This window comes from Balearica regulorum, chromosome 1 (assembly GCF_011004875.1).
Source record: "Balearica regulorum gibbericeps isolate bBalReg1 chromosome 1, bBalReg1.pri, whole genome shotgun sequence".
Taxonomy (NCBI): domain Eukaryota; kingdom Metazoa; phylum Chordata; class Aves; order Gruiformes; family Gruidae; genus Balearica; species Balearica regulorum.
Genome location: NC_046184.1, coordinates 121,536,918 through 121,609,006, shown reverse-complemented (window position 1 = coordinate 121,609,006; position 72,089 = coordinate 121,536,918). Strand labels below are relative to the sequence as shown.

The following is a 72,089-nucleotide window of genomic DNA, read 5'->3' as shown; positions in this document are numbered from 1 at the left end:
CCCGTGAAGCCTTCCTGTCAGTGCAGGACCAATGAGCTTCCCCAAAGACGGATGAGAACCACCAGGGCTAACGAAGGTGGCTCACCCACTCTGCTCTCGCGCTCCTTGACTTCTCGCCTGAGATTAAAAAGAAGAATTGCACAGAAACTCTGATAAATGGTGTGTTTTTTCATGCTGCCTTGTTGGCTGATGGCTAAATGCAAGAAGCTCAGCTCCTGGAGCTTGTTGTTGTTCCAGGGAGTCAGGCCCTGGCTTTGCTTTTGGCTCTCAGGGCAGCCCCAGGGTTTTGGGGTTTTTCCCAATGATGGCGTGGGAGATTTCAGGGAGCCACTTGAAATGTAGGTGGCTTCACCTTGCTAAATATTTTAGCAATGGGAAGGAGCATCAGAAAATAGCTCATTCTTACATTTTGTAGTATTTTCTCAGTTACTTATATGAAGATTTCCTGTACCTGATCAGTCAGTCTTGATCTTTCATTGTTTAGACCAGCATCCGTTGAAACAAGTCAGTTATGTGGGAACACCACCAAAGCTGTGCCTTTGCCGGGAGCTCTGATTATGGACAATCATGCAGAGTTTCATGATCAGGCCACTAGAGAAATTTTATCCTCCAGGAAGCAAGAGCATGCTGCAATTAAATCAGAAATTAGGAAATGTTTTTTAAAGGGTAATTTGATTTTCCATTTTGAGCTTTGACAACCTTTTTTTTAAAAAAACAATGTATTGCAAAAGTCTCTCTTGATACATATTTTTTAATCTTAGAAGTACAGTTACCTTTTGTTTTCGTTGTCACTTACCAGGGCTGAAGTTGAATTTATAAGAATGGGATGCAACATTTGGTATCAGCTTAGAGTTACAATACACTTGAAAGACCAGCTGTCTGATACGTGATCAGTTCACATTTTAAAGTATATGTGAAATGTAATGCATGTGTTTCATAATTATTCTACACATTGGATAGAACTTTAACATGCTTTGCATTATGTTAACAGGACCTGGATAATATGCCTGACTTGACAAAAGGTAACTGGTTCAGTGTTAAAATTATCTAGACACTATTTTAGAGTAAGCATACTTACCTAGTCTTGGCTTGGTAGCGAGAACATTTGTTTTTCCCAGAGAAAAATTTTCTTTATGGAAAGAATAGCATTTCCTATCAAATACTTTGGCTTACAAGTTTGTGCACATACTGAAAATAAACACATTAAAATGAATACAAGCATTAAGGTGAATATGGCAAGAGTCAGAGGACATCTAGACACTTGCACACAGACACCATCCTAGGAAATAGGAGAGGCAGTTACACAAGTGACTTAAAGCTTACAGAACTTTACAGAGAATGATACAGGTTTTGTACTTCTTAACCGGCCAAAAGCCGCAGGGCTGTAGTGAGCAATCAGTGAATGCCATAGGCATTTCTGATGGTGGTGGACTTTGTTTTGTTTCATTTAGTTAGCTCTGCCCCTAAAGAAAAATAATTTTGTACATTGATATAACTCAACAGCATTAAAAATGTAGCTCAGCATTCTGGCCTCACTAAATCCAACGGCAGATTTCCAAGCCAGATTATAATAGCACCAATATTTAATTTCCAGATAGAAAATAAAGTCCACCAAGCCTTTAGCAAGCCAAGAGCACCTCTGTTTTGAGTCAGACATTATTAGGGACCTAGAAGATAAGAAAAAGACCTTAGGCGAATACTAGTGCATTCAGATTTATGCCGTGTGGCAAAGCGATGAACAACGTCTGTTATTTCTGGGCCGTGTCCGAGGCTGGGGCTTGAACTGCCATAAACTCTGCTTATTTTCACCCACCAGCGAGGCTCTCATGGCATCGGGGCGCTGCAGGGACGTCCCACGGGAGAAGCGGCGGGGAACACGTCCCTGCGCGAACGGCCCGATGACACCCCCCTGCTCCGTAGGGCTGAGCACCCGGGGTGCTGCAGTGTGGGGACGATGCTGGCAGATGGTGAGAAAATGCGGAGATAAGCAAAGAAAGATCGGAGGGGTAGGGAGGGATCGATGGGGAGAAAGCACTACATATCTTGTTGGGCTAAGCGAAGGTGTAAAACTCCGCAGCTATTTACAGTACGTGCTTGGTGGTGAGGGAGGGGAATTGCTCATTTTACTCCAAAGGACGGAGCATCAGCAGAGTCAGTTAATCATAACCAGAGCGAAACCCAGCAAAGCGTGGTGCAGGGTGCCCAGGGAAGTTTTTGGAAATACCGTTCTTCAGGAGCTATGCAAAGCGGGTCTAGGCACGGCATTGGGCATTGCAGCTTCGGCAGCTTTAGCAGCTGCCAGGGAACTGAAGGGGAGAAGGGTGGACTTGGGAGGGGAGAGGATGGTGGCATAGATGGAAGCAGTTTAGATGAAGCCTTTGCATTTCCTAGTTAGCAGTCATCCATGGTTTTCTGCATCTTTATGGTTTGCTAATTGCCAACACACGAGCTGGGCTTTTAAAGAAAAAAAATAAGAAAAAAACATTTGAGCACATTGAGGAGAAGACATGTTATTAAAATACCACCGGAGGTCACAGAAAAAGCCATTTTGAAGCTACCCAGGCTGTCCCATTGTAAAAGCTGCCAGGTTTTTGCAGCGCTGCCTCTGGAACCGTGACCAAGGCACCGCTGGCAAGAGAAGCCTCTGAAGCTCATTGCGGGCAACTTGGCAGCGACGGGCGGCTTCTGGCAGGTGAGCAAAATGCTCGCGGTTGGCAGGCCTCTATCAAGACTGTGGAAGTAGAGGATATAAAAAGAAGACTGTTTTCAGATCAACTGGAGACACGGGGCTGCACTTGCGGACGAGCCCCGGTGCGGGAGAGCTGCTTCCCCGCGGTGCCTGGCAGGGGATGTCAGTGAGGGTGGGCTGAGACATCCGCTCTTCGTGGAGCCACGACGAGGTCATCAGGGGTTATTACTAGAAAAAGAAGAAAGCTGACATGGCTCTTGCAAAGCAGCTGATGTGCCATGAAACTAGTTATGAAGATACTCTTCATTTTATGTATGACTCGGCAACAAACCCTTTTACTTTAATCCTCTCATTTCAAACTGCCTGGAGTAAAAAATGAGCTCTCCCGAGAAAAGCTTCAGTTTAAACAGATTTTATGGCAGCTCCATCGGGTATTTAGGTCCACTTAATTCCTTATAAAGTGAGATAATTTCCAGTGACACCTGAATTCCCTTTTCCTCCTGCAGGCACACTGTGCCCAGTCTGTGCTGTCATAGTAAAAGTTCAGAGCAGGTTGAAAAAAATTCACCTGCAAACTTGTGGGGGAGGAGGCAATCTTTGGTTTAAAAAAAAGCATTTATTGTGCTTTAAACTCAACTGAACTCTGAATCAATTAGTGGCAGTCCCCATCCTCAGCTGGCTCAAGAACCCCTCCCGAACACTTCGAGGCTCTCATTTCCCCATGAGAAGGATTAATCATTGCCTCCACATCATTTCTCTAACAGACATCAGAAGAAAGGTCTGGTTTTTCATCACTGCGTAAAGCAGACCGCTGTTAGGCTTCTGGACAGATCCAGCATCCCAGTCTTTTTTCCCCAGTCCTTTTTGACCAAGTGAGGTGCTCAGGTTATTCGAGTTGCGAGAAGAAACAGAGAACAACATCACTTCGCTTTGATGTCAGCTTATTTGCTAACAAGACCACACAAAGTCCTGCTCTCCTGGAGAAACCGTCGAGTTTTCCTGCTAGCCATGCTAAATCCCCTCTAGCCAGCATCCTGGCCCCTCCCAAGAGGCCTGTTCTTTGGGTCACAAAAGGTTGTTCAAACTCCATCAAACTCCTTTTCACATACTCATGTGCATATGTTTACACATCCCATCCCCCAAATAATATTCAGCTGGAAAAAAAAATCTACCCAAAGCATTAGATTCCTCAGCCTTTGCCTTAACTAAGTGCATCATATGGACCAAAACCAGTATGCCCAGTAAACTCTGGATAACTATGTTTGAATTCAGAGTCAGCAAGGTATTCAATCAGTAACAACACTCTGAAGACAAAAGGTCTAAGCTCTCCTCTGAACTTCTCTGTTAATGAGCACATGTATCAAGAGGCAGAGCAGGGGCCCATGCTACCTGCCAGACTGATTGCTACTGCTAAGGAACAGCCCTGGTTAAAAGCTGGTCTTTTCTGTCCATAACAGTATTCTGAAAGAAGTTCCTCTAGTAAATTAGATCTTGAATTAAATGATCGTTACAGGGTGTAGGTGGTTAAAGTGTATCGGAAAGCTGCTATAATTGGGGTAGGGTTGAAAGTACTTTTAATTAATTTAGGGTCAAATAGTGCCTGGGATGTCAAAGTGATCTGTCACTACCCCCCCACCATCACCCCCCTCCAAATTACGCCTCCATGAAACAGGTGAGAGAGGCATCAGGATTTATCAGATAACAAGTGGCAGGAGGTAATTAGCTGCTCTGCTTCTAACGAAGAGGCAGCGGAGAGCAGCACACACTCACACCAGCGTGCAGAAGGTGTGTGGGCACTGACAGTGGGGCTGCTCCTGCCCGGGTTACCAGGGGCTTCAAAGCCTGGGAGTAACCTTCAGGGTGCCAGAAGGCCCCCAGGGGCTGGGGGGGCTCACAGCACTTACCAGCCCCTTGGGTCAGCAAGGGCAATACAAAATGAGACCTGAAATGGTAACGAGCTGCAGACCTGACACCATCCGTAGGTACAGCATAGATCTAAGAAACTTGGGCGGCAATACTGGCGAGTCATTCAAAACAAATTCAAAGCTTTAGGAAAGAGTTGGCATGGGAGGTACCACTATGGAGTTGAAAACCATTAGGAAAAGAGGAGAGCTGCAGGAGAGGACCACCCCTGCCCCAGACCGCCCAGGGTGAGCTCTTCACGCTGGAGTTGTCGTAGCTGCACCTTTCCGTGGGCTGCACAGGCAGGCAGGGTCACGGCTGCCTCCAAGGAGGTGCCGTCCCGCTGCCCCTAAGCGCTGACGTGGGTGAGCTTTTCCCCATGGGAGCTGCTCCGTGCGGAAAGAGCCAGAGAGACAGGAGAGGAACAGCTGAGAGCTGCTGGTTAGCAAGAACCAGGGGGCTTCGGTGCCAGGCTCACCCCGAGGGATCCGATAAAACCAGAAGAGGGACCGGAGGGCAATTTTTGAGGCTCGGTGCAAAAGGTGGGTCAAGGCATTATGGCAGCTGCCATAAAGGTTTCGGTGCACTGAGGAACACGGCTGAGAAAGGGCCTTGTGTTGCAAGGGAGCCAGGTGAAGAGGGTGTTTCATGAACTCCATGGTTGTGCAAAGGAGAGAGAACGGAAAAGCAGGAACTAAACCTGACCTTTCATTCCTCAGTATAGCCAATTCAATCCCACCTTCTCCATGCTGGTACAAGGGATGAGGGCTGAGATGAGTTGGTACAGACTTCTGAAAATAAGCTCCTCATCCATTGTATATGTTTGAGATCTGCGGGAGAGGTGATTCAAATGCCTAGATTTTCAAAGATTCTTAAAGTAGCTAATCTTGTATTGCAGGTGATTACCGTCTGGGAGCCTGCCTGAGTTGTTAGCGCAGTGTTATGTGAAGGAATGAGAAAATAGTAACATCTGTCCCATTGCAGGCAAGGAGTGTCCCTGTCCTGTGGTCCTTTACATCAGTCATTCTAGTTTTACAGAGCAGAGGGAATTTACTTGCCTTGCACTAATTATTTGGTATGTTAATAAGTTCCCTGTCATGGCTAGATAGTTGCAGGAAGCATCTGAGACCTTAAGAACTGCATCTATAAAGCCAGATGCTTAGTTAATGAGGTCTTCAAGAAACCCAGCTAACAGTAATTAATCAGATAACAAGTTTAACATTTAAAAGCACCAATTACTAATTTCTTTCCTTAGCAAATTATTACTAAACTGGAAATTGTCATTGATTTTCTCCGTGGATGTTTTTTAAGTCAAAATGACAACTGGAGGGGGAGGGGGGGAAAGCAGCTCACGAAGCCTTTGCACGTCTCAGTTTTCAGTGTGGATGTAAAGCAGGGGAGAGAGGGCAAGTAAATATCACTGAATTTGAAGCAGAGCGATGAGTGGCTGGACACGGAGAAGAGTAAAAGTGGAGAAGATCAAGTAAGAAACTGCAGGAAAATATACTGTAGCTAGGGTAGATAGGGTGGCAGTGACTCAAGGAGAAGATCTAAGTGCTCCTAACAGGAATTACTAGTGGCTGACAGAAAAAAACACCCTCAACGGGAAAAGGTGGTGGCACAGGCAGAGAAGCCAGGGATGCCTGTGGGGCTGGAGTAGTAGGGAGGATGAATTCTGCAACATATAGCAGGGCTTCAGCTCCCTGCTCCGACATACCCATTTCCCACATCGCCTTCAGCAACTCGCAGACCCTCTCTGACTCAGAGAGCAGCTGTGGAAAGGGGACATGGTGAAGCAGGTGAGCAGGAATATAAAAGTTAAAATTTAAATTCAAAATATATCAACATCACAAGAAAAAAAGAATAGCATTAACAATATTGATATTGACAGATCAAAGTAAAACCCAGGAAACACTATTTTCCCCATTTCTGTGACACTATCTAATATTGTTGGTACACCACTGGGATGTTATTATATCATTGGGGTCTATTACTGGAGAAGGTAATGAACCTGAGGAGTTTTGTGAATGAAGGAAAGGTTGTGCTGAACAATGGGTTGGCTTTTTTTTTTTTCTACCAAGTTTCCCATAAAGGATGAGACACCTGCCTGAGACAAGGAAGCAAGGACAGGTCCCAAAGCCTCCAAGACCCCCTCATCAGCTTTCCTGCTTTGGGTGGCATGAGCCCCAGCCAGCCAGAGCCAGGGGAAGGTTGACAAGAAACCCTGGCAACTGTGTGGAGCCTCCAAGGCAGAGCAGGTAGGTTGGTCAGATAAGGAGTTTCTTGTGCAGGCTGGTTTGGTTCTTGGCCTTCCCAACAGAGACAGCAACCAGTGCCAACCAAGGGCAGGGAGCAGACCAAGGGCTATTTACTTTCAAATTTTTATTTTTTTTAATTAAGAACATAAATTACACCAAATGCATGACATAAAATACATACAAAACAGAATTTTTGAAGAAAGGCAAATGTAAAGTCTAAACAAGGCGAAGGAGGGCTGTAAATTTATTCTAAAGTCAAGCAACTCATTGTTTGGTGGGGACAGAGTTGTTTCTATGAAAGCATCTTGGAGAACCAGAAAGGACTGTACCTTGCTGTTACTAGTAATAAAATATTGGGGGGGAAAAAAAAAAAAACTAAAACCCCTTTGGTGGAGCAATTTGTCTGTAGTTGGTTTCCCCTGTGTCATCAGTGGAAGTTCCTGCTGTATAAGCGTGGGGGAGCAAGGCTGCAGGGCATTAACACCTTCACCTGGTATTGCTAAATACCCTGGCAGAGCAATACTCCACATCCCCTTCTCTGTCTTCTGTTTCCAGCTGTGCATCCTGCCCCCCACCTGGCACTGCAGCAAAGCAAGGGCTAAGCTGCCCTCCTCCATCTCCTCCAGGGCCTGTTCTGGCTACCAGGAGTACCCCATGTGCTTGGGCATGTCACCCACCCTATCCACACTGTGTTTTATGGAGTCATAGAATCGTTTAGGTTGGAAAAGACCTTTAAGATCATGAAGTCCAACTGTTAACATAGTGGACTGCCAAGTCCACCACTAAAGCATGTCCCAAAGCGCCACATCTCGTCTGGTGTTGATGATGCTCTGCAGCACAGCAGGTCCAGGTGCTAGCGCCCAGCTGTAGTCACTATAACTCAGTTATACTTATTGGCTCCCCAAGTTCTCTGTGTCGTGAATAAATCTGCCCCACATTTCTTTAAAACTGCTGGGCTTCAGTTTCCCACATTATTGTTTAGCCCTTTTTTGGCTCAAGCATAGGACAAAATACCCCCATCACCTCAGAGCACGCAAGAGCTCAACACGGTGAGAGATCCCTTGCTCCAGTCCCAAGGCTGGTATGAAGCAGCACCTGAACCACTTGCCTGTTTTTGAGAGGGCAGTGAAAGAATAGTAGAGATTCCTGTTGAATGGGCATCATCTGGGCAGTGTTATCGTAGCACCTGGGCAGAACTTGCTGGCTGCAGCCACAGCACTTCCAAGAGGCAGCACTGGAGGTACCTTCCATGTGCATATGTAGGCATTAGCAAGACTACGCACGTTGTCACAGTTTCTGGCTACTCCATCTTTCCTCCCTGGCCCTTACAAACGATTTCCCCAGGCTGATTCCACAGTTCGGAGGTGGGGTAAGAGCTTTCAAGAAGATGAAGAAAACCCCAGTCATTTAATAATGAATTAAGACCAAAATCAATTTATAATCTTTGAGGTCATGAGTTAATGCCTTGGATTATGAGTCACTTAATTTTAAAATGGAAACCATCTTACCCTTCTTTTCTCTCACCCTTTTCTTGGCCTTTTACAAGCCCACACAGACTGTGCAGTAGCTAATTAAAATGGCATTTGGGGATGCAAAAAGGATAACAGGATTTTCTAAAAGCCAACTTCTGTCTTGCTCCCCAGCACCCTCACGCCACACTGCAGCTCCTGTGCTCAGGACAGCGCATGGGACTCTACTATGTCCTCAAAGTCAGAACTTTAGGATGAGGTCTGTTAATTGCTGAACCACAACCTGATAGACAGACTCACTTGAACGAGCTTTCTCACAGGTGAGGGGGGAACCTTTTACTTTATTTTATGCAGGTTTTTTGCATCTCTATTATCATGTCAATTGGCTGTTTTTTTGATTAATTTTGTATAGTCTTGGGCAATTTCCTCAGTCAGTTAGTTAGAGCCCTTTGATATTCCACAGCACCCCCACTCTCTAGGACTGACAGGAAACCTCCAAAGGACATGAAGAGTTTATCAACGTCAAACCAACACAATTAGCCTGTTCTTCTAATGATAACTCTGGACAGTAAACTCTGGGCCCAGTCAGTTCCCCCTCATGGACCAAAATTTAAAGCATTTAATTTATCACATGTTAAAGCACTTAGTTTACCACAAGTTCCCTTTAAATGTGCATTCACCATAGATTGATCAAAGTTAAACAATAATCAATTGCAGTAAGAGTACCCAGCTTGGTCTACAGCCAAATTCTTTTTCTTCTGAAGTACAAGGGCCCCTTTGCTGCATATTGCATGAAGGGACAAACGTCTATGTGTTCATTTACAGGCATGTTATTGAGGTACCTGAGCATCCCAGAATCATTAGTACAGTTATGAGAGGCAAAGTGTACTCATTTCACAGAAAATACAAGGTTACAGAGTTGTTACAGTAGAGCAAGAGATGGTTCAGATACAGACCTCCTTTGGCCACCTAAGGGGGTACTAACAAGATGGACACAGCAGCACAGAGCAGCCCTTGCCAGCAAGCTGGTCCAGCCTGGCCCAAAAGCCATGCCAGCACAGCTGTCCTCAGTCTGCTGTTCAAGCGAGGTAGATCAATACCTGCGGAGGTGAGCATCCCAGCCCCAGCAGACCCAAGGGGGACATCCCAGGGCTCACCAGCTCTGGTTTCTGCTCTCCAGCCCAGAGAAATACTCCCTTTGACTTCATCAGGCCCAGGGAGCACACTAATGATGGCAGCAGGACTCGACCCCGCGTGGGAGAAACCAAACCTCGGCCACAGCTCTGCAACGCCCAGAGGGAGGCAACTGACAGCTGGGGGATCGTTTGCTCTTTCCCCCCTTCTTCTGTCAGGGGAACGTAAGCCACCGCTACTCCATCTGTCTGTCCCACCTCCGACACTGTGGGGTCTGAGCCCTGCAGAGATGCAGCGAGGTGTCCGTCTGGTCAGTACTGGCTCAGCTAAAGCCTCTCTCCGTCACCAGCAGGTTGAACTCACCTTTCCATGGCTTTTTCTCACCCGTTTCCTCTTCCAGAGCATGACTGATGCCCCTCGAACCTGCTGCCCGCTGACGGGCACCTCAGTCAACAGGAATCAAGCAGAGGGCCCCCATCTGCCTTTTCGGCTGCCAAGCAGAAAAGCAAACCAAGCCTGAAGAGCTGCCTAACGTGCCAGCGAAGCTTAGGTGGACCTGCAGTGGGGGGGCGTACGGATAGCCCAACCTCCACCCCAGCACAGACAGATGTGGCCCAGGGCAGGGTGGGAGAGGGATGCAGCTGGGGGACAGCCCCCCAACACGTCCTGCGGCATGTGCAGAGCCGCTGGGAGGATGGGGCAGGCAGCCCCTGCCCAAGGGCTTGTGGGGAGCTGCACGGCCATGCCACCAGTCCCAAAGACCAGGAACCTGTTTGGCACCTCCTGTCCCGCAGCGGACCAGCACGTACCCAGCTCCATCCTGCCTTCCTGGGGAGTGATCACCGACCCTTGCCCAGTCCCCTGCAGCGATGCGGCTGTGACTAACCCTCCAAACGACTCTGGTAGTAATATAAAGGGGTAGAGTAAACCCTGACCTCAGGTGGCAGATTTAAGTACCACAACAGCTATGGGGGGGGTTAGGGGAGCTTTTGTTTTTTCACGGGCTGAAAATAGGAGAATAATGTCTGATCAGCTGTGCTATGAAATCACCAGAGACGAGCAAAGCCAGGATTTCCTTGAGAAATGGGGCATCAGACTTGCTCATGGGCTCTGAAATAAAGAGGGTGAGGGATGGCACCCCGAGCACACCCTGACACCACAAATTCGTCCCGCCGACTGCCACGTTTGCCCACCTGCTTGCAAATCCCTCACCTCTGTGATGTTCAAGCGTCTTGCATACAAGTGAGTTTGCCCCATAGCTCTTTTTTAAGACAGAGAAATACTATTCCCTGCCTACAGATGCAAGTAGACACAGAGATGGCACGGACTGCCTAAGCTCACACAAATGTTACCTTCAAAATAAAAATCACCAGACCAGGACACCACAGCTCTGTTTGGGAAGGAGCAGGAGGATGCTGAAGAGCTTTCCATTGTGCCTGGGATGCTGTGTGGTGGCTTGCAGGGCAGCCGTGCACCAGCCCCACAGACACCCTCTGCTCACCATCCCGCGGGCGTCTGGGGAAGGGTGAGCAAGGGAGAGAGGAGACTGCGGTCTGACTGCTGGGTCAAAATGAGGTGGAAGAGGGAGAAGAGTCAACAGAAACATGTAAGACAGCTGAAGAAAAGAAAAGGTGGGAAAATATGGGAGGGATAAAACAAGGAGGAAAAGAAGTAGGGAGCTGGGGGGCAGAAGAAGAGCGAGCTTTATCCAAAACCTGACTGACTGCTTCAGGCTGTGGTAGCAAGGGAGGTAGGGGCTGCTTCTGCAAAGCCAGAGTGTGTCGCTGAATTAGTCATTACCATGAACTTCATGTAAGTATCTGTCACTTATAGATAAATAAAAATGTAAAAAAGCAGCTTCCTCATAAAGGAAACCTTTAAAATTCTTGCTCCTCTGAAAGGAGCTGGCAGGTCCATGCTCCCACGCCAGGCTCAGCTAAGGCACAGACCCTGCAGATACACTTACATACGTGCTCAGATTTATGGCGAGGAAGAGCCATTATTTCTTGGGGGACAACTCATCACCTTCAGTTCAAGTACGGTATTTTCAAGTACTGTATTTTTGTGAGATGCTGGGAGGGGGAAGAGAGAAAGGGTGGGTGGGGATGACCTGGACATACCATTTTGTACCGTGGAGGCAAAACCCCACCATCCCCACCTCACGCAGGCGCCAGCCAGCCGGGATGCTCAGAGGGGAGCGGCAGCATTCCCACCGAGCGCCGAGACCGACCGCGCCGCCTTCGCTCTGCGGCGTGACCAAGGTATTTCCAGCCCAGGTGCAAGTGCGGCACTACCATGACAGGCCAGGATAACACAAAGTAACTCCTCTGCTACATTTTCCAAAGCCATTAAATATACAATAAAGGTAATTTTTTTCTTTTAAAACTGCCTTTTTTTTCCCTCCTCATTACATTTTTGTCTGGTTAACACTGTGGAGATTTTCTTTTATATTTCCAGTGCCCTATGGCCCTGTTTCAAAAGTCTATTCCCCCCTCCACCTCTAACAACTCTGGGGTTTGGGGTAGACACCTTTTGGGGTTATCCACAACCGTCTGCCTCAGGCAATGGGCACCATCCCTCACCTCAGGGAGGGGCAGTGCTGAGCAGCTCAGTATTTGGGGGGCTCCCAAGGGTCTCTGAGAAGAGGGGAGCAGAGAGGGAGAAGCTCCCCAGGCTCTCCCTGGGGCACCAGGGCCAAACCAGGGAATCCATTTGCCTGATGGGTGCCTTGCAGGGGCTGGTTAGTCCAGGTTTGGCAACCCCCAGCATGCTTCACCATTGCAAAGGTTAAGTCAAGCATTTACTACTTAGCTAATACATCAGCAGCTGCATTATTTCTTAGCTATTGCATCATTGTTATTTCATGCCTTACTCCACTCTGCAGGAATAGAACGGTCCCTGGGGAGCACGAGGGTAACGCGGCTCCACCCGGGCTCTCTCACCATATTCCCCAAAGGCAGGGCCTGGGGGGACAAGTCACCTCCTTCCTCCAGGGTCACCCCAAAATCACCACATCCCTAATCCCAAGGGAAAATAACAACCCACTTCTTAATTCCCTTTATCTACCTGTGTGAAGCAAGGGTCTCACTATTCATGTGAAATACCAATATTACTGCAAAAAGAGCCTTTACACTGAGGATTGATCCCCTTGGTCTGAGACCTCCCAGGGAGCTAATGAGTTGTTAAGGGCTCAGCCAGGTGTTGGGAATAGTCTTTATCCCCCTGAGTCTCAGGTGAGCCTGCTTAGGCACAGCCCAAGAAATACTAGCTACTTTGGGGAGCGGGGGGCAAGCTCCCTGTGGCTGAGGCTGGGCCGGGTAAAGGGCTCTGAGGAAGCTCTGGCTCCTACCCCACAAGCTGGAGGGTGAGGGACAGGCTCCCTCCTGGGTACCTCCCAAGAGAGTGTGTGGCAGCTCCTCAGCTTGCTCCAGAGGAGGAAAACAAGCCTCTCAGAGATGCTTTGAGGATAAGGTCCCAAGCAATTCTTAAATTTTGCTAATGGAGTTGCCTAAAGACCTTCATAGACATGCTGACAACTTTGGCTGTAATAAACAAGCATCTCTCTTTCCTCCTGGGTGGGAGGGCGATTTCTGACAAATTTTCCAACTTCAAAATGCATTGCATCTAGTTGCCCCTTCTCATGTGCACCCTGCTTCCCTACATGGGTTGATTTCAGCCCTGGCAATGTAGGGAGCAAAAAGGAGGGAACGGCCTTCGGTGAGCGAAAGCCAGGAGAGGGCTTTGGCGGGAGGTCTGGTAGCAGGTTGCACAGCTCAGTGGCACGGCTCTGGCTGAAGGAAGCCTGGGGCACCGGGTGCGATGTGTCGGTCCCCACCAGTGCCAGGCTGCTGCAGTCTGTCCCTCCGTGCTCTCCTGCCACCCCCTTACCCCCGTCCTTTCGTGCCTGTGCTGCTCCTGGCAGGGTGGCAGCTCGGGGAACTGATCCAGCTGGAAAGCAATCCCGTTCTTCATTAAGGGTGGTTTCCAGCAGGATCAGCTCCTTGAACCAGCTCACCACGGGCTGCAGACAGGGCTCTGGGGGTGAGGGGCAGGGGTCGGGGTGGCCACAGCAGCCCTGCACTGAATCCGCCTTTGTTGCGGTGTAGCTGCATCCTCAGCTGCTTTGAACCATTTATGCATTTAACTAGCAGAGCACTTGGGAAATTCACCACACACCTGAAAACCTCTCCCTGCCGATGCCACCTCGACCCCTCGGAGGGATGTACAGCCTGTGGCAGCCGGCGCTGCTGAACCGGCCGCTTGCTCAGATGCTGCAAGAGCCTGAATTGTGCCAGTGGGGTAAAAAAGCCAAAGTCTCGAGAATGATTCAATTCCAGGGAATAACATAGGTGACCTCTAAAAGTGGGCCTTAGATCATTTTGGTGTGTTTGTTCTTACTGACAACTGGAGTGTTAAATTTCTCCCCAGCTTCTCTGTAGTTGAGGTATTGCTGAAAGCATGTTTAATAGCATTTGTCTTAGCAGGAGCAGCTAATGAATATTATGAATAATGCCATGGCTTTCCAGCCTTCCTGAAGCCATTCACCGGCTCTGTCTCTTAATTCAGCTCAATTCAAAAGGCTGCCAATGCTGTGTATTACCCCTCTGTTCATTTTTTTACACATCTTTGCTTATCATCCAAGCTAGTCTTTGGAATAAAAGGAGGGCAAGGGTGTGTGAAGATGGTGGCAGCTTTTATTATTTCCTTATCATCTGAAATTCCTCTTGGTTATGTGGCCTGCAACACTCTTCTGTTGTGTTTGAAACAACCCTTACTTACCGGAGGAAAACCGGGGTAGGGGGGAACGACACACCAAAAAAATTCACTGTGTTTTTATGGCAGGGCTAACCAGCCTGCTCCGTGGAGAGGCCTTGGGGTCTCCTTGGGGCACAAATAGGATGAGCAGAGCTCGAAGGCAGACTGTGGCCTTTCTGTAGCAGTTAAACTCCCTGTTCAGAAGCTGAGTTACATCCACAAGTACTCCCCAGAGTCACACATACCTCCTGTGGCTTTTCCTCCTTTCATTTGGTCCCCTCTATCCGCCTGGTCCTGTTACATCTCCCACGTCCTGCCGGCTTCACTGCCTCCCCCGCTTCAGACCGCTCAGATGATGAGCAGTGCGATGGCTCAGTCTCTACACCATGATGGCAGCGTTCAAACTCACAGAAAGGCAGCAAGAACGGTGTTTTTCACCCAAAGCTCAGCTCTCCAGGCTGGCTCAGGGACTTGACTGCCCTGGTGACCTCCTGTGCATGCGCACCGAGGAGATGCTCCTTTTTTTTCAGGAGACACTCCTTTTTCCAGGACACAAGAGCTGTGTGTCTTGCATCGACCACACAGATCTCCCAGAGGCTGGCATGGCCCCACGGACCCCCAAACCATATTGCTGGCACGGGGGGCAGGTGGGACTGGGCGATGGAGAGAGTACGTGGCAGCCCCCCTTGCTGCAGAGGGACCTGCTGAAGGGTCTGCTAGATTGCCCCAGGAGGAGGTACCACTCTTCCCAAGTCTCTCCTTACTTTGTACGTGCTCCAATTATTCTCTTGAGCAAATTGCAAAGAAGAACAAGAAAAATATGAAAGGGCCACTGCTCATGACAGGAGAGAGCCCCAGCTGGTGTGGTGCCCCATCTCTGAGGACCGCACGGCTATAAAGAGGACAGCAGCTTCAACACCCCCCCCCCCCCCCCAAAACCATCTATTCATGCTGCCTTTTCCACCCCTTCCCCTGGTTCCCTGTCTCCGCTCTCCGGAGCCAACAGCTGCCAGGGAAAATCGGGCCGTGCCCCCTGCCCCTGTGTGCTCACTCCAGCCATCAGCTGGAGAAGCCAGCCTGGTGGGCCCAACAGGTCTCTCTCCCAAAGGCGGTGCCGACAGGCTACCGCTGTAAATCACAGGGCAGAGTGGGGCTGGTAGAGAAGGGCACCGTCACCGTGCTGTCAGGCAGCGGCGACAGTGCCCGCAGGGGCAGCACCCGCTTTGGAGAGGGAGCATTTCAGGAGGAGCCTGGGGTTAGGGAGGTTGAAGTTCTTTGGCCGGGTTAGACTGATGATAGTATCCCTGATGAATGCATAGAAAGCGACTTTCTCATGTTTTGTTCTCTCCCGTGACGATGGATGCAGTCAGATCATTAGCACGGAGACACCTTGATCATTCAAGAGCGCACCTACACTGGGGATTAACATCCACAAATTGTCTGGATTAGCCATGTATATAAAATTAAAGAAATCAAGGCTGTCAAGACGGGACCAGGAAGGCGTGTAGCTCCCGTCATACCTCTCCTCTTGGCCTGCTGTTTAGGAGACCTAACCGAGCCGCAGCTGGCAGCCAGACCCCCTTCTGATGCTGGCCTGAGATTTACTGCCCATTCTTACCACACCATTTACAACCAGTTTATGCCTCATGGTGAGGTTTTGAAATGTCCCAGTACAAGCAGGATTAAATACATTCCTTCTAGATTTTAGGCATTCTTCACCATAATTATTTGAAATTACCCAGACCCACAGGAACTGGGGGACAGTTGGCAGTTAATAGCAAGGCACTGCATTGGGAAGAGAGATTTCCGTGCGCAGGATTCACGGGGATGAAGCTCTGTCCGTCCAGCTAGAAGGGGCCACTGCCTGGTGCTGCGGCTCCCGGAGGTGGAAGGCAAGCAGAAGAGAGGTACCATGCAGCAGGACGGGCAGGACGCTCAGCTCCAGGTAACTCACGGGAGCTGTTCGTAAAGAGGGGGGCAAATAGCAGCACACAAATCCCAGTTACCATCTCTGGTAAAGCTGGGCAGTGTAAAAAATATAGAAGCTTAGCTATAACAAAACTTATATTAACTAGAAAGCTGCTTAAGGCCTAGAACTGTTTTAAAGATTATAATCGTGGGAAAGGGGTTTCTAATCAAGGTAATAGGTAATGAAGCTAACTGGCCATGGCAATGTACAATGCTGCTACGTTCCTTGTACAGCCCCCACTCAACCAGACAATAGGCCCGGGAATATTAATCTTACGAAGTAAGTTGTAAGGGACAAGTGTATCCACAGCAAGGATACTGCGCATGCCTGCAAGAAGAGGGTCATCCAGCGAACACGGGTGCGAGACCACTGACGACCACCAGAGACCCCTGAGGACCACCAACTCAAATCAAAGAGCATGCGTGACGGGGAGGAGAATATGGCAATGGATTCCAAGAAATGATTATCATAGGACTGCCTTTTCTTGGAAAATAATGAATATGTATATTTTGATTCTATATAACCTGTATGTTGGTGATCACCTGGCATGGACGTTTGGTGGAGCTATTTCCCCCGTGCATCCAGCACTGCAATAAAGCAAACCTAGGGTAACTCACGTCTGGTAGATTTTTCTTTAACAGGCAGCCCCAGTTAACTGGGGAAAGAGAAACATCACCAAGGAGGGAAAAAAAAAAACCCAACAACTTGACAACATTTAGGAAAGGAAATGTATTTTATTGAAAAAAAAAAATTACATTTCACTTATACACCATGAAAATACTGAGTTGTGTGTTAAGACTTTCACAAGAAAACCACATTCTTTATTACAGCATTACTCCACAGGATGAGGCTCTAGTGGCACCTGCACTGGGTGTTTTCACTAAACAGTAGAGCAGGACTAAATGTGCTTTGGGCAAAAACCCTAAATATTGGCCTCTTCCAGATGCTACTCCCTGCTGAAGACATGGCACTCATTTGGTCAATATTGAATTATTTCTGAATTAGAGACAAATCTCAAATTTTCTCTACTCACTTAGATCTTAGGCAAACTCACAGCTATCCCTACCCTCCACTTTTAACAATCTCGATTCATATTTCCCATTCAGCCAGCTAAAAGCATACTAAACTGGCATATAGCCTGTCACCCTCCCATCTTTTGGTAAGAAAACAATACTGAGAGGGACGCGTTCCGCTAACAATCACTAACAGCAAACGACAAGATCACCGGATGGTGCTCAGTTCTCTGGCATTTCCTCCCATCACTGCATCTCCAGCCCTACAGTTCTCTTCCCTAGCAAGGCGCGTATTCGCCAGCACGTTATCAGGCAGGTGAATACACGTGCCGTACTAACTGCAGGCCGCAGGACAGCGGTACCTGTCCGCAGCTGGGACCCCACCGCTGTTTGTCACAGGCGTTATCGCAAGAAGCGTGCTGTGCTCCAAGCCAGCTGTGACAGGCTGCATCACATCGCTCGGCAAGGCATCTTCTGAAGATCCCTTACCAACTACAGACCTTTGGTGTGGCACGATTTAAAAATCTGTAGGCAAAAATAAATACTAATTTATTTTTTAATTTTTTTATTTATTTATGTGATTCATTCCTTAAAGAGGAAGGGAAGGAAAAGAACCAGACCTGGACAATTCTGCCACCATGCAAACACTGTGAAAGTGGACTTGAAACTTTCTCTACCTGGACCTTCCTACTATAATCCCTAGTTAGATAACTGCTTTATTCTATGCTATTTTCTACTCTGCTAGGCATGAGCATCACATATAGAACATTAAGAACAGCCACACAAAACCTTTTAGTACTGTAATGTTTTCACAGTACAGGGGACGCGCTGGATTGAGAACACCAAACTCAGATTACTAGATCTGCAGATCTTCTTTCAAGTACTTAGCTGACGAGGACTCACTCTCTTTACCACTAACAGTGCAGCTTTGCAATTAGGCTCTGCTTAACCAGCATCTCGCTGCCGAGGAAAAGAGGCAACCCCATTCTCCCCATTTTGTCCAGCTGCATCTTCCCAACCCCTCCCTAGCAGCAGCACAAGTGCTTACCTAGTCCCGGGATGAGAAGGTTAAGGGAAATAAAGGAGATGAAAACTTCAGGGTTTTCGGCTGGATAAGTTCCCTGTTGGTTTTGCTCCTTCACTTCATTCCTGATGGGGACAGGCCAGCACAAGTGATGGGAGAGGAAGGTCAGGGTGCAGTTTTGTGGTGTAGCTGTGCCAGATGCGTTAGATCTACCATAGCAGCTGATAGTTTGTACCTTTCTTTTCCAAAGAACAAGACCCTAGCCCAAATCATCTGAACAATTCACTTTTAGCCTCTCTTGTTCTCCATGGCCTATAGATGAAGTCTAGGGAAATTGCACGGCTGAACTAGGTTCCCAAAACGAGGAGGAGAATGAACACCCTGCTGCCTTAGATCGCAGCCAGGAAAGCAGCGCGCCATTTATCACGCGCTTTGAAGCGCGTACAGAGCTGCGCTGAACCAGAGCTTTGGTACAGCGCTTTGAAAGGAACAGCCCGACAGCTTCACACAGACCTCATCTCCCACTTGCTCAGAATAACTCCTCCGCAGTTCCCCCAAGGGAGGGTGCAGGCAAAACAGTCACTCTGCCACCACCATGGGTATACTGTACCCACAGATTCCCAGGGGAGGAAAACACAGGCACAGCCAAGCGTGCAAAACAGAGCTCTTCCCTTCCGTAGCCTCCCCCCTCAGCAATGCAGTATTAATTGCAGTGATATTCTTCTTGCTAACTCAGCAGAGCAGAAGTACTTTTAACATCTCCAGAACTTGGGAACTCTCGAGAGAAGAATTCTGATCGATTCTCCCCTACTTTTTGCAGCAGTGATTTTTCAGAAGTGTGGTGGGGATGCTGCCATGTTTCTTAAAAGAGACCTAACAAACGATGCTCACAGTTTTCCCAGATCACCAACTGCTGCGGCAGGAGCACAACATTCAGCGGAGGGCCATACTCCACAAACTGATTTATGTTGCAGACCCTTGCACTTTCTAGAGAGCTGCCGAAGGACTAACACAAACACACAAAAATATATATACACACATATGGACAGCTCTGCTTTAGCCCTGGTCTCGCAGCCGTAAGAAACAGAGACTCCAATAAGTATAGCAAAGATGAAAAAATCACGTTTGGATTTCAAACATGCTAACTGCTTGCCTTTTGACTGAATGGCATTTTTGTTGGTAACTCAACTTTTCTGAAAGCGAATATATTTATGAATTTAAATTGAAATCACTCTATTAAAATCCTTCACAGTATTACCACTGGCAAACTACAGGGGCAAAAAAAATCTCCGTTTTCTACCATTAGGCCTACTCATCTATCTGTTGCACACATTCAGCACTTGAAGTTAGCTCGGCCAGGTTCATAAAATGTGAACAAGCTAGTTTTGTTCCAGTCTCTTGGCTTGTCCATTTACATGTTGCTATCAAGCACCCCTGAGATCCCCCAGTCTTATTTAATTAAACAAACAAACCCCTCATCTATTTTTAACCTGCCCTAGGTGTATTTGATCCTTTATTCCAACGCATAATCTAGATTTCAGGCTTATGCCACAACTTGCCCGCTTTTATAATGGATAAGGCAGCAATATTTAGGGTTTTCATTTTAAACAATGGTATCTACCATACTATTGCCTCTCTCTACAATCAAGCGTACAAGCCTTACTGCAGAAAGGATACAACTCATAACCACCAACCAGAAAATACGCAAACACTACAAAAGCCTACAATTTCATTAGAAATTCAATAATTTGCTATTACACAGAACTTCATTGGTTTTCTGGCATAAAAGTCATTGAATTACTACATACGCCTGGAGGACAATCATTAAGATGTGTAAACATACAACAGGTCCACCTAGTCAGTACAAAGCACCACACAAACTTTAAGTACATAGAAAGTTTGCTCATAAATATTTCTTTGTTTAACAATTCAGCACTAAAAAAATATTACTTAAAAAGGCATCTTTTATTAAGTTATTTCAGTTTGTCCAGGGCTGGTGGGGTTGTACTATCCCTACTATATTTCAGCCACCTGACTCTCTTTCCATACCGTTTTACTTTTCTGGAAGAAAAGGCTATGTGTGGCTTGGACCCAAAACTTCAGCACAATCTATAAAAATAGAATTCTTTAAGACCTTCTGCTCACATCCTGAAGGCCTACGCAGCCAGCCCCCAAATTCTGTTTCCCACCCCCACCACATTGCAAATAAAGCTTCAACATACACACACACACACACACACACACATAGACTACATATATTACACTCTTCTACACACAGATTTTTTTCTAAATAGCGATGCAACCACAAGGGCAATAGGTAAGAAGTACATATGATTTCAGTGGTAACATATGGCACAGCCTTCTCATATTGCTGGTTTTCTCTACCTTAATAATGTGCTGCCTCATTCACTGCTCTGCATGTTGTGGCTTTATTACTATTATTTGCACTGTGGAGGCACTAAGTCAGGAATGCATGCTTCTTTAGGAGCATACTTGGGAGCGTCCCATTTGTTTTGAGGTCCATGGCCACTGGACCACTAAAAGCACCAAACTGGTGGCTGGTGGTGCTGGGGCTGTCACCTGGCACTGGTTTCCTGGTGAAGCAGATGGGAACTTTCCTAGGCTGTTGAAAGTCAAATTGTATTCTTCCCTTCTGGAAAATGTGAAAACTAGCTTTGGCGCTCCTGAAAAAACATGTGCTGACAATTGCAGCTCCCTTGCGTTCTGCAGTCAACACCCTTTGCTGGGAGCTCAGGGCACACTCCTCCAGTTTCTGGTTAAACCTTGTGGATTTACCTTAAATCTGCTCCTGCACACATATATAAACCTACCATTTTACTCATTTATTTAACAGAGAACAGATATTTTGGGGGCTGTGATGGAACATCTCAAAGCTTAGTTTCCATGGCTGATAAGTGTCTTTAACTGACATGCTCTAGAAAGCTACAAAACTGTTCACCAGCAGGCTCTCACTTATCAGAAGCAAAGGTCTTTCATGAAGAACAGCTCTCTGAATAATCTTATCCTCTGATTCTCATAGGAGCTGAATGACCAGTCAGTGAGCCAATCAGGCTGCAATGGGATGTAAAAGAACAGGTTGTGTTTTTATTTCTTAAGAAATATTTTGGTTTCAGAGTGACCAAACTTTGCAAGTTATGTCTCAGCTTCTAAAAGCATTATTTAAATGGGCAGAGAACTTTACTCAGGAGAGGTGGTTTTCTTTAGTATAAATATAAGCCTAACTTCTCCAGTGGGCATAAGCATACTGACATAGCACCTTCTCCAATAACCAGTGCTCTCATTAAACTGGATACCTGCTCGCTTCCTCTTGCAAAACACTGCCATAGCAGAGGCACTGGAGAGTGCTGACAGAAGCCCTTCTGACATACAAGGAACAACTGTTTCCTACCATACAGTCTCGGATGCTCTAACCTCCGCAGTAAGATAAAAATTACTCTGGGAAGGGGAGTGCAGCTAAACGCTGCACAAGAAACAGAACTCAAAATGAGTTGTGGTTCTTATTCCAAGCTCCTCTGCTCACCTTGTATACAGGAATAAAGAGCACAAAGCAGAGAGGTCCTACACACGCATGTAAGAGGCATGCAAGAGCAGCGGTGCAGAATGCCAGCAGTTATCTTCCCATGAAACTTCTTTAAAAAAAATAAATTATGTTATTCACTTCCACATACCACTATCTTACAATGACATGATTAGAGTGCACTCTTCCATTAACTACTCTTTCTCTACACTAGGATATAACTAGGAAAACCTTTAATTACATCCACTTTATTCAGCAAGACTATCAAACTGTTCTTGTTTTTAATTTTGAAATGATTAACATATTCAAAAATAGGATCTAACAATTTGTGTGTGCACAGTATATTAGATGTAGATGCTTTTATTACAATCTTCCTTGCCACATATTTAAAAATAAAATAAATCAATACAATCACCGTAACAGTCTCAGACAACAAATTAACACCATCCAATCAAGATACAGTTAAGATACTCAAAAAGGCAGTATGAGTAGCTGGAAACCTTGGTCCTCTGATTCTGTTGTATAACACATTGATTATAGGTTTCTTCCACTTACAATAAAAATCAGCAAACAAACATTAAGGTTAACAATTCATATTGCAGATTTCTAAAGTATATATCAAGAACGAATAGCATTGATCTTAGCATGATGTCTTTATGCATATCTCCCAAAGGGGAATTTAAAGCATGTAGAGACTAATCCGGGCCCAGAATAGAGTAGATGATCGTTTGTAAACAACTTTTGGCCTCTCCTGCATGATGGCTCCACACGAGTGCACTTGCAGTAATCAAAATGGCTGACCACATACACCGCAAAGTTCATTCCAGAAAAAAAGGGATCCAACGCAAATTACTTGTAGTAAGTGAAGAGAAAGAATGGTGGGGAAGTCGACTGGATGCAAAACATTCACCGCTCCCATGTGTACATCTGCTTCAGCATTAGGAGCATCCTTCGCTGCTAACTTCACGCGTACACAGGGGAGCAAGTACGCATGGCAGCGAAGTTAGCAGTCCCTGACTGGTGAATGCTGGACTGGTGGGTTACAGACACCTTTCATGCTGTCAGGATGATCATGGAAGATTATCCATTAGTTATTGACTCCACTCTCTGGGCTAAATTGCTTGTTCTTCTGTAAACAATTGGGACCTAAACTAGTTTTGACTAACCGTTTTTCTGCATGTAAGGATCTGCAAGTGGACCAGACAACCCTGATAAGCCTCCTCCAAGCCCTTAAATAAATAGTGGGCAGCTGTCTAATACTGCGACACTTCCCAGCAGCACCAGAAAGACAGTAAGAATTCAGAAATAGATACAGATGTTATACGCAGGAGCAGAGGAGCAAGCAGAAGATTGGCCAGGACTGTGCTGAGGCTTTGAATTTTTTTCTGCAAACATTATGAAAAAGTGCTGTGTAACTCTGAACAAATAAAAATGTATCTAAGTGTGTATACCTTAACATTTAAAAATACCTGTTAGGCTGTTGTGACTACAAAATGTTAGCTACAGACTATATTTACACATAACTTCTGATGTTTGTTCCTGGCAAGACATGTTAAGCCCAATTCTTCATTGAAGACATAAACCTGACCTAATTTAGATCAGGTCAGTGGGAGTTTAAAACAAGTATCACGAGTAACTTCCAGGGACTTAAGCAGAAGCCAGAAGCCCATTGCTACAGAATCCAGCTACTGTAAAAGAAGAACATTTGCAAATTGAGCACAGTAGTATCATTGTCCTTTTTTTTTTTTTTTAAGCATGGATATGTCACGGATTCTAAGGAAAGGGTGAATTACTGGGCTGATTCTTTCTTTGAAGCACTGGGAAGAGATCACACCTGACAGGTATAAACTGCTCCAGCAAACATCTCACTCCCTTTGTTCTGGCAAGATCAACGTTCATTATGGTTTATAGATGAAACCTTGTCTGTAAGGTAACTTTAAGTTTCCTAAACTCCAAGCTGCTTTATTTCAGAGAAAACTAGCCCTGCCTTTCTCTCAATTTCCTTGTGAAAGTCTGTTTTTTTAGTGCCAAAAACAACTATGCCGTCTCACACTTACTAAAAGGGCTTTTCCCATGTGTACGTGCTTACAACAGGTGGAGTTTCTTTGATGGGAAATTTCGACAGTGCATACTTAATGCTGCTTAAAAAAAAAAAAATTACAACGCCAACTTTGAGCTTCTCTCTCCTGTTGATCCCCTGATGTGAAGAACCGAAGAACCTCAATTTTGTACTGCATGAGTGCAGGGATGGCCACCACATGGCTCTCAATTTGGCCCCAGGCCGTGTTATGTGACTGGGAACGAAGCTAATGCTGGTGCGGGGGTGCTGGGCAATGCACAGCCCTGGCTGTAGCAGGCAGTGCACCGGGAGCCACTTCCAGACCCAGCTAAGCTGTGCTTGAGCCATGGAACCCCAGAAAGCAAGTGTGATTTACTGCATGTGAACTGCTCCTCGGATTCATCTAAATTCTTGGTAATCTGAGGGACACAGCAGAGGTCTCAAAGCTTGGCCATCTGAAGATTTTTATATGTGACTCATAGGAGCTGCAAAACTGGATACAGCTCGGTGAGGGTGTCAAGCATAATGCCACAATGTTAACCATGATATGTACAGGCAGGGAAGTTCAGTATGTTGAACCCTTCTTCCCAAGAGGATGGTAGGAATTTTACAATTCCACATGAAATAGTCTAATTTTAAAAGATAATAAACTCATAGTTATGTTTGGAAAATGGCATGCAACGCTTCTTTAATCAATGCCAGAAACTGTTAAAATCCTTTTGTTTTCATCTGTTGAAACGCATTACCAGCTACAGTATTTAATTATCTTTGCTGAAAGCAACTATCTCAAAAAAGGCAACTGTATTCCTGGCACAACTGCCAAGCAAAAAGCAGCTTATTTAAAAAGGGGGCAAATTTTTAATGCTGAGCTATTTCCTAGTCTATCTGGAAGTTTGTGTCTCAAGAAGGAAAAAAAAATTGCATCAATTTAAAAATGCAGCGCTGCAAAGAAAGGCAACTCAGAATCACAGAATGGTTGAGGTTGGAAGGGACCTCTAGAGATCGTCTAGTCCAAGCCCACTGCACAAACAGGGTCAAGTACAGCAGGTTGCTCTGGGCCGTGTATGGTCAGGTTTTGAAATTCTCCAAGGATGGAAACTCCACAATCTCCCCGGGCAACCTGTGTCAGTGTTTGATCACCCTCACAGTGAATTTTTTTTTTTTAAATGTTTAAATGGAATTTCTAGTATTTCAATTTGTGCCCGTTGCCTCTTATCCCTTCATTGGGCACCACTGAGAAGAGCCTGGCTCCTTCTTCTTCACTGCTTTCCATTGGATATCTATACACAGTTAAGACAGTTCATGTCTTTTTACAGGCTGGATATCAGCCATGAGCTCATCTCTGTTACTGACTGCTAATTTTAACAACTGTTCACATCACCAAAATTATTATTGCTAGGAAGTTATTTCATAGCAGTGGTTACTAAAAACTGTGTCAGTAGAGTAATGTTTTGTAGGTCATTTCTGTTGGGGTTTTTTCCCCTTAAAATTCTCAAGTCGTAAGAATTTTTTTTCCCATTTTTAATGCCAAATGCATGAGAGGAAGATTGCCTCTTACAATTTACTGCAAGATGTGTTCACCTCTTAAATTTAATTTGCTTCAGAGATACTGAAAATGAGGGATTTTAGGAATGTATTCATTATGAAATCTTACTTTATGAAAAAAATCAGTTCAGCTAAAAATTCACTTTAAGGATAAAGTACTCTTCTAGGAGGTGAAACCAATTAACTTTTACAATGGCAGAAAATCCACAAAAGTGGTGGGATAAGAAGACTTCAGTGGCCAAAGCAATCTCCAAACCAGCTCTTCTGGGGACTGCCCAGCTGTGCAAGCAACACTATCAGTTAGGCAAGCATGACAAGGAAAGTGCAGGAAAGGTACCTAGGACAGACCCAAGAGTGAGTTTCCTGAACATACTCAGGTAAACAATAAAAACTCAGCCCTTTCCTCTAACGCAAATTTGTTTCATGTCACTGCAAGGAGAAGTGCAATTTTAATCTCCCTATGCTGTCTGAGACAAATAAAGCTCATCAACTGAGTTTGGATTTTACAACACACTAGACCTCATCTTGGGAGAAGCAGGAACCTCAGTCCTACACAGAAATCATACAGAAGTACAAGCAGTCAGTACCTGTCAGTATATCTGCCCTACTGGCATAATATGTGGTTGTGATGTACAGGATGCTGAAATTATGAAGAATCCCATTTTGAAGCCTTATGAAGCAGAATTTTGAAATAAAGATGCATTAATAATAATGCATTTCCATCATCTCTAATCAGCGTAGGCTGCAGAGACTCACATTATGAACAAATTAATTTTGTCTGTTTCACAGCACGTGGTAACCACATGTAACTTACTAAACCTGACTAAACTAAAAGTATTACTTTTAACACATTGCTTCATTGATAAGCCTGCCAATAGGGCTCAGTACTGTTAAGTGAAAGTGCCCTACGCAGTTTGTAAGCACATCCACTCATAAAGAACGAACTAGGGTAGCCAGCTTTCAGGCTAAGAGCTGCTTTCTTTTGTCCTTACAGAATGTTCATCCTTAGTTAAAAACTAAAGAAAACAACCAAACCTGGCCTCAGAGGTAGAACTACAAACTGCTAATTAGTGCTACTGAATAAAGATATTATCTTATTAATGAAGATGTTTTTGGAGCAGCTTTTGGAAGAAAATCATGTGGGCACCCATGGACATTAGAAATAAGCAACCAGTACCTGCAAAAACTGCAGCTGTTCACAGACAAGAAACAGGAGCCGTTATCAGTAACATGAATGATACCTCAAGGTCACTTCAGAGTACTTAAATGCCAAACATCTTCAAAGTACTCCTACACACAACCTGAACTTTGTGTGTAGTTTCAACCCTGCTTAGTTTCACAGCAGCTGAAATCCTGAATACCAGAGTAGGTAACCAGGTATCTCCAGGAAAAGGGAGCATGGAGCCAGCTCCATTGGCACTAGATGCCATCTTGAAATAGAATCTTTTCCAGTCAGTCAAGCATTCTATTAGCAAATTCACATCTAAAGTCTTTGGCAAGGCAGGAACATTGTACTCTCTTGCCCTGGGTAACTACACAGACTAAGTGAATTTGACAGCCATTTTGATACCTGGTAATATGCTTCAATGTACACTAACTGTTTTGTTTTTAAAACTGAGCAAGGCCAGCACATATGTTTGAGAGTGGATATCTGCCTATGCTGGGCACTATTTCATGAAAGTCAGGTTTCTGTCACAGATCTAAGGCAAATATTACAATTTACAGGAAAGAAATGAGGACATCAATACATTGTGCGTTATTGGAGATGTACAGCCTTTATAACACGGTGGCTTTCACTATGATCTCTGGGTTTTCTATGTCCTTTTTGCTTTGGACCATTCTCAGTTCCAGCTGGGCTGAGTTTGGTTTGTTTCCTTCTCCAGCTTGTGCTAAAAAGATGACATCAGAATGTTGTTAAAAACAGCAGTATATAAAAAAACCAAGTTACACTGTTCTGTTACTCCACTATTTTTTCCACCCTCCTCCCCAATCTCCCTTACTACCCCCTGCTAAAGGCTTCCAAGGTGGAAGATCCAGGTCACCACTGTGATTTCTTATCTGTTTGCACCTCTCTTCAGGAAAGAAACACGGCTCTGCTGTTATTAGAAAGTGACATAGACATGCTCTGAGAACCCATAGATCCCATCTGGATCTCCTCAGGAATTGAACGACATGGGAACTCCAAGGGGAGAGAAGCTGAAAAAAGAAAATCACTCTTCACATGGCCAACACAGCAAACAGTTTATTATCAGTTGATAAACCCCTCTCAATACTAAACACGCACACTCAAAGGGAAAGTGATCGAGCCACACTTAAAACGGAAGCTCTCTTGCACATCAAACTCAGCATTTCCTCAAATTCTTCCACCACTATTTTGCAAAGCAGTCAAGCACAGTCAGCATGACTGTCGTCCCACTACAAGCTGAACAGTGACATCTTCAGTCGGGTGTTGTCAAAATAGGCTTGGAGGACACAGTAAAGAAGATGCACTGACCAGACTACCAAGCTCTCATTCTGTAATTTCTCTGGCTGCTTCTACACTGAGGGCTGCCTTTAGTCAGGAAACCCAGAAAGCTCTCTGCATGTTTCTTCTGATGCAAATCCAGACAGAAGAAGAGAACAAGGTTTGAATGAATTACCTTTTGCACTCTTAATGGTCCTTTGCAGAACATGTTGCATGGCCGACACAGTCTTTTCACAGGCCACCTGTATTAGCATAATATATTCGGGTAAAATTTCAGCTGCCTAGTTTAATAGCAGTGGTTTGAAATAATAATATTAAGAGGCAAATATGACTGACACAATTCAAACAGGATGACAACTATGTAATGTAGAGTTTGGGAAAAAGCATTTTAGACACTCTCAATTCTCCCAAAACACGTGTTAGAAACCATATACCCCTATGGAGAACTCTATGTGCTTAAGGGAAAGAAACAGAAAAATAGATCTGATAAATGATTTTCAGTGCTTATTATGAAGTGAGGGAAAAAAATCAATTATATCATGTACAAGCTCACTCTCTATATATAGAGAATAATATCTTATTTGGCAAAATTACAAAATCCATGTAACTGAAATGACCGTCCAAAGTTGTACAAACTAAAATGTTTAAGCAAAAGGAAAATTTTTTCCTCTGAAGTGAGGAAAAAAAGCCAAAACAGAAGACAGTCTTCAAATAATGTCATAGATTAAAAGTAATAAAAAAAAAACCCCATAAATCTAAACTTGCAGAGAGACAAATAACTTCTCCCACACCTTCAAATTGTTTGGATGCTTATGTGTCCATGCCAAAAGCATAGCAGCGAACAAGTCTCCTGTTCCAACAAAGACAGCATCCACTTTAGGAGACTCCACTCGAATTCTTTGTGTCATCTTGGTACCATCTGCTTTAGCTACAACACAGATAGACAGTTAAGTAACAGACCCAGCGATTAATACAATAGCATTTACTATAATTTAAAAGTGATCACCAGATTTGAATTCCTTTGATGTTTGGAACATAGAGATGCTAAGGAGTATTGTAAACTTCATACCAGCTCTTTTAAAAGGTGCAGCCTTTTAAAGCTTTGCCAAGTTGGGATAGCATTTACAATTTATATACTGTACATATTTCACTTAAAAGGGAGCAGGTAGCTAGCACCTCCATTTTCATAAAGGATTGAAAGCCACCTATTTTCATCTAGACAGCAGCAGCAGCTTGCTCAGGAAACTGCATATTTATGGAGACTGCTGAATCCTAGATGGGGCATCCCAAACCATAATCTCTGGGTTGTATGGAGGCACAAAGGCAGCTATATACATCAGCAGAGAATATCCGATCCATGTGCCGTATTGTAATCACCACTGGAATGACCAGACTTATTCCAGACCCGGCACATACTGAGTGCTAAGACCCACTGATTGAATCTTAGTGGAATCTGTTTTAAATATCAAGACTTTTACAGCCTCCCAGCAGTCCAGAACATGATGCCCACATTTACATCCCTTAGATGAACAAAAAAATGACATCATATACCGTCCCACATAACCATGCCTTTCTCAGGTAAAAACATCCTGCAACAGTCCAAACAGATAGTGAATCTTGATGACAGTATAGAAGGGGATATAAAGAAGCAGCAGAATGACGTTTTACAACCTATCAGAGGAGGAAGAATTTTCTAACAGGACAGTGCAACTTTTCATAAAAGCATTCAAAAGATTCAAAGTTCCTGTTTTATACCACTACTAGTCAGGGCCACTACTAGGGGCATTAACAGCCCTGATCAACCTAAGACATCCTCCACCCACATGTCCTCTGCCCATTGCCCAGGAGGGGCACAGAAGCTCAGGCCTGGGTGCAAGCATCCTTGCTTGAGCTATGTTGTAGGTGCACCTGTATGCAGCCCTGCTGTACTGACTCACTGATTGGATTTTCCAGATTCATCTTGGACGTGGCTTGTCACCTTTCTCTGATGATCACTGGATTGTCAGTGGGACCTGTCCACCATCACCACCCCTGTTCTGCTCACCATATTTAGATACTGTGGGCCTGTGCCCTGTTGGTGAGGGTAGTGCTCTGCCTGTGCTATGATCACGCTCAGCTCCCAGCTCATCTTCCCTCATGGAGCACCTCCATTTTACCACGCTCTGATATTACTGTAGAAAAAGTTCATTTCGGGATCTAAGCTCCTTCCATGTACTACAGATAGGTCTGATGAAACTACTTCTTAAAAAAGTAACTGAAAGCACAGAACAGGGTAAAAGAAAGCACAGTTTAACGAAGGAGTTCATGGCTTACTTTTTCTGTGGCTTCCCAGAGCAATTAGATAGTCGTTTCCTAGAGGCCCTTGTAGATCTGAGCTTGTGATCACCACAGTCTCTGGTCCCATGGCATGGAGCATATCCATTACCTTTCCACGTGCAAAAAGGCAGGAATCAGTGACTGCAATGTGTGTTGATTAAACTTTGCATCATTCATAGTACTGAGGATTTTTGACACGCACCTTATTTTAGCATCTTTTGTAAAGAGAAAAAACCAGTTTCTAGTCAAAGAATTCACTTGAACTAGGGGAGTTAATTTGCATCATGTTGTCAGAATGTATTACCGAAAGAGTAAGAGAACAAATATACAGACACATGCACCTGAGTTGGCATCGTGAAATACTTGTTAGAAAGCAAATAACTCCAGGTCATGAAGTCTTATTTAGCTACTTATTTAAGAGTTAGCAAAAATAAAGAGTTAAAAGAATCAGAGGCACAAGTGTGTGTGTTTTAATCTTCTTTTCTCGTTCTGTTTCAAACCCCAAATTACACCTGTAAATTGTGTACCTTTGCAGGTGTATTTCCACTCTGTGTGTTCCTCACTTAAACTCATTAATAGTCTACTTCTGACATCACAATTGGTTGCTACATAAGTGATTTTGATTTCACAGAAGAAAGAATTACTTCAATAATGAGTTTAGCATAAAACAGATAAAATATTAGTTCTCCCAGAAGAGTTTAACTAAAAATCCTCTCAGGCTAGCTATGACTCATGAGTAGCTGAATGATAAGGATTTATTTCTCCTATTTTTTAATTCTCTATTGCTTTTCTTTCTTGTCAAAGCCTCCAAGTTTCTTCAACTGTCAGACCTCTTTCCACAAGTTGGGTTTTAAAGCAGCAGTAAATCCACTAGCATATGCTGACTCAATCAACCTGTGAAGTAATATTAAGCTCAGTTTCATTTCTGAGTCACAATTCACAAAGAGCCTAATCACACTATTTCTAGTTGTAGGACTTAGCCCCTTCTACATTAATATTATATTTAATTTTATGTTAGAAGACTATACTGTCATCACTAGTCTTGCTAGAGAAATGAATGAAAGCATGTCACCATGGAAACTGATGCCAGAATTCCTACCACCTCCAAAGGGGACAAATTCCAGCATGGATTATTGCTCAGAAGGACAGACCTATATATGACATGCAGCTGGGGAGACAGACAGATTAAAATATAATGTCCTGCAAGCAATTATTTTAAAAATGTTTCTATTCCTAAGTATAATTCTATCTCTTTAGAAGAGATTTTTTAAAACCCATCACAATTAAGAGCTATCACATGAATCAGACAGGCTGTCAGAAAACTAACTTGTAAAATTGTTTAGCACGTGCAACTCATGTTTGCAGCCAAAATATGCAAACCTAAACCTAATGGCTGCTCAGCTAACAGTGTTGTTCTCAAGACTGTGGTTCCACTAGTGAGGATGAGAATAGAAGAACTGAGGTGTAGTTAGCAGCTAGTGGCATGAAGCACAGTTTATCACCCTTGCCCAACACACTGGGGTAATGTAAAATGGGAGGGGACAGGGGGGTAGAAATTAAGAGTTGAAATCTTTGGACCTGCTTCCTGCCATGAAGAGATGGTAATCAACCCATGTTGAAACAACAAACATTTGGGCTGACAGACCCCAGCTACTCTCCAGGATGCCACTACAGCTGCTGTTTGTTTAAAGATTTTGTGTTCCTTTGAAGTTCAAAACCAAACTGGAAGAAATAACATCAGTCCATTATGAAAGCACTTGACTAGTCAACAAAACAAAGAGCTCAGCCCTTCTCAAGACATCAATAAAACCATATTCCTATTTTGTCCTTCATCACCAAGCCCTGCAGCTTTTATTTTCTTCAGTTTGTGTAAAAGGGTAAATCCTTACACCTCAATGTGGTATATTTGTGGATCATCTATTGTCCCCGTATGGCGATGACAGCAGCTATCAATGCTGTGGATTTGTCTGTCTTTCACCAGCAGGTACCCGAAGGCCATCACTCCCAGCATGGTTCCTCATCTACGCAATCTATCCTTTTGCAACCCAGGTCTCATCCCCTTTGAGTCAATTTAAGGAAGAAAAACAGAGCTCCAGCAAACACCATCAGGAAGAGATTCAGAGTATATTCAATCAATCCTTGGAAGAGTTTCCTAGTTGTCCATCTTCATTGCAAACAGTCTGCACGGGAGGATGGGAAGCGGCTGCCCTAGCACCCAGCGTTGCTGCTGCACGACTCGCATGTGGACAGCAGGGGGAGCAACTCGTGCAGGTTTCTGATGCCCAGGGTCACCCTGGGTTTTCACCCTACCAGTGCATTTCCACAGCGCTGGCAGAGTGCGGTTACTTGCCATGTGTGCTGCTGCTACCCTTCTTACACTGCAGGAGAACGAGCTCACAGAGATGTACTCATTACCACTGTAATGCCTTTATCTGCCTTTCTTTTGGGAAGTTTCTTCCAAAGTCTGACACTAGAAGAGAAAGTATTTTGCGCTTGGAGTGCACAAGCTTTAATGATAAATGGAGAGAAAGGATAGAGGCCAAAGTGACTTCAAGGTTAAAGACAAATGGCAAACTGCAGCATTGCAGGCAGGAATACAGAAAGAGGCCTTACACATCCTACCCCTCGTGTACTTACCTCTAAAGCTTCTTTTTCTGTGTGAATCTTCCTGCCCGTGAGTAACCTGAGAATGAAACAGAAATCTTAAAAGAGCACAAGCTCTCCAGCTTAATTTACTCTTTGAAAGAAGGAAAGCTTGGACTGCACCATACAGACCTAAGCAGTTTGTAGCTACATGGTCTGCTGTACCAGACCACTGTCTGTAAGTTACGTGCACAGATACGCAGTGCTTCTGAAGCAGACTCACACCAGTCCTAACCTGCCTCCTGCAAAGATCCCTGTATCATAAAATTCCCTCAAAAGTGTCTTCTCTCCATCTCCCATGTAGCTGCTCCCTCCCCTAAGGGGAACAGCCTGTGATGCATCACAACAGATAATCTCCTGACCGAAGAGGCACACCTATGTAGACAGGATAGGCAGGAGGCATTTATATTCCTAACTCCTATGAGATGTTGCCATGGCGGTATTTCTGAATCTAGTTTTGGAGGTTTGATTCAAACTATTTTGGTTTTGATATTCTGACATATAATAAATTTTTTCCTGGGAATGGGTAAGGTCGGGGATGGGAAGAGAAATATTTTTTCAACCTCCCCTAGATACAGCCCTCTGGAGACAGTAAGAAGTAATCATGAAAATGAGAGACCGGAAAAACCAAGAGGAATCTTTTCCTCACATAACTCCCAGATTTTTTACTGGTTTCAATATGGAACAGTTGGAGGTTTGCTGAAAAGCACCACTTGAAAGCAGGAGCTAAAAACCAAAACGCAACACATATGTACACACATACGGCACTGTACTGAGACCAATAAAAGAATAAGTAGCAGTCTCCCCTGCTTTTATCCCCAAGTTTATTTGGCTATAAAAGGAAATAAATACTTACTCAGCTTCAAACTGGTTAGGAGTAATTATATCAGCAACAGGTACAACTTTGTCCCTGTAGACTGGGAGGAGATCCTTGGGCACATACTAGGGGACAAAAAACAGTATCAAACGTTGTCAGCAGCATCTGAGATGTGGGACTGCAACTCTCCTTCCCGCACCTATCATTCGTGCTGTCACTGAGCAACCTGACAGCTCCCAATGTACTGTTACACAGCAGTAACTACAGTGGCAGTGCATCCTACAGTTGGTGACAGTACAACCAACAGCCCTTCTTTCACTGGAGGCCATGGGAAGCCCTGCTAAGCAGACAGGCCCAAACTGGCAGCATTAAAAGGAAGCAGTGTCTGGACGAAGAACTTTTGGGTTCCCTCTCACCAAGGTGACACAGCAGCATGAGGAAATACAGTGTCCCAACACAGGGAATCCTTTCTCATGTCCTTACATCCTAAATAAACTACTTTGTTGTTGTACTGACAGTACAGAGGCCTTTTGCTGTGGCAGTGTGTGCTCACATTGATTGTAGTGTTTTGACGGGGCTTAAGAACAAGTAAAATCCATGCCATGCATTATTTCACCTCCTCCTTTCAGCGCAGTATTTCTAGGGTGTGTTGTACATCAATATGTGTAAATGGGAATCAGATTTATAATTTGTTTGGTACAATTTAATCTATAAATCAGTTCCAACAAGGACATTAAAAATATTTTGCTTGTGTTGCATCCAAGTCTAACAAACTGCTAGCATACTTCGCTGCCTGCAGAATCAGCTCTTCAAGTAACGAGGGCCAATGCTCCCCATTCTGCCTGTCTGTTCCATTTCTATCCCATATGCATTAGCTAAATATGGCCCACCAGCAAAAGGAGATTGGTTGTCTGAGCAGGTGACATACAATAAGACTTAACAGGAGCCCACCAGCCTGTATGCTCTTCAGACTCAAAGCTGAAAAGCATCAGCTGTTTTGGCACACACTAGAGCTCAGCTAAGGAGTTTGGGTTAGATGGGTACAGAGGGCACCTCACCTTCCTGAGTCCTGCTGTAATTCAATTTAACAAAACCTTTAATAAAGGTTCACTGTTTACTAGCAGCTGATATTCTTTGGCAGAACCCCATTTGCTAAATCAGGCTTAATATCCATTTTGTCCATGTTTTATTTTCTCTACTAGTCTCATAAGCTGTGAAGGGCAAGGTGCATGCCTACATGTGCACATGTGTTAATGTATCCCATTCCAATCGTATCCAATTGTATCAGCAACAGCTCAACAACTCCACCACGGTGTTGACCACTAGGTGCTACCAGAACACCAGTCATACTGATACTGAACTCACTCATGCAGCCCTGGTGAAGCAATGGTCACAGGGACTCTGCCTTTAGCCAGAAATGCAAGACTAGGTCACATCTAAACCAAGGCATTTTAAATAATGATTCTATTACTTTTTATGGCAGGAATGAGTTAGTGGGTTGCATGTTAAATATTCTCCTCTTCTCCTATTTACCTTGTCTTCCACCCAAAAGACACAGGTAGGCCTGTGGTTATGACTTCTCCCAAGAGCTAAAGCTTTGCAAGGTGACTCTACAACTGCTAGATCTCTGCCTTGTTAGAACAAGCCAAGGACAATAAATATTGCAATAGATGTAAAATGAAAGAATAGAACACAAAAGCAATGGCAAATTTATTGCTAAGTGCTACTTCATGTGATGTTTTATAAGCAGGTAAACTGTAAAAAGGTACAAGGACAAAGAGGAATTCATAGTGCATGACTAGCTAAGGCAGAAGAAAACATAAAATATCATTATTGCTGATGTCTTCCCACATTGCATTTTTCCTGAAATTATTTGCTAGTTTTGATCAAAAATGAACGTTTCTTTGTCAGTATGTAGTCTGGAACTGGCACACAGAACCCTTCTGTCACTGATCACAGCCCTATGCCTAACAGCTGTTGGATCTCACACAGAATAAGTCATTTTTAATTTAGGTTCAAGCGGTATGTCAATTCACACGATCACTAACTATGCCAGCCAGGCTACCAGCCAAAACAGAGCTCTTGACAGAAGACAAGGGAACTCCAGTGAGACAAGGAGGGAGAGCAGGGGTATATTTTCCTGCAAGGCAAGGTCTGTATTCCACCTGTTGCCTCAGCAGAGAGTTAGAAATAATCCCAGGGCTATGCAGCCATCATTCTTCCCAGATACTAAACTCATTCAAAACACAGGAAATTAAAGTACAAACTTACTTTATGCTGGGATGCAAAGCCACACTTAGGGTAAGTAAGTAGCTTAGTTTTGCTGTTTAAACATTAATAAACCTTTATACATCTTTACATAGCAAATATTCACTATACAGAGAATCCAAACAGGTAAGTACTAACCATAGAACCTTCTCCATTCCATTTGTCACCCATCACTGGATCGCATACTGAAACAGAATAAACCTAGCTTTAGAAATGGGGTACAGTTATAGAGACCCTGGAGGGAGGGAAAAGCTCTTGCAGCACACTCAACTTGAAATTTGTAACCAATGACTGCCAATTCTGAAAGAATAGGCCACATGTCTTAACTGTCAGAGGGTTGTAGTCACCCTCACCTACCTGCTTCCATGTTGTTATGTCTGAAGGTGATGAGGATCTTTGTTGGCGACATGGACAGTGGGATCGAGCGCACCCTCAGCAAGTTTGCCAACGACACCAAGCTGTGTGGTGTGGTTGACACACTGGAGGGAAGGGATGCCATCCAGAGGGACCTTCACAGACTTCAGAGGTGGGCCTGTGTGAACCGCATGAAGTTGAACAAGGCCAAGGGCAAGGTCCTGCACGTGGGTCAGGGCAATCCCAAGCACAACTACAGGCTGGGCAGAGAACGGATTGAGAGCAGCCCTGAGGAGAAGGACTTGGGGGCGTTAACTGACGAAAAGCTCAACAGGAGCTGGCAATGTGCACTTGCAGCCCAGAAAGCCAACCGTGTCTTGGGCTGCATCAAAAGAGGTGTGACCAGCAGGTCGAGGGAGGTGATCCTGCCCCTCTACTCCGCTCTTGTGAGACCCCACCTGGAGTACTGCGTCCAGCTCTGGGGGCCCCAGCACAGGAGAGACATGGAGCTGTTGGAGCGAGTCCAGAGGAGGGCCACGAAGCTGACCAGAGGGCTGGAGCACCTCTCCTGTGAGGACAGGCTGAGAGAGTTGGGGTTGTTCAGCCTGGAGAAGAGAAGGCTCCGGGGAGACCTAATTGCGGCCTTCCAGGAAAGATGGTGAGGGACTGTTCATCAGGGAGTGTAGTGACCGGACAAGGGGTAATGGGTTTAAGCTGAAGGAGGGTCGACTTAGATTAGATGTTAGAAAGAAATTCTTTACTGTGAGGGTAGTGAGGCGCTGGAACAGGTTGCCCAGTGGTTGTGGAGGCCCTGTGCCTGGAAGTGTTTAAGACCAGGTTGGATGAGGCTTTGGGCAATATGGTCTAGTGGAGGGTGTCCCTGCCCATGGCAGGGGGGATGGAACTAGATGATCTTTGAGGTCCCTTCCAACCCAAACCATTCTATGATTCTATGACTCTATGAGAGGGTCTGACTGCTGGGAGTAAAGGGACTTTTGTTACGGAAAACTCAGAGAGCCTGCCCCTTCGCTCTTCAACCCAAAACTCTGGAATATAATAGTAGTACGGTTGGGAAGAAACGTGGGAGAAGCTGATAGCTGTGAAGAAAGTCCCATTTTTACTTTAGCGTAAAAACATACATGCCAAATGTACACACCAAAATGCTGTGTATACACATAAAAAAATAGTATGTGTATTATAATCAAACAAGAAAATCCATGCCAAAGTACATAAACTCATACTTGGTGTAATAATATTAACACACATTTGGCACAGGTTCTGAATCATGACCAGTATTAACAACATATTCCAAGTGCCCTCAGTTTCAAAGTGAGGAAACAGCCTAGCCTTGTACTTTAAAAAGGAACATTGTTCATTGTATTAAAAGAGCTTTTAGCAAGATAAAAAAAGAAATACAAATCCAAAGGTATCAAATCAATGTCCAATCAGTATATAAGGAAGTTTCTATGAATAAAAAGAGGGTAATTTGCTTTACATTTTTAAAGTATTTTCCTTACATTGTAATCTATTAAAGGATCTTAGAAGCCTAGCTGTGTTCTCACTGTCTTAGCATTTACTTCGTGTTCTATACCACTAGATGTTTCTTTCTGCTCATACTCCAACAGAGTTTTTAGCTTTGACTTACTAGTACAAGGCTCTGGAGAACCTGACAATGCAACACTGTTAATAAAGGCTAAAAAGCAACAAAGCCTGAGCTCATGAAAATTACCTTTGCTACATTTTTCTAAATTAGAACTGTGCTTTGTTAACTTTAAGTAAGATATGACACTCTGTGTAGTATTACACCTTGAAAATCCTGTGAACCATTCTAGATGTTTCCTGGCCACACAGTTTACTGAACCTGAAGATGCCAGGCTCAAACCATCATTCGCAGCTTTTTATCCCACTAAATCCCTACTGACTTTGCCCTGTCACTCTAAACGTTTTGCTCAATTCAAGCCTATGCTTGTTATCTTTAAAAGTCCTGACACCCAGAGAGTTAGGAAGGAAAAAGGAGAATCTCTTCTCACAGGTTTAAGCCTGACGTGACACTGCCTGACAGCAGTTGCTGGAGTCTGTTGCTCTGAGTGTTCCCAGGTAATCGCAGCAGAGGACACCAGAGTTCAAAAAGCCTTGGAGTTTAAACCAAATTATGAAGCTTACAAGGCACAGTAAGACACTTCTGGGATGTCATATGAAACCATGGCAGGGCAACATGGGAGAGTCTACCCTGCTTTTGACTGACTTGGAAATCAAGGAGAGGCTTCAGCTATCGGCACTTGCAGCCTATGCCTCTGAACTACGAACAGCAGCAGCCGGCTGGGATTTTACAAGCCTTTCTTTGATACAGACAATCAGTCCTCAAGGCGCATTCTCCTTTGGACGGCATAATGCAAGAAATAATAGACTGAAAGGCATAAAATCAGAAAGATAAAAAAACCAACTCCCTCAACACTGAAGCAATGCTGAAATGAAACTTCACTGGAGCCTCAGCTGGTCCCAGCCGGATCAGAGCACAAGATGGCTGTGAAAAGCTGGGTAACATCAGAACAACGTCTTCATTCTAAAACGTGAAAATGATGGGCATAGACAGTGATGAAGCAGAAAGGATTGTAATACGCATCCTTACCATATACTAGGTTAGAATTCTGTTGCTTCAACTCCTGGACAATATCCACCACCATTGCAAGAAACGATGTGTCTCTTGTATACCCTTTGGGAAAAAAAGACACCTGTGAAGTCTACTTTCATGAACTTTTTTTTTTTTTTTTTTAAATTTTGGACAGAAATGCTGCATACTTCGCATTCTTTGGAACAACACATTTTTAGAACAAAGGCGTTTTAGTATTTCATTCAGGAACAATAGGTGGAAGACAAATTCAGACAGTGCTTTAACAACTAAAAATATAACCTTAAAAATCCATTTATTAAGTATGTTATATATGAAGGGCTCATACAACTTCAAAATGCTTAAACATATATATGAAAAGGTCAGACTGAACGGAAAAAACATTCATTTTCTTCAAAACAGCAGTCTGAATCAGTACTATTTATCATGAAGTAAATAAGAAATATTTTAAATTCCATACACTTTTCATGTACTCCAATCTGAAGCAGGTTTTTTTATTATTAATGTTGGCGCTGATACAGTCTAACACATTAATACAATGGAGAATTAATCTTTAATATTTTAGAGCAATGGCCAATATACCAATAAAATTCCTATTTTTATACTTAGCAGTGAAATAAGCTGGAAATAATTTTTATGGTATCTCAAGGCCCTAATCACAATGCTAGCACCACAATATTCTTATTTAATCATGAATTTATTTTATAGTTGTTTCTTTATATATTTATTTTATGTATTAACTTTATTTACTACATTTATTAATTAATAATTTATTTTCACTGATTTTAGTTCATTTAATAGTATTATTTTTAGCAAGGTAGCTTCTTCAAATATATTCTTCATATATATTTTTGAGACTTATTTTTTACTTGCAAAATTGATCAATTCATAGATGTTGCAGAGAAATAGAAAAAGCTTCCAAGATTTTTGGCCAAAATGCTTTTTAAGTCTATGAAATTATGATAGTCAAAAAAGCCAAGCAAAGATTTTGTTTAAAATGACCTGTGATGGTAGACTGGCTGAAAATACAGAGTATGATTAACGTTAGTGACAGAGGTGTTTCAAAAAAATTACACTGAATTGGAATTTATCTCTTACCTTGAGTGTTTTACTGTAAATGAAACAGATATATGACGATCTACAAGTAACTAACAGTCAGAAAAGTTAATGAAGTGTTATTTTGTATGATCAGCCTAAAGATAATAATTTCCATCTCAGCCAAGATATTTAGTCATCAGACATACAATTACAATCAAATTCCATCTGCTGACAAATTAGTTTGTTTTCAGTGTTTGAATAATCATATCCAGATTGTTGGAGGTACAAAGTACAGTTGTGCACTATAGTGAATGGCTGTTCCTGTTTGAAGAGAAAAATCTGTCTGTTGGCCCTGAATGAAAAAAAACCTGAATTTTAAGTTCAGCCATAGTGCAACTGAACACTAAAACACTGAGGGTATTATTAGATCTTAAGAAATTAGTGCCATTTCTACCCGTGCCTTCTCTTTGTCCATACTGAAAATGGCTACACTGAACAAGATATTTAAACAAACGCAAACATCTACCCACAACTCCAATTTTAAAAGGCATATTAATAAATATTCCTTCTTTTTTCTAAAAAAATTCTTCTTGCTCATGATTTTTATTTTTCCTTCTACCATTTCTAATCTCTTACATCTGCTTTGCCAGTACAAGACAATGATAGGAAAGGAGTTGGGGTCTTTTCCAAGAGTTGAAAGTAAAATAAAAAGGGAACGTTTCAGCTAAAAGAATACTCAAACATTATTTTTATTTTGCATACTAGTATCTCCCAAAAACACCTACAAAACAGTGTGCTTTTCCTGGAAATGTCCTCTGTGTGAGTTCTTTCAAGGAAAGAAAGGGTGTTTGTATTTCTCAATCAGAAAGAACTCAATTATGCTGAAATTAATTTCTTAACCTTAGTTCAGTCTATTTTCTACTTAGTCTCCTCTACTTTGGAGATACTCCCTGAAAAAGAACTGACAACAACTCTTCAGACATGCCACACTCTTCAAGCCAGAATGACTGTTTTGGGGTTATAATCCATACTTAAAGTCTCCGGTTTTCCCTGTGTATAAAGGACTTTCCTACATGTGGAAGCCATGAAATCAATCAAATGTGTCAATATATTTCTGTTTACCTTTAAAAAGTGACAGTTCACTGCTATAAAAAACTGATACTGTAATCTAAACCAGATGCATAGCCCTTACTGAGGTGAAACTTGATCAGTAATCTACATTTGAGAAACAGCAATTGGATGAGCAGCAGTTTTTACCAAAAACTGCACAGAGAATCTCTCCTTTCCATAAAGCATTCTACAAGAAGTTTTCTTTGCCTATATTTATAAATGCTTTAAGGAAACACTGCACAGTCACTATGTCCTGCAGAATGGTATCCAGAGGACCCAAATAACAAGAAGAGCAAAAAAACAAGAGATATGACAGAGTCAAAACGAAAATCCAATCCTGCTTATACTTTGCTCTGTATCCAAAGCACCACCCTTTAAAGATCAAGTAGAAAAAAAGCACAAACTGTGTATAAAATCATGCTATAGTACCACAAAGTACCAGTACTTCAAATTTAGGAGAAAGGGTTAAACTCATGCCTTCATAATAAATTTCAAAGTAATACTCTGACATTCCTCATCCTTTTTTCAGTACAGGCACTCCCAAAACATTAATTAAGCCTGTACATGACTGGCCTGTACAAGTCTGTAAACTATACAAGGAGATCAATTTACACACCCAATTACAACCTTCAGGCTGGAGAACACTGGCTGTTTCAAACTGAACAGCATGAGCAGTTCAGACTATAATATATAGATGAAATTGCAGGAGGAATCAAAGGAGGGAAAACATAATTGCTTGATTTGGAATAAGGAGGGATATGGTTTATATTTCTTTACTTTTATTTATATCTCAAAGGAACTCCAAGGAACAAGCTCTTCTTACCTGTGAGTACATAATCATACCGGTTGACCTTGTTCAGCTTAAGTCCCTCATACAGTTCATGAAGTTCATCTGAATTTAACACCTGACCCTTCCAGTGGGCATAACCTGCAAAGTAAACACCAGATAATTTTTCAAGAGCTAGATTTTCTATGTAGGATCACACAGATTATACACTTGGAGGAACTGCATCATATATTAGCACCAGAAAGCATTTCCGCCTCCTCCTCTGTAAAACGCTGTTGCGAAATGAAAGCTGCTGTCAGCAGAACAGTTAATGCGCTCAACTTCTTCTTAGCATCTCTGTTCCCCAAAGGAACTAGAGTGACTACACCAGTTTGAAACTGTCCATTTATCAGTAAATCGAGCAGAGCACACACAAGCTCCTACAAATTTTCCCATGGAGCCTATACAATGATCCTTTTCCTGTGTGGAGGGGGACAAACGTATGTTTTGGACTTCACTGGGGGAGGGTGCCCGTATAATCTATTTATTTTTGTTATTTTATACTATAAAAAAAAGAAAAAGATTGTCAGCTAGATGACAAGCTTAAACAGGCTTGTGGATCTGTCTGGACACAGGCATGCAGCACTGCTGTACCCATCAGATACGGTGTTCACTGGAACCTGCATATAACGAATGGAGTTACCACAGCAGAACGTTGTTGTGGATGCTCTTTAAACATACAACGTCATCTGACAAATTTTCTTCCAAGAATAGCACAGTTTTAATGCTGAGGATCCTGGAGGAGGCAAATGAGTATCAGAAAGACACTACAAACGGACAAATAATATCCATACACTCCTATCCTTGAATTATCTCTAAGAATTACACGCCAATACTCTTGGCTGAGAAGCAGATAGAAGGTGAAGTTACTTGGGAGAAGCTGAACTGATTTCAGGAAGCAATGGACCAAGCTCCATGGCAGCCAATTTCAAGGTAGGGAGGTGTGGAATCTTCCTTGAGAGATTCTAAACATTTGTTTAAAAATATAAATGTACCTTGCACCTTGTCACCAAAGCCTGCCCATCTAGATGGCTGCCATCACCCCCTTGTATACAAGAATGGGGCTTCCTCCAGGATATTAGATGAAGCACCCATAATTTAACTCTTCCAACCTCCATAAATTCAGAGTTTGTTAAAAAGCTTATCTTTTTATTAACTGGAACTAGGAAAAGTGAAATGTTAAGTGAGCTATCTTCTTCCACACCATCCCTGTGTGAAGACAATGGTATTTTATTTGGCTTAACTTCTGCTCTTGGAATTAGAAAATTCCGTGATCAAAACCGTTGGCTTTGATTATCGCTCTAAACTGTGTTATTAGAGTAACTGCCAAAAGGTGCTTAGAGCCTAGGATAAGCACATTTTTCAGTTTTCCTTCTTATGAATGCGAATACACCCACAGTAGGGTGAGCAGATGGATCATTTTGTTCTCCTCAGCTCACAAAAGCCTAGCCTCTAAAACACGACTCACTGCCAGCTGGCTGGGGGACTGACTCACATCAGCCATGACAATTTTCTCCCTGGCAAATGATTTTTAGCAAGTCTCTGTGAAGAAATGGACAGAGTGAGGGATCCCCCTATGTTAGGGCTGTAGTTCCATTGCAGAACATAGCGATATTCAAAACAGCAACGCTTAGCACCTAGGCACACGTCTAGCCCCAAGTATTTGAGGAACTTTTGACTACAACTAACTCAAGTATTCGGCTTATTTAATACATATGCAGATGTTTTTTCTGTCACATCTGCAGCTTCAGAGAGAAATAATCTGCCTTCTCCTCTTCCCCAAATCTCTACTAGCACTGCAAAGCTAGTCCCTACAGGGACACAACACAGTCCTTTTTATTTCATTGCGCTCGTCAACGAAACTGAGTGCAGTTTTCACCCAGAATCAAGGACAGCTGGCAAAAGAGTAGTCATTCATCTTACACACGCCCATAAAAATAACTATGATAGATTGTCCAGACAATCTAGATACTCTTGGGAGCTATTCCCACAGAGGGACCCTGCACATTCACTATTTAACTACAAGTTCACCTTCCTATGTCAAGTTGTTTTACAAGCTGTTAACAGTCAATGCACAGGGTCTGTGTCACACTGATCCTCCATTGAGGGAGAGAAGTAAATACAGAAACAAAATGTTAGGTAGCAGCCCAGCTTAGCTCAGGATTTGATAAGTTACCCACACAGGGCAGGGGCATTGTCTGAACTCTGTAGCAATGACTTCCAAGGGTATCTAGAGGATCCTTTTTATCACCTGGTAATATGTGTAATACAACCTGAAGGCTAATCACACGATAGCTGGAGAAGAAAAAAAAGCCCTAGGGAAGCTCTCAGGGAAGCCCCAGCTATTCAGACAGAAAAAAAAGGGCAATGCCTTCACTGGATCTGCAGAGAACTGGGACTTCACTAGGCGCTGAATTATGTTCAAGTAAGAAGAAACAAAATCTAAACTGGCAGCAAGATGGAAACCAGCCTAAGCCCTTTCCCCAGGGCAACTTCATGTAACATGATGAACAAGGGGCAGATCCCATGACCCTGTGTTTATCCTGCTCTCCTGGTAGAATATACAACCCAAAAGCAGCTTCTGTAGAGGGACAGAAGAAAAAGCCCGTTATTCATGTTCAAAAAGGGTTTCACGAACTGAAGGATGGATACCCTGTGGTCCCAGGAAGAGGGACTGTCTTGAAAGGGGAAAGGCATGGTGGTAAGGTCCAGCAAAAATCCAGATACTGTATGTTGAAAAAAACACTGCATAGCCCTGAACCCAAAGCGAGTTAGCAGGGAATGCCAATAGCAAGCTTAAACATGTGAGGTCCAATTGGCTTTAGGGAAAAGCATGAGAGTGGTTGGAGTTAAGGATGATAACAAGGAACCACTGTCTTCCTTGGCTAGGCATGGGAACTCAGTTGGCAACGAGGATATCTGAAGGCCCAGAGTTGCCTTGCAAGACCTAAAAGCAAGCTTCCTAGAAATGTTATCCCTGTGCCTACACCGCTAAATATGAGTATCTGAAAAACAGCAAGAGAAAACCTAAAATCTTCTGTTTAACTATCCACTGACTATAACTCCTACTCTGCAGTAATATTTCCACTGCGGCACTCAATATAGAAGTTCAAAGTCTCACAGTACCTGGCTATTTGCACACATTGTGCAAGAACTACAGCCAAGAAAAGTAAAGAATGAGTTTCAAGTTTGTACTTGGCAAAATAACTGCATCCCATGTGGAGAGTACAGAGCTGGTTAGGCGTAGCAGCTGGATCAAATTATTACTCTTTTGTCTTGGATATTCAGGTGAGATCTTGGCTTGTATCTTCCACAGAGGAAGAAAGCTGAATCTTCCTTGTTTTGGTTACAAAACCACCGAATAATTCCCCTCAGTGCTGGACTGAGAGAGCAGAGAGAACACTGCAAATCATGGTACAGCTCTCCAAAACTGCACTTGACTCAGACTGACTGCATTAGTGTCCCAGATTAGTAATAATTTTAAATACACAGATGAACATAAACATCTTTATACCCTTTCTGCATATCTGTGTTATGTCCTTTTGTTGCATTTAGATGTTATATAGTTGCTTTTAAGCAGATATGGGAATGAAAAAAGGTAAGATATGATGACTCTTGTCACTTATCCCTCTAAAATGAATATGTATTCATCGGTCTCCAAGGAAATGTCTTGGTTCACCTGTATGAAAAAGTAAAAAACAAAAACCACTACCAAGAGAGGCAGCTAATACTGCACCGAAGATGAATTTACATACTTTTGTTTCCTGCCTTCCTCCACTACTACATTTTTTTTTCTCTCCTTTGGAATGTATTTATAAGACCGTTCATTCCAAAAACAAGGAAAAAAAGAAAAGTTAAAAAATTCCAGGCATACCAGAAGAAACACAAAAACAAAAAAACCCAAACCAAACAAAAACTCCAATAATAAAAAAAAGTTACCATTTAAGTACAGCAAGGAGTGTAAGATTTCTTTGCTTTTCAACCCAGAACATTCTGTTCTGAGGTTTGAGTTCCTCCTGTGGTGCTCCCTGCAAAACTGTTCCAAGTGGCTTCAGTAACCAAGTATTTCACATGGGAAAAAGGAAGAAAGATCTAGTGTTTAAGGCACATAATGGGCAGGTAATCTGGCCCCAGCTGTGCCACAAAATTCACATGCAAACTCTGGCAGACAACCTGGTCTAAACACATGACTTCAGCTACCAGGAGGCCTTCAACAAAACCAGAAATACAGTACCAAATTCTGCATTGGATTTTTCACAGCTGGTCAGTGTGGGAGTAAAATACTACCAGTGTAAGGCACAAGTGGAGATCTTTTCTTTTTGTCCTGCACTGCACAGGTGTGAATGACTGCATATGGGCAGCAGACTGTGAAGAATCGCATAAACGAGACATAATTATAATTTCTCATGTATTAGACCTACCAGCCAATCCAACCACCCACTATACACCCACTAAGTGGAAGTCAAAAGTGCTTTGCTTAAAAAGAAAAAACAAACAGGGTATTTGTTCTGGAGCAGTTTCAAATGTAGGATTTGGATGGCAAACTAAGCATATTATACGCTTACCATTAACCTACCAATTAGAAACAAAAATGCAAATCACTGAAGAATTAAAAATGCACCCCAAAAAAATCAATGATACAATAAAAAAAATCTAGATTTTTATTTTTGCACATCAGACAATGAGATGCTTCTGCAAACAATACAGTAAAATAGAATAAAAAGCACAGAATCTTTGTAGGTTGCATGACAGCTTCTTTTATTTGTACATGAAGCATGATGCCATTCAAGGGTGAGTCACTCCAATCATAAAAGTTCCTCACCAAGCAACATGACAAACCATTCTCCCAGGGGGACTGATTTAAAGCACATTTTCTGAATTTCAGGATTATCAGAGACTAAAGAATGCTGAATTTTCTGAGCAGGAGTCAGCAGAAATAGGCCCGTGGTATTTTACTAATTTAAAAACCAGGCAAAAAAAAAAAAGCAACAATGATTCACCAAAGCAAGCCTGTTAGTCATAAATTCTCTCTGCATTTTATCTTTTGCCGACAAGACCAGATTTAAAGACAGGGATGGGGAAAGAAAGAACACCATGTCTGAAACCTCACACACTTTGCTACCTGTGCCCCCTCCGGTACGTCACATTCTTTTAGAAACAAGAGTTCACAGATTTTGAAGCAAAAGTTTGCCCTTCAGCTCTAATGATGACCACAGAAAGGGTTCTCATAAGATCTCGTTCTCGTAGGAAAATCGAGTTATCTTCACCAGTTCATCCAGCGCGATTCCTGTGTTTTGCGGCACTGCTCCAGACGCAAGCCACAGCCCAGCAAGGCAGCTCCTGTTCATTAATCCCTGCAGTGGCACAGCCTGCGCAAACATTGATCTGCAGCTACTGGTGCAAGTTTGTGTGCAGGCACATGGAAATCTTCAGTCTTGGAAAAATCTTCGTATAAGGACACCACATGTTCCTACATGCCTCTCTCAAAGAGGAGGTGCAAAGCCACTGGGCTTAGAATCTATCCTTCAATTTAAGAAAGGGTAGAAAGGATTTAATGGAAAAAAAGCAGTGTTAGAAAACTAAAGCTGCCATAAAAGGGAATATGTGCCCTTCCTTTCTTTTCCATTCCTTCCTCTTTCAGCCAAATAACCAATACGTCTACTTATCTTTTACTTACGCTTGTCAAGTGCCAAATATTTACTATACTGTGATTTTTTTTTCTGAAAGCTCTGCTTCCCAAAGTCATGAGGTTGTGCAGCAATCTTCAGGATTTTTTTTAACACATTTACTAAGACAATCAAGATCACAGAAAAAAAATAAAATGTGACTCCTAAACACCAGGAGACAAAATAAAACTTCCAAATATTTTAAAGACTTGTGATTTTTGATACGTCACTGATTTGTTGTTCCTTCTACTTACTATCTTCATTGTCTGCCAAGCCTTGAATGAAGCACTGGTAACATTTCTCCAGCTGTGATACTATTAAAAAAAAATTAAAAATCTTCTTTTCTGTTGTAGAACCTGGTCACCCTATTGGTAATGTAATTTTCCTACCTTCAGACACATTCAGTTTATTGTCCAATAAAACCTCTATTAAGCTCTTTTAATGCCCTATAAAGCTGATTTAATCTTGAAATTGAAAGCCAGCAAACGACAAGTGCTCATCCATTTTGAGTGCCAAGTTATTTTACATGAAAAAAATGGCTTAGTTTCTGGAAGATTACAATAGTTTTATCCAGCCATCAATAACTAAACAACAAAAACTCCCAAACTCCAAAAGTAAATACATTAAAGAAACATAAGTCACATTGAATTACCTCTTAAAAACATGAGAGAACCTTTGTACTGTGCCAAAGGGTACAAGCAAAATAAGCAGCTTTTTGCCTGAGACCCTACCCCTTGTTTAATTATTACTTCTTTCATGCCTTTCCTCAACAAGCAGAGATTGTTTTCATTCATTTCTTCTTCCCAGAATGACACTAAATTCCTTCCATGGTAGGAACATCTTATAAGCTTTTGAAAGCTGCGTGGAGCTCAACATAGTAAGAGAGGACACAGGCTTCCTGGTCTGCTCTCTGTTCCAAAAACTTAGCGGTTTATTAACAGAGCTGTACTTGTGAGATACTAGGAAAGTATCCCAACTTTTGTATCTTTTTTTTTTTTTCTTTTCCTTTGTTAGAAACAATCTTTGCTCTTTTCCAAAATATTAAAGTCAGAATTTGTTCCTGGATTATTTTTTTAAGATACCCTTAGAATTTACCTAGAGCAGATTTCCCCTCAAACAACCTGCCACCACCATGACAGTAGATGTGTCTCTATTGAGCCAAAACCAGCAAGTCACTTGTAGCTCCTTTCTGAGTGAAAGGTATTGCTAAAATAAACATAAATTTCAGCTTTCTTTTGAAAAATAAAGTCCTCTAGCACTGTGAGTGTTAGGAAGTCTGAAAGTATTATGTGAATGCACCATGTTCAGGCTTAGAATCCAAGTAAAAATACACCCAAATGTATTAATGCCCTACCCCCTTCCTCCCTCCAGAATGTAATTTCAGGATACTTGATAGCCATCTGGGTGGGCACATAAAGAGAGGAAACATTGCATCTAGCTCAGTATTTTTCTGATGTTTGGGTTGGTAACATGATTATGACAGTCATAGGGCCACAATGCACAGAAAGCAGTACTGAAGACTCTCCTGTTCACAGGCCTGCTTGCATAGATGGCTGTATTTGTGTTATTTCACTGTCTGAGTTAATTACATTACTGCGTCACAAAAGAAACTTACACTCTGAAGCCACAGAACAGGACATTACCATGTCATATCATGCCCTAATCCCAAATTCAGACTTCTGTGAGACTTGAATCAAAAAATGAAAATTACATTTCTGTCCTATATCCTGAAGATGTGAGTGAAAACAGAAGACTGATCTCCTTTCCACTGTCATGTGATGAGGTGAGCCACATGTTGAGTAGAGCTGAGTGACTGGGGATCGGTATCTGGAGACACATGTAAAATTTTACCTGTGTGGTTTGAAAACTGGACGGAGTTCACCGTATCAACTTCAAATCCCAAAACCTGAAACAAACCACAGGAATATTTCTTTTACTAACACAGCTTTGTTAATATGTTATCAATATCACAAAACACAAGAAAGGATTATTTCCCAGTGCATATTTAAAAATCTGGAACGCTTTTAACGTGAAAGCTGAGTCAACATACATGCAACATAAACAAACAACGCAGTACTTCACTACAGCAGCGGATGTGGAACAAAAGTGACAGGGGCAACAGCACCAGAAGAAGAGCTCTGGATCCTCAGGCTAGAGTTCATCTGGGGATAAGGATGGAGAGGCTGGTCCAGCAGCAGTCACTGAAGTCCTGAAGAAAGCCTTGGCTAGTCTTTCTTGGCAAGAAAAGCAGTCTAAATTTCAAGGTACTACATTAATGCAAAATATGGAGGAAAGCTGCTGTTAGTATTCCAGAAAGTAAATCTTTCTAGAAGGAAGACAGAAGAATCCTAAAAAGGATCGTTGAGCCATATTTGGATGTCACAAGCACTTTCTTTACAACTAAAAGAGAATAGAAAGAAATCACAGAGAATTTGGAGCATGATTACACAATCAAAGGGAGAGAGCTCTTAAAAACATAAAGTAGAAAAAGCCTGAAGTATGCTCCAAAAGCCCCTTGCTACCTTGCATTACCAGCAATTCAAATACTGAAATATCCAAGAGTTTGCTAGTGCAATCAACAAAGACATTCTTGTTGCACAAAAAGAGATAAATATTCTGAAAATGAGAGCATTGAATCAGGATAAAACTAAGGAGGATTTTTAACCTATTTAAGCAATACCTGCTTAATACAGACAGGCATTGCTGTTCAAGCCATTTTTAGACATTTTTATCTGCCACAAAAGAAATTCTAATGCAACAGTGACATAACAGTCTGACATTTAATATTTATTTCCACATCCTACTTGCTCTGAGTAAGAATTCTCCTTAAAAGACGAGCTGCTATGTATGGCTCAGTGAATCATAGCGGGAGATAATAGTAATGATGCATCGCTGTTTATGATCCACTTTCAGGCAATTTGCTGGGTAGGGGGGAATGAATAGAAGAAGCTTTTAGCAGTCACGTTTTTCACTGAGACACATCCCTCTCCCTTTTTATCATGAAGGCAATCCCTTCATATGTATTAAAAATCTCTGGGTGTATGGTGCCAGACATTAAGCTTTCCCTGTGCATGTACCTTCTCTTGCACATGAAAGCCGTTAAGTGATAAGCCCCTTATTTCAAACCCTGGGTTGTTACAAGATGGAGGTACATGCTGCAACGGGTAGTTCCTTCTGCTTGCAGGCGCTGCATTTCTGGCATTTCGCAGTTCAGAGTCCACACAGGTCCACGCAGAACAAGTCTCTTCTTTCAATGTATAATAAAGGTTTCTGTTCATTCCGAACCAGAAAGCAAAGTAATCCTACATTAATGACAAACACACTGGTGGTTTGTCTCAGCATGATCAAGTTAAAATTAACCTCAGCTTCTACTCTCACCCTAGTTTCCTGTTTCACTTTGGTGGATTTTATTTTAAAGACTCTGGAATGAAAGGGGTGAGAACATGGCCATACTGTTACAACCTTAACCTTGATGTTTGCACTTGCTTTTCAAAGAAATAAATGAGAACACTGCTTCTAACAAGACTGTAATCCCACATTCAGTTCCCTTCCCTGCACTGAACAGACCTAAGAAGTTCTAATTTCCTTCAAACACCTTGGCAACAAATGTGAATTAATCCATTTCTGTGCAATATTTAGATCACATCTCTCCAACTATTAAACACCTGACACTATAAAACACACTTACTATGATTTAGTGGCTCATCAGGTTTACACCTAGTGCTTTAGGGAAGAAGAGCATGCACAACTGCTTGTAGGGAGGGCTATTTTATAATACAGATAAGCTCTGTACCAGCTGATAGGCACCAGCAAGAGCAGTCCTTCTTTATGGTCTCCACCAGCATTAGCTATCATTTGATTTCTCAACAAGCTTTTCTGTAGGATTAGGGATTTTTGGCTTGTTTTGGCCAGTTTATCTGCTTCAATCAGCAGAAGGGAAAATATAGGGAAGGCCACTGCTAACCTGACACTTAGCTGTCTCCAAGAGCTTAGCTGTCTATTTGGTAAAAGAGAGTTAAAGAAAGTGCTTTTGAATAGTTGAGGAAAAGTCACAGACAGCTCAAATCAGCAAAGCAGCTTTCCTATCAGTGCAGAACAGGCTAAAAAGCCTTTAAAGGTCTCCCTAAGAATCACTTAATGGTAACGGTCTACTCTGTCACAGTTTCTAATTTGCCTTAAATTTTTGTTTTGACTAAACGTACATGACTGTAATTTAACACACCTAATTACTAATCTCTAGTTCTAATTCAACCCTCAAAATAGCCCATGGTTACTTCAAAGAATTTCCTTTTACAAATATTTTTATCAAAACAGAGAGTAATTAAAAGACTTAAAATGTCACTTAAAAATCAAAGTACAATTAAACCCCCTAATTAATATTACCTCTGAAATAAGAGCAACAGATGTTGAAGTCCAGGCTAGTATAAAGTACTAAAATAATCAAAAAAGAATGCTGAAGTTATGTTAAACCAGTATGTGTTTGCTACCAAGTCAAACTGAATTGAAAAGTCTCATGGAATTTAGTCATCAGAAAAAGACCTGAAGACAGGGTATACTGAAGTGCTAAAAGCAGCTTTTGACAGCAATCATCTCTTCTACAGCTACAGAGAAAACCGTGTCTTAATTTTGGTTTGTGTAGTCCATTTTAACAACCTGATCATTCAAAGTAGATAAGGAAATGTTATCTTCCTCCTTCAACCAACAATCAAAAACCAGTACTAGTAACTATCATACTTGCATATCTAAAGGACCATACACATCAGAAACAGTTTCTGATTCACTGAATGATGAATACTTACCCTGCTTACAAAGGGAGCTGTATTCAAGAGCTGTCTTGTTAAACCTTTTTAATATATACTCATATTTTTAATTTATTGGGCAGAGCTAACTAAAAGCACTGATTTTGAGGTTTTTTAATTTAATTAAAAATTTCTACCCAAACCAGAGGTTAAATAAATCTTTTAGCTACCTAATTAGAAATACATGATTTTCATATGTACAGACATAGAAAACTGATATCAGAACAAACATACTGAATCAGATAAATGATACAAAAATAAAGAGAGTCTCTCTCATACTTGCACACAAAAGTACCAAATATCACCTGAAATTATGCATTTAGTTGGATATCAACAATGTGTACAAATGTCATAAACCAGTAAGAATCAACCTTTCCTTCAGAAAATTACTAGAAAGTACAAATTCAAAACAGGACTAAACTTAATTATTTATATCAAGTTTCTTGCTTGTCGACATAAAACACATTTAAATTACTTAATTCATGGATTTAAAATCAGTCCACTCTCGTTACTGATGTTTTTTTTCTACACACAGAGACAAGCCTGTCCGTGTTTCTGAAGTAAGGACATATATATATATATATATATATGCCAGTTAAATTGTCACCTCAACACCTTTCCTTATTTTGTGAACAATCAAAATGCTATAACTCAGCAAAGACTGCAAGTGAAACAGTAAATAAATATACAGTTAGTTCTATACAGTAGTTTTGTGGCATTCAGTCAACAGCGAACAAATTCAAGCTCGTAATGGTTTATCATGGTCCACTGATATCCACAGCTGTCTCTATGCTTGGCTTAAAAAAATACAGCAGAAGCCACAAGTAGCACTTTGGCAGGTCCACCTGTGTGACAAATGTCTTTGATGAGATACTGACAGTTTCACCTTATACTCCCTGATGCACCACTTTCCCTTTGCTTCACATATCAGTCTGCTACATTTGCAAAATGATCCAACTCTGGGTGTTTAAACCATCATTTTTTCTGTGTATGCATGTATGTGTTCCTTGCACCTCTGCGTAAATAAACTGAAGGAACTTAGATTTTGCTTATGTCAGAACTAACACCTTCAGATCATATTTGATAAGTGTGAGAACTGAGCTTACTAAGAGATGCACAATAATGCTTCATTTATTTCTTCTCTATACCAGCTTATAAGTAGTCTATAGCTGTGTTACTTCCCCTTCCCCCTATAGAAAGGGCTCTGTGGTGATACTCCTGCCTCTGGTTTTGGAAATGTAGGTTACAGCAGATACTCCTGCAAGTGTCCAGGGCTCCAGCTGCCAGGGACAAACATCATCTATGTTACCGCTATCCCCTGGTTTGGATGACCTGGGTCTCTTACCTGCCCTCCAGTAGAAAACTATTCCTGGTTTCCATGCTATCCCTCTGCTGTCCTTCTGTGTAAGTACCATTTGCCCACAGAAATGCAAATCCTGGGCAAATCTAAACCCATAGCCAGTTTGGGTAAGGATGATAAGTGCTCTTCAAAGGAAAAAGATAACTGAGTTCACCTTAAATCTCTCAGCCTCCAGTCTAAGCACATGTCAAACAATGTTGTTCTTAAGACCCAAATTAAGGTTGCTTGTATCACATCCCATAGTGACATCTACTGTGATTGACGTATCAGAGCAAAATGGGTGATTCCAACATATTTTTAAAGTATCTTCAAGCAAAGGAGGCAGAACTGTTACATTTCTAAAAATAGATCATCAATAGAACATCAAAACCAGAGGAGCTTTGTATTCAAAAGGCATTGGCTGGCAGATCTGAATGACACATTTCAGAAGAATATTTGGAAGATTAAATCAAAATACACACACTGGAGCAGAATCATTTGAAGAAGCAGCTACCATGAAGCCTATACCACAACATTATGCATAAGAACAAACTGGGCTCAATTCTTCCTCACAAATAACTGAAGGGACAAATGTCATCCAGTTCTTCCCACAGTGGAGAAAGCGCTATCCCAGCCTTGCAAAGAGAAGGTGCATCACCTGTGCAGGCACCTAGTCTACAGAACTATTAAAATGCACGTCTTCGAACTAGCAAGTGCTCAAGGGAAAAATCCACACGCCAGAAAGGAAGAGACTTCAAAATACATGGACAACCTCTAAAGGTGTTGGCTCTTTTTGGAAAACTGGACCAACAGCCTTGTTTTCCTAAAAGCACAGAAATAATTTAAACTTATGTTCAGCCACCAAGCCACAAATAAGAAGCCAAAAAATGGATCTACTTCAGGATTCAAATTTTACAGATGATACCAATTGTTTTACTAGTAGAACAACCTAAAGACCTAGATAGACAGAAAATTCCATGAGTTATATACGTTACATATATATAGCCAGATCTCAGTTCTGGTTCACCTCTAAAAATGCAACCTTTTGGACTTTGCTACTGTGTTAACATGAATTAAAGCTTTGCTTAAAATTTACAGTCTCTCTTCCTCTCCCTTCCAGAAAATATTTCAATCATCATACACATACTGAAACATGCTATTTCTTCACCACAAAGAACTAGTACCTAAGATTGTTAGAAATGAAAGATTACGAACATACATTTCCTTCAAGAGGACAGCCTAAGTTGTGCCTGTTATGTAAAGGGAGGGGGCCTGTCAAAGCAGCAAGAGAAAGAAAACTATGCCACATTATGGAAAACTGGGAGTGTAGCAAGAGAGAAATTAACAGGAATATTTTGAAGCAAATGCAACATCTCAAATTCAGTTTTAATGATTGCTAAGCTTTATGTTTATATTTGTGTAATCTACATTATGCACCAATGGTCTGGAGACAAATAAAAGTACTCATTTTTACCTCCTAATCCTATTTGGTATTTGATTGTTAACACCACTTGAGATGGAAACCTATTATCTTCAAAGATTAGCTCTGCCTCAGAGTAAATATTAATATAAATTCCCATTTAATAATTTTATTTACTCTGAGAAATGCTTAGAGAAATGCGAAAAGCTGTTACTGAACTGCCTCTGTTTAAAGTTTGTATTGCAGCTTTACTATGCTTCCGCAGGGAAAAAAATAAATTTTCAAAAGTATCACACGCTTTATAGTGTTGTACTTAAGAAGTTCTCCTTTTTCCTTGCTTATATTCATTTTTGGGGAAAAAAAAAAAGTTAAAAAAAAAATATCTAAATATCTTAAATCTCCAAAGTGTGTGAGAAAAACTGCCACTTGAATTACATGAACTTCTGAATTGAACCACATTTTATTGCTTTCCTGGGTACTAAACATTAGAAATAACGAAAACAAACAATTTCCAATGCATTATGTGGTCACGTTTAGATAAAGAGAGGTTTAAAGGGGGCTGAGAGAGATGCCGTGGAATTGCTGTCCTTGGAGATTTTTCAAGGCCCAAGAGGACAAAGCCCTGAGCAACCTGGGCTGAACGTGGTGCTGGCCCAACTTTCAGCAGGAGGCTGGGCTGGGGAACTCCTGAGGCCTCTTCCAGCTCCGGTCACTCTGTTGTTCAATGATACTGCTACATACAAAAAGCTCAGCTTTACCCATTGAGAACTCCACGTGTAAAATCACACAAAATATCATCATCTGCTACCCATCCTAAAGTCCAGGTTATAAGGAGAAAAACCAGTGGTACGGTATGTTTCCATTAACTATGCCAGCTTTGTCAGTAAAGATAGTATGCCCTTTGCTGTTAAACGATCAGTGGACCAATTTAACTTGAATGTTTGAGTTAGTACTTAATTTAGACAACCTTAGAGAACAATGACCTAGTTCTGCAAGAATGAAATTAAATTAAAAATACCTCTGTATTCTGCAACATGATCAGTACATATTTTCCTCTTTGGGCACTGGGTTTATGCCTCCGGTGGCATCTCATTTTAAGGTTTGAAAATACAATCACAAAGCAGTACTGCAGCTCAAGTTAGAGGGAAAATCTGGAACAATGAGTGAAAGGCAGAATAAGAAAAAAAAAAAGCAGTGTGAGGAAGAAAAGAAAAAAAATTGTATAAAACCAGACTTTGTAAACTGCATATATGCTTCTTCGATAGGTATTTATGTCCTCTCATACATGCTCACAGGTTGCTATTTATATTTCATGTAACAAAGTCGAGACCTCCATGCAAACTCTCCGGTTTCTTCAAAGTTCTTAATTTTAGAAAATGTTAGCTTTACCATATCAGAACACATCAAAACCAATTATCCCAAGTGAGCCCACAAACCAAACGGTTTGTAAACCACAAAATATCAGAGGTTGAAGCTGCAAATCAAGCTCAGCCAATCATTCATACAAATTCTTTTATTGTGAACACAGTACCTCATTTCTTGTATGCATTCACATCCAGATTTGAGTGACAAATGTGCCACAGGTGAAAAATCTCACTATATAAATGCAGTTTGACAAGAAAAGGGCACTGGTTAAGAAGAAAGAAGTAACAAGATTCTGCTAACCAAAAGAGAACCTTTCAGACTCCACTTTTGAAAAGAGGTTCTGACTCGCATACATCTAGTTCACCCTAGATCAATACATGCAGCATTGTATTATAACACTTAATTTCCTTGCACTTCAACCCTTCTGCTTTGTAGCAAGACGCTTGCTTTATAAGTAAAGTTTATGGGAAAAGGATGACTCTGTTTCAATTAATATGCAAATGATGAACCATCCAAGCCAGGTATGTCCTGTCCTTCATGCCAATGGATGGTAACCAACTGATGAGTTAGAGCAAAGGGCAGTACATATTAAGAATAGTGAGAAGTTTAACATAGACTAGACAAGTGAATCAAAACCATCCAGACAGAACTTAATAAGGCAGCACAGTGAATTATGCACAGGATTCCAAATCAAGGATTCAGGTATGTAAACTCAAACTGTGCTACTGATTCTTTTTCCTTTACTGGGCAAGATCAACACATAGGTATATTTTCAGAAACAATCACTAATTCTAGCTGCTTTCCTACTCAATGACTCAATTGTGATGCCTAGGAATGATTCATGAAGTCATGAAACCCCGGTAGATCTCACTGCTTTCACTTAGAAGTGACAGTCAGGCTTGTCTTTATTGCAAGCTGGCTCAGACTGACCTACACTCCACTAAAATCTCTTGCCTGAGTTTAGAGCAACTGTCTCTGCAGAGAAAACATGTCCTTGCAAAGAGCCTGAGAAGCAAGGAAACATGACAGATATTACAATGTTATTTTAAACTAATTTTAAAAGAGTATATTATCCTCAAACCTTTTAGTGTATGCACTCATCCTCCTGGTTAAAAAATAGCAGTTAGTGCTACTGAAGGATTTCTCAACTAGATGCACTCTTAATCAAGATATGGAAGTTCTAAAGCATGAGAAGATCATCACAGTCTGACCTCCAGATCTTTTTGTATTTCCAAACCCTTTTCTAACCATTGTGCTGTCATTTAAAGAAGTAGAAGGAAGAAGTAGATGGTCTATCATCCTGCTATCTTAAACATAGCACTACTACAGATTTCAGTGACAGAAGACGTGAAAAATAAATGGTGTTTCAAATATTGCATATTCACCTCCTTAAAACATTAAAAATACAAGCCTTCATGGAGGCCTGTGAACTGGACAAGTGTTACACTTATGTGGAACCACATTATCAGTAAACAGTGACAAAGAAGGGCGGCCATCACTCTGCAAAGCATTGTGCTTCAACTAGTATCACTTGAACTCAGCTCTAAAAAGCCAATGTCCTGTTCCTCATACACACAGCTAGACCAAGACACAGGTCCCTTCCCACCACCAAAGAGCTTAGGGAATTTATGCTGTGCAGAATTGATTGCACTGCATTATATGTACTCTATCTGTGCGCTGCCATGATCTCTACAGTACAGTATAATATGTCTGGTCTTGTACTTCATTTTTCAGAACACAGACCATGCCACCTGCTGCTGCAACAACTGCAACAGACACAAACCCCCGCCATTTTTCTCCACACGTTAATGGTTTTTTATGGAAGCCTTCCAATATACTCAAAACAAAACATAGGGTTTAATTTTCAAAAGTTAATGGAAGCACATGAAAAGCCATGGGGCTGTACAGAAAAGAAAAAGTCCTCAGTTTCAAGAGCCAGTCAAGCTTTCTAAGTAATGGGCAAGAGTTTTGGTTTGTATCGTTTAAAGCACACAGTAGCACTTAAAAAAAAAAATTAAAAAAAATTAAGAGCAAATCCTACATCTCTAATATATACACACAAAATAGAAATAAACACACAATTTTTGATTAAGCTTAAGAACATGTGAAGTTTATCCCAATACAAACATCTTAACCATGCTATGAATCTTAATTAACATACTTAATAATCGCCTAATTATGGTCTTACTCCTTTGCCTCCACAAACACCGTTAACATAAGGAAATTCAACAACAAGGTGAGTTGGCATAAGGCACTTGAATAAATGGATCTGGGCCAAACCCAGAAGCTAAAAGCAGACAGGTATACTAAGAGAGCGTATCTGGTGCCCCATGCAAAGGGAAAGCATCTCAGAAGTATTAACCAGTAACCCACCAGAACTGTATGTACTGAAAGCAAAGCAGATGCCCTGCTCAGGACTGCACAAGGCACATTGATTATCTTCCACGGGCCTTTATCTGAGAGTATGTGACAGCAACACAAAACCAATCAAAGGCCTGAAGAGCCCCGCTATACGACAATATGTTCTTTCAGAGGACCTCCCTCCTCATACACATTTAGATCACAGCTGGCTTTATTGCTATTAACAGGACACACATACGGCAGGCCATACATCAACAGGAAAATTACTCTTGTAGCAATGTAACACTGACAGATGCATCAGGACAAAAGTTCTATAGCATAAAGACATATATAAACAAATGGGGTTACAATTGATGAAGAATTTTCAAGAAATATTATGGTAAGTCCCCAAACTGCTGACTTTTAGCAAAGCATGTATACAACCCACAGACTGAATTAGACAGTAATACCTGTATCTGTCTACAAAAATCATGTATCACATAAACCTAAATCATTCCATCCCGTCCAGTTTTTTTAGAGATCTTAAAAATGAGCTCAGTTGAAGTCATTAAGAGAGTTAATTTTAATGCCACAGTTAAAATTACCCTGTCAAACAAAGTAATTGAGTTTTCTGGGGTTTTTTTGCTAAGTAATGGCAGCAATACTTTCCAATAAGAAAGTCTGTATATCAGGCCATGAAACATTCTATCCATTGTATTACAAGTGGTTTGCACGTATGTCCTGATGTTTATGTACCACAGTTTGTAACTTTACCCTACCTAGCCATCACTGTAGTTCCAGTGAACATCATTGCTCCACAGTATTCCTCTGGACATGAGAGAGAAGCATATTTAAAAAGGCTTAATTTCTGTAATCAAATTAATTTGGAGGGGGAGAAAGAGAAAGGATTTCCCATTTGCAGCTTGCACCTCTCACTGTGTGCCAGCTCTTTCACTTAATTGCATCTCCTTCCATTCAATACTGAATCAAAAAACATACATTGTACTGGGTGTAGAAAATGAGAACACAAATTCAGTTTGAAAAAAGGAACTTGGAAAAAAGAAAAGGCATGTTCTGGCAATTAGTGAAGCAGGCATAATTGCTGGCGTGGGTTGACAAACCAAACTGAAACTGCTATTGACTAACCCAATCTCTTTTTTCTCTTTCTGAGCTTTTAATAAACCATACCAAGTAGATCATGAGAACTCTGTACGTATAATATCGCTGTATTTTAGTGTGGCATTTGACAAAGCACTGCAAAGAAAAATCATTAAGATATCAGACATATTGTGCCAGGATAGAAATATAAGAGCAAATAAACTAGCTTAGGAACATGGATCCTGGAGATATTGTTGGTGATTCGTTAATTTGGAGTCAGGTACCAAATAGGCCACTTCAAATTCTGAGGTTAGAAATAGACAATTACAAAATACAATAAAAAAAAATACAGCAGATGACCTTGAGGAAAAAAAAAAAGTTATTTCACCAGTACAAAGACAGGCACAGGAAACACGGGAAAGGCTATAACAGATATAAAAGAATAGTAATTGGATAGTACCAGATACTTGTTAAAAACAAGAGAGCTTTATACTCTTTCAAAAAACCTACAAAATACACTATATGAACATTATACAAACAATATACACACACAAAAAATCAAGATTGTATGGACAAACTACCTGGTTAAACTGTTTACCTTCACACTAAAAAAAAAAAAAAAAAATATCCCTGAAACAGTACAAACCACCATGCCTTTCCCTACCTGAACCTACCTTTCACCTCAACTTTCTTGTAATCTCAAGTCAAACTCCACACATCTCTTAAACTGTTTTATTTCCTTCCCAACTTAGCTTTCCAGTTACAAAAGAACGTACATGAGAGGAAGCTAGGTGTGAAAGTCTGGGGTATTTTATATATGCTGCAACTACATTTATTTGATGCTTCATTGTTGTTCTATGGCCACAAGTTCTCAGGTCCAACAATAACTAGCCCAACATCAGCAAAAACAAGACAAGATGATCACTTCGGGTAGCCTAATGCCCGTTTCTTGAGTGACACTCCCTTTTCACCTCTGTTCAACTGCATACCAATTTCCAGGACTTACAATCTGACTTCAGCACTGGACACCACAGAGGATACACTAAAGACTGGAGCAGAAAACAAATGCTTTTCTCTTCTCCCAGAGCAGACTCCAATTTTTGTCAAAAGTGCTCTGGCAAAATTGGTACTTACTGAGAATTTGCAAATGGGTTGATCTAGCTGTAACATCGTGACCATCTGAACAGAAAAGACTGGAATAGCCTGAGACTGCAGTGAATTTGTTCTCAAATATTTTATTTCTTGATTTTTCTGAAAAGGCTCACAATATAAGTACATATCTGAAACATAATCAGGCCACATTCAAGATAAGGATAATAGTGCCTTAGACACGCTCCTCCAACGAAGCTTTGGAGACACAGGAATGCTTCAGAGCAAATACCACCAGGTCACTCAGTTTTACTTTCCACCCTGACAGACTGATTAGCATGCATTGTTAACTATTCAGTGCAAGATACTAAGATGACATAAAATACATGCCTTTATCAAAATTCCCTCTAAGCCGTTTTGTTCAGCAGTAAGAAATTCCTTGTTCTCCTTCATCAGCATTTTTTCATAGGCAAACAAACAGCCTCTTGTGCCTGCAAGACGCACATGCTCATTGCCATTACTCCATGCATTGCACCAGTTCAGTTCAGAATCGACCCGACTGCAGAGTCAAAAGATTTGTGGTATAGCTGCTCTATTAACCTTCCTATAGGCAGGAGGTCATTCCTTCCATCTGGGGTGGGATCAAGCGATGGATCTGCAAGACACTGATTTGTAAAGACTAAGGTAATGAAAGACAAGGAAATAACAGCTTCTGTTTCCTCTTTCATTCCTCCCACTAAAGGGCAAACAAAAAAAAAGAATGAGGTGGTGCTGTGGGTGTCTGACTGTCTTTCACCCAAGAACTACATTCCTGCCCCCATCCTGAGACTCTGTTTACTGTTAGGTAAGAGTGACTTTAGATACTAATTTCAGATGAAGAAGTTGCAGTTTGCATATTCTTTTGAAGAGTTATCAAATCTGTAGGTTCACTGCAAATTTCAGATTCATCATCTTCATGCTGCATCCTTCTACACTTGGATGTAATTTGACAAAAACACCAGACTTGTCACTGCAAACTCCTGCCAACTGGAATCACGCACAGTGATACACAAGGAAGTTTACAAACACTGATTAGGAGAGGCAGACAAACACAGCAGCAATAGTTCCAACAGGCATGGACTTAATCTATTGTTCATTTTAGTAAATGAAATGGGATGGGGGGAATTCCACAATGCATTCTTTTCCTCTGATTTTTATTTTTAATCCTGCTGTTCGTATTTTGGATAGCTAGCTCTCTAACCATCAGTGCACTAGCAAGGCATGGCAAGCATGCTATGTACATCTAAGGTGGAGTTACCCTAGAAGAAAGAGATTTGTTTCATCCAGCACATATGTTTTATTGGGCTTTCTTAGGTAGACTATGAATGGATACCACTCTCCTTCCAAGGCTTTAGATGTTAAACTGCAAAATACAGATGCTTGTAAAAATGGAACAGGAAACAACTCCCTGAAAGAGATGCCACATTATGTAAAGATCACACCGAGGCCACCGCAGGGAAAGAATGAAGCTTCCAGAGAACAGTTAAATGTCTCACCAACTCCTTCAAAGCAAGCAGATGTCTTGGATAAGAGCGTACTTTGAGGAATGTTTCCTTCAGCAGATGCCAGATGCAGGAGCCTGGGGCTTGCTCCTGCTCTGGCACCTCAGTTATGCCAGAAGAGCTGTCTGTGGGGCTGTGTAGGGAAGTGACTCACAATATAAATGAACATTTTCTTCTTTTCCCTCTTTGTCAAGTTATTTATAAACTGGACAGCTTCTCAGAGCAGTTTACCACATGGCCTCACAAAATGACTTTCCTTGAAGAGTTGAAGTGGATGGCAAAATAGCGCAGGTGGAAGAACCAGATGGTGGTGGTAAGGAAAGAACAGGAGTTTCTCAAGCTGACTTTGCTACTGAAACTAGCAGATTGTGAAACTGTACCCTAGAGGATAGGTGACAACATAAAATATCTCAAATTTAAACACTAAGTTGACATATATTTGTTTGGTTGTTGTAGGAATGAGCGGAGGCACCATGTTACTTCCACTAACTACAGTGAGAATAGAAACAACCATCTCCAATACAAAGCTACCAGCAATATTTGACTACAAAAGGAATGAGCTGTGACAATGGTCGTAGCTTGTGCTGGTCCACAAACAGCAACAACAAATAATTCATGTGCTGCAGGAAATACTATCCCTGCTGGCCTCAGTTTTAATAATTTTTAAACATTCTTTTCCATTTCTGTCAGCTGCTCAGTGTCTGATGGTTTCCACAGGTAACATGGTACCCAGCCCTATGACACAGGGGCTCTATTCTGCCAGAACAGTGAGAGTAACCATAGTGAAGGGCTAGACAGGTGGAATAAGAGTCTTCCTTCAGCCTAAACTTGTTCAGTAGTACTCATCACCCAGAACATATACTTTAAAACACATGAAGTTACACAGATTTATAAAAAATACACTTATATATTTTAATTTATTAGATTTGGCTGAATTTTACTAAATACATCACCATAAACCCCTGCATATAATTCTGAAAAAAAAACCCAGTATCAAATTTTGATAATTTAGCCAACATTTTTTTCTGTTATAACTTATTTTCTTTTTCTTTCCTCTTCCAGAATATGGGGTCAGAATTACCATGTACAGGAGCTATGAACAAACACAGTAAAATTCAGGAAGAAAACAAATAATTTAGTGTTAACAATAAATAAATAGAGAACTATTAAGGAGAGTATTAAAGAAAAGATACTTTGCTTTTTTAGCTAGCAATCTGCCAAGTTAAGTAAGAGAAAAAACGTTGCCTTACTCTGATATTGTGGGACAGACCAGCACTTCACTTCTTTCGCAGTTTCAAGTATGATGACCTAATGAATGCTATTCTTGAAAGCTGCCATGGATTCCTCCCTTCCACATATTAATGTCATTGACAGCTGTGTCATCCTTGCTTGTGATTTCCACACAGATCCTCTTCTGAGAAGTAAAACATGACTGGACCCCGCAGTGGGGACAAGGGAAAGAGTTGCAATCAGACTGGAAAGGTTTTGCTGGTCAGGAAAACCATTTACTTCTGTTTTCAGAAGCAGCTGCATCTACAGATCACAAAGTGGCTCTCCAGCTTTTGCTTTGCCACAGAGGAGACTCTTAATAGTTTTCAGTATGTGCTCTAGCATCTCCTCGGTCCCACACTTCCCTCTGGCAAGAGATGCTCTGCATTCTGAAGAGAGCGAAATTAAATCACCATGGAAGGATTTCTACTCAGCCCAAACTAGTCTATATGCTTAAAATTTACATAGGATGACAGAAGGTGAAGCGAGGGGTTTTTTGTTTTGTTTTGTTTTTTTAAATGAACCACATAACAGGTTTTGGTATCACAGTTCTCTCTCTTGCTCTATGGATAATTGTTCCAGATGTTAAGGGAACTGGAGCTCAGAGGTGTCACAGATGAATTAGCATCAACAAATATGAGTCCTGAACAAAGGCTTGAAAAAATTCAGGTAGCTCAGCATAGCCAAATTTCAGTTCAGTAATACTTTTTTGCTATGACAAGTTACCCCACTGCTGCCAAGCCACAAGATGATGAACTAGCCTGGCTTCTGTTAGGGCACATATTATCTATCAACATGGATCTGCTTGGCGTGTTTCAAATTTTATCCTCACCAATTAATTTTTTTTTCCTCTGTAGATTACTACACAGCTGCATACTCTATCACACATAGTAATTTCAGAAGAATGGACAGTTTATGTACCAGGACTAATGTCAGACTCCTCACATTAACCTTGCTTCACCAACTCAAGTCTGTTTTCCACACAACACAAGCAAGTGCAGTAGAACTTCCACTTGCATCTTTTCAGCCTAAAGGGGCTAAAAATACCTGCCTGGCATGTGTTCAGTCAGCCATGGATAATGCTGTATCCCTTACTTAAAATGACTAAATACACTCTTCAAGGAAAGTTGACCATCATTTTGGATATAAATAGAAAAAATGAAGAGAGACACCACTTTACTAAAAGGGAGATTTTAGAGAAGTATCAGTAGCTTTGTACATCACATACTTTTCTCAGGTGTATGGCTGTACCATCCTCATACATACAATTAAAGACTCACTTCATTATTTCAAATTATACTTTTTAAGTTTATTTCAGTACATTTTAATATATCAATTAACTTTAACTTGAAGCTCACTTTTTTCAGAAATCCGATCAATATTGACTCTGTTGTCTGTCCTTTTTTGTTTATACAGGAAAAAATATTCTCTCTACTATTTCATATGGCGCAGAAATAAGACATAATAACTGCAAGAATTCAAATGATCAAAAAAATCTAAGGCTTAAAGATAGAACATAAGGCCATTTCCCAATTAAAAAAATGCCTTAAGCAAGTAAACACTTGCTACTGAGTCTCTGCGTACACAATATTCTTCATACAAACAGTGCAAATCCACCTTCAGGCAAGGTTTTCCAGTCCTTCAATAAGATTTGCAATTCCTTGATGACTCCATTTATTTTTTTCCAAAGAAAGTGGGTGAATTGGGGTAAAGCAATTTTGCTTGCTCTGAAGTAAAATATTTGCATGTACTTGCAGACACCAAATGGGATCCTCCTTAATCTTTCTACTTTGCTGTGTTGTGTTAGATCAAAAGATTACATTTATGTCCGGAAAAAAAAGCTACTATTTCTTCACTACAGCACACACTCCAGTGTAAGTATTATGTCAAATATCAGTCTATGCATCTGCATAGTTCCAATTTTCACAATATACCATGAAAAAGTTCACAAATTGTAATAATAATTAATCACTGTAAATATTTATCATCTCCTTTTAAAAAAGCTTAAAATGGCAACTGGTCAGTGATGCACACTGCAAAATAAACTTTAATGCATCTTAAAATGCTTTTTTCACCTTTTAAACTGTAATATACAATCAACCTGCAGGAACATCCCTCAGCATTTCTGTATCTTCATGACAAAAGATTATTTAACAAGTTGCCACAATTAAGTGATTTGTAGGAACGGTTATGGATACTACTATCACACACTTAGACTCAATCTCAGATGATGACCGTTCAGTCAGCCCCACTCTCTGTTTATCAGAGACTCTGCTTGCAATTTAGAGCCCATAGCACATCAGCAGTCCTAGCTGCACTTCTTTTAGGCAGGTTGAAATTACTCTAATTTTTCAAATTTATTATTTTGCATTAGTAGTTTAAAAGATTTCTGTAAAAAGTTTGTAAAGAAATCTAGGATCTCTTAGTTTACAGTGCTACACAAACGTAAACTAGTACTGTTAAGTGAGATCCCAGTATTTTTCGCAGTTCTTTGCCTCAGTCTAGTCTGTCTTCAAGCAATGTTAAGAGCTGGAAGAGTGATGACCACACACACCACCCTTATTTTATTTTTTTAATATTTTTTTTTTAATTTCATGGAGTTTTCCACTTTCTTGTCCTCTCTCAGACCTGTCCTACTCCCCTTCCAGCTTACCATACAGGTCGAAAGTCCACCTCCTACAATCTTCTGATCAGAAGTTCAAAGTCCTCACAGTACATCAGAGCTCCTGGAGGGCCAGAGCCACCCTTTCTTCATAGGAGAGTTAATCTGGACAAGCACTTCGGGGAAGTTCTGGTAAAGCCTTTTCCTAGAAATCCAGACTGCCAGGAATCACCTTGTTAAGACCTTTTGGATTACAAGTCTTTTTCAGGGCCTCACCTTGCACATGGTATTCACCAGATTTCTGCAACTACATAGACTGATATCCACATAACAAGAAAATGCTGTTTACATAGCTATGAATAAGCCTTCCCAGAGGGGTCAGGAGTTTGTTTGACTGTTTGTTTTAAACTCCTCTGTCCCTTGTTTACGTTTCTTACAAGAACAAAAACAGAGGCAAGGAAGAAAACCATGCTTCCGCAAGCTCCATTTGAAGTATGAATCTAGAGGCACAATTCTTGTTTCAGATATGTAATTTAGAACAATCTTTGGGTACTACAAAGAGAAATTCATTCTTTTATCTTCGTATTTATTTTTTGTTTAAAGGTTAGGCTTTTTTAGCCTTTGATCTGTAACAAAAATAAGGGCTAGCCAGTAGGAACATTTCTTACTGTTACTCTGTAAAGACTTCTGATTGATTCATCTTTCTTCTGACTCATATAATTAACACAATAGAAGTAGGTTTTGAAAAACAGAACAAGCAGTCATCTTATGTGATGCTCGTTATCTCTCTCTCTTTCTGTACAATACTTAATCCATTTGACTACACTGTTCAACAAAAGAAAGAAAGAAAGAAAGAAAGAAAGAAAGAAAGAAAGAAAGAAAGAAAGAAAGAAAGAAAGAAAGAAGACTTAAACTTTTTTACTAGGGCAGTGGATAATCATTAAAGATAGGGTGATAATGGTTTTGGTCTCAGCATATGAAAGCAAATTATACCCTTGGCCTTGAACAATGCAGTTCAACACTATCCCTAAATATCAAAGAAATTACCTTCTGTGATGGCCAAAGTTGTTTTCCCATTTCTTTTACAATTAAGGAGGTAAAAAATGTAGACTTACTGTTTCTTTTGCAGGAGAGAATCACTGAGGACTAGTTTAAGAATGAAAATCATCTACCCTTATTAATACCTGAACAGACAACTATTTACATTCAGCAGGAGAGAAAAAAAAGAAAAAAGAAAGAAAACTACTGCACAGATTTCAAAAGGCCATCTTATCCTGAACTGTAGAAGCTGTTTATGGTGGTATCCTACAATTCAGAAGACAATTTCATTCTCTAGACCCAAATAATTAATGATATTTGGCCATGCTTTTAGCTCCATCTTCAAGGCAAGCAGATATAAAAGGAAGTCAAGAATTAAATATTCAAAACAGAGACAAGATTTTCTCAAATTCTATGAGTATTAGGGCAGACAAAAAAAACCCCAAAAAAACCCAAACCATAAATCATGTTCCATTAGCATTATCAAACAAGGTAAAAACAGAAAGTACAAAACTCTTTGGATCTCATTATTACCTACACATAAGCAAAGATCAAAAGTTTCTGGCTTGCAGACAGGAGTATAACCTAGTTCAGTGACAACCTAATGCCAATGTCCAGTGCCCAGGTGAAATCGGCCAGGACTTTGCTCTGTCTTTTCCTTGCACTTTCAAACCTCTTTCTTGGAAACTCATAGAGGTCCAAAGGACTGAACATACAGACCAAAATACTCACTCACAAGAGCTGATACTATGATGGGTGTAGTATATGAATCTTAAATTTACCTGCCTATCAAAATTTTCCTGACGGTCAGAATAAAGTACCTCTGCAGAACAGAAATGAGTTTGCCCTCCTGTATTCACTCTGTGGTTTGAGGAGGACTGTAACTTTCTGCTTGCCAGTACTGTACCCTTTACTTATTGCAACATTCTACCTACATAGAAGGTGGGGCAGGAAAGGTAAGTTAAAATGATATTTAAAATTAGCAAGTAAGAGATCCCTCTAAGGAAGAAAACACATGATAAAAGTAATGTTGAATGGCATGGTGAAAACATACATGTTTATTCTATGTCATAAAAACTATGACAACTCTTAGTCAAGTAGGAGAAACATTCTTTGGTGTTTTAAAACAATTTATCTGACTGACAGTGGCAACTCCCTAAGTTAATGTACACCCTACTGCTCTTCCTCTCTTAAGGGCTGGTATCATTTCCTGATACCAAAGCTGCTCAGGTTACATGACTGTTAAATAACTTATGACTATTTGAAAAATAACTCAGAACCACTTTCAGAACTTTTAAAGAGATAGTAAAACCACCCAAGTAAAAACCATTTAAACTCTTGACAAGGCAGAATTCAAAGTGCTGCTGAGGACAGTTAACTTCCTGGCATTTTACTACCTGGAAAATCCAGGTGCATGTTTCCTCTAAGACCTATTAGTTAATCTAGAATCTCAAACTACTTAAACAAATGTATTTAAACCTGAAATGGTGTAAAGAGTTCTAGCACTTCTCACTCAGCTATATTACTTCCATTATTATAACTGCTCTAATATATGGTCTAACTCTCTTGTGTTGTGTTTGCTACATAGAAAGCATTTACCACGTACTTCACAGAGAAAGTATTTCCACACACCTACTTTTAAAATACTTTTAAAATACTTTAGCTTTTAGTGTAAAGGAAGCCTGACAAAGCAAAACCAACTGGTTTAAAAAAAAAAAAAGACACTAAAGAGCTCTCTGCTGTGCACATTGCTACGCTGGCTATTGCTAATAAATAATAATGTCATAGACTTCCACCAAAGATCAAGCCATTCAACCATGACTGATGTTTTGCAGAAGTCTGCAAATAGCAGGTGAAACCAAGTCTGGTTTTCTGTTTGGCTGCTGCTGTCCAAATGCAGATTCCTGAACTGTTCTGTCAGGATTTCAGTCCATCAGACCTCACATGCGCGCGCACACACACACACACAGATCTGCATATATCTTGCCTTGCAAACTCAATACTGATGAAGCCTCATTTAACCATTATTGGTTCGGAAGACTAAAGTAAAAAAAGAGAATGGGAAGTAACATAGGCATGCCAGATTTGCACCCATTCTCAAGACTAGCATCAGGTTTCATTTTTTTTCTCTCTCTCTATATATGAGACTCAGTTTTGTAATTCCTTCCCTTGTTTCAAGGAAACATAAAAAAGGAAAGTTTCACTTGGTGGCAAATTGCTACATCTGATGCTCTAGCAAAACCAGGGTTTAAATAACTTTCTAGCACGCACAGCTTCATTAAGGGTTGCCTACTTAGGATTTTCAAGTACAGCCTGTAGTGATAGGAGTTCAGCTGTTCCCCAACTATCTTTCTCACTCCCGCCCCAGCAACTTCCTGTTACACTGTACACTGAGGAACATCACACAGCGGGAGCATAACAGCCTCCTAAACTGAACCCAGCTACAGCATCAACAGGACTTTTTAACTATCGTATTTTACAATGTCATAGTCAAGGAACTAGAGACACTTTACAAGAACTGATTTGCCAAGTCATACAAGAGACCCATGCAGAGGCTCATACGCCACAGAAGGGTTCAGTTACAGAAGAGTAGAGAGCCTTTGACCCAGAATTAAACATAAGACAACGGTTTAAGAGACTGGAGATTTCTGGAATAAGTACTACTGTGTGCCCTTCTGCTACCACAAAAACAGCTGAGGGAGGTTGGGGGGGGGGGGGGGGGCAAAAATGTAGAGATCATTCTGTTACGAAAGGAGGGACAGTAGGCCTGCAGATCATGACACCCTTTCAGGCCTGGGTCTCCACATACACAGATTTTTCCACGATACATGGATTTCATATGTATATCACCCTTCACCATATACTAATTCTCAAGAGACATGGTCACATTATAACTGGATGGTGCTAAGGGGGTGTGATGTTAGCTTGTGGCAGGCCTGGTCTCAAGTGCATCATTTATCAGAGTATACCATCTCTCGTATCTAGTCAAATGAGATTACACCATTGTTTGTTAAGTACCAAGAGAACCAATGTCACAACACACTGTGTTCTGGCAATGACATTCTTAGACAGCGAGCTTCATACAGCCACACATGTGTCAAGGAACAAAGACCTCTTGACGCTAAGGCCCCAAATTAGCCCCTTACAATACAGACACTGCCCAAGACAGAACAGCGAGACGTGCAAAGGCTCACCCCAAAGCACATGGATGTGTGACCTTAGCAAGCAACTCTGAAGCCAGCACATCACAGCCATGAAGACCAAGATCCAATTATACCCTCAAGCCCCGGGCCATGTAAGCTAGTTTCTCCGGTCCAGGCTTGTACAGTCATTAAGTGGTCCTTATACTCTACTACAGCTTCCCTAGATCCTCAGAAACCGAGGGGTGGGGGTTTACCCGGCTCCACCACCCACAAGGCTTAGCTTTGTACCGGCACACCCAGCCCAGCTCCCCGTCGCCAGCACGGGACACCCAAACCCAAGCCGCGTACGCCCGTTAACAGCAGCGCGGACACCGCCAAGCAGGAGCGCCCGGCCGATGCCGGAGCACATGCCTCGGCGACAGGCACGGGCTCCCGTTGAGCACCGCAGCACGAAGCCGAGCAAACCCACCACAAGAGCGCTCCCCTCACCCCCCCATCCTTTTAAGCCCGCTCGCCTTATCACAGCCTCAAGCCAACATTACGATAGAGGGAGCCGCGGGCCGGGCCGTGCGGCGCGGAGCCGGCGGGAGGCGCAGCCGCACCGGCCCCGGTTCACCGGAGTGCGCGAAGCCCCGGGACGGTCACTGCCCCCGGCTTCCCCGGCCCCAGCCCCGCGCTCTGGCACTTGAAAGGGTACGGAGGGCGGGCTGCTCTCGGCCATCCCCTGACCTTACCCCCGCTTGGCAGGAGACGTCCGCCCGCCCCCCGGCCCGCCTGCCTGCCGGAGCCCGCCGGGCAGCCCTGCCGTCACACCACCTGCCCGGCTCCCCTGGCCGCCCCGCAGAGGAACAGCGGCGGGGCGGGCGGCGGCGGAGGGCCCCTCCGCGCCCGTTTACCTGCAGGGGAAAGGTGGCCGCCTTGTTGCCCACGTAGCCGCGGACGACGTGGCTCTGGATGGAGAGCACCCGACACTCGCGCTCCGGCTCCATGGCTGCGCTGCACCACCCGCCCGCGCCGGGCCGAGGTGGCGGCGCCGGGAGCAGGAGCGGGGGGCGGAGCGGGGAGAGCGTCACGCGCTCGCCCTCCCCTCCTGTCACACACACCCCCCGCCCCCCCCCAGCGCGCGGGAGACGGCGAGCGCGCGGGCCCGCTGTTGCCCCCCAGAGGCCGTCAGCCCATCGAAGCGGAACCCTAATGGTCGACTGCGACCTCACTGCCCGGGAGAGGCAGCCGCCGCGGCGGGGATGGGGGGGCGCGGAGCCCACCGGCGGCACCTAACGGCCCCCCCTCCCCCGGCTCTCTCGCTGCAGGTCCCGCCGCGGCTTCCGCCTCCCCCCCCCCCCCCCCGCCGTCACGCGGCGCGCGCCGTCACGCGCCTCAACGGCCGTCCCTCCCGCACTCGGCGGCGCGGCGGGCGCCGTTGCTGTCACAGGCGCCATCCCGCAGGGAGAGCGGCCCCACCGGCCGCGCCTGCCCCCCGCTGCCTCAGCCCTCCGGCGAGCAGGGTGCCGCGGCCCCTTACCCCCGCCCCGTCGCAGAGGGACGGCCGTGCCCTACCGC

The 72,089-nt window shown here is 42.2% G+C and overlaps 1 protein-coding gene across 3 annotated transcripts; it reads right to left on the bottom strand.

Moving 5' to 3' along the window:
* Positions 1-16,890: 16,890 nt before the first annotated feature.
* Positions 16,891-71,869, bottom strand: PDXK (pyridoxal kinase). 3 transcript variants are annotated; one of them, XM_075773380.1, is made up of 12 exons: positions 71,426-71,869; positions 49,338-49,392; positions 41,818-41,922; positions 38,847-38,930; positions 36,002-36,048; positions 33,635-33,720; positions 32,773-32,818; positions 30,133-30,244; positions 28,611-28,747; positions 27,995-28,061; positions 27,127-27,244; positions 16,891-25,692 (listed from the first exon to the last, which is right to left on the bottom strand). In XM_075773380.1, exons 1-11 carry the CDS (start codon positions 71,516-71,518, stop codon positions 27,132-27,134), a joined length of 945 nt encoding a protein of 314 aa, XP_075629495.1. In that variant the 5' UTR covers positions 71,519-71,869; the 3' UTR covers positions 16,891-25,692; positions 27,127-27,131. The 3 variants fall into 3 exon arrangements, with proteins under 3 accessions (XP_075629495.1, XP_075629485.1, XP_075629506.1); XM_075773370.1 differs by having other exon boundaries at positions 16,891-27,244; XM_075773391.1 differs by lacking the exon at positions 71,426-71,869 and adding an exon at positions 66,400-66,419 and having other exon boundaries at positions 16,891-27,244.
* Positions 71,870-72,089: the final 220 nt, after the last annotated feature.

Bases quoted from the DNA above. Each gene is read 5' to 3' on its own strand.
- PDXK (XM_075773370.1), bottom strand. From the start codon at position 71,518: ATGGAGCCGGAGCGCGAGTGTCGGGTGCTCTCCATCCAGAGCCACGTC. The intron at 49,393-71,425 runs GTAAACGGGCGC...GGTTTGTTTCAG, and splicing joins CGGCCACCTTTCCCCTGCAG to GTTTTGGGATTTGAAGTTGA. The intron at 28,062-28,610 runs GTGTGGGAGAAG...ATGCTAATACAG, and splicing joins AGCATCCAAACAATTTGAAG to GTGGCCTGTGAAAAGACTGT.